A 72,089-nucleotide genomic window follows, 5' to 3' on the forward strand; every position below is an offset into this window, starting at 1 on the left:
CTATCAAGTGAGTTGAACTCATTTGTATGTTCTCACAATCCATGAACATATGCACAGTAGGCGATATCAGCGTGAACACTTTCCATATTTATGCTAAGATCCCGGATACATGACATTTAGACTTATGTCTGTTGCCGTGTTTCAGAGGGCATGATATGTGGAATCCCACCGTTCCCGTCAGCGAGGATTGTTTGTATTTGAACGTCTGGGTCCCCAGAAATATCCAGACACAAATGACAAAACTCACAACAATGGTCTGGATTTACGGAGGAGGTTTTTCATCCGGGTCCTCCGATCCTGACGTTTTCGAAGGATCCTTCGTTGCGGCCACTCACAACGCTATCGTTGTATCAATGAATTACCGTGTTGGCCCCTTCGGTTTCCTCAACTTGGGGATTCCTGAGGCAAGTGGGAATGTAGGTCTCATGGATCAATCATTGGCTTTGAAATGGACTTATGAAAATATCGAGGCCTTTGGAGGGGACCGCAACAAAATAACAATATTTGGAGAGGGCGGAGGATCCGCTTGCGTGAGTTACCATTTGCTGGCTCAACCGTCGTGGGACTATTTTTCCAACGCCATTATGATGAGTGGCACGGCTTTGTGCACATGGGCGTTCCAGTCGCCAAAGAAAAGTGTGAAAAATGCCAAAATGTACGCAAAAGAAGCTGGATGTGATTCGGAAGATGCAAAGGAAATCGTGACATGCCTTCGTCAAAAAACTCCAGATGAGCTAACTTCTTTCGCACTGGACTTGCTGTTTTTCAAACCCACCGTTGATGGCAGCTTCATCACCAAATCTCCAGAGAAATTACTCAAGTCTAAAGATTTCAAGCGCTGTAACATTTTATTGGGCTACACGTCAAACGAACAATCTTTTTTCATGTCATTACTAGACAAGAGGTTCGGCCGAACCAATACCGACGAACCACTTGTGTCCGTTCCAGAAATTAGAAACCTAGTTAACAAAGTTACTCTGGCCGACTCCCCGATAATAACCAACTCAAGTCTAGCTTACGACCACCTCATGCAAGTTTATGTCCACGGCATTCCCAGAAAGCGACGCGATTCCAATTTCAAAGTGCTTGAAGCTATGGTTGGTGACCACGACTTTAAATGTCCTATAATTCAACTCGCAAGAGCGTATGCCGCCGAGGATCTTGGCGTTTTCTTATATCGTTTCCATCACACATCTTCTACCAGCCCCTGGCCAGAGTGGATGGGAGTGATGCACGGATACGATGTCGAGTTCGTGTTCGGAATGCCGTACAATAGTAGTGGGGGTTTCTCTGCCGAGGATAAGCGGGTCAGCAATATGCTCTTGTCGTACTGGGTAACCTTTGCCAGCACTGGGTAAGAATCATTGTCATAATCACTTTATTTCGTGGCGAACCATTGGCTATGAAAAATTTAAAAGCATTAAGCATATTGACAAATTTAATACTGAAGAAAGTCATCATGATCTCTGAGCTCTGAGATTTGTTGTGCTTTATTGTTCATTAACCTTACCGCAGTCATATTGATTAAAAACTCAATAAAATGGCATTAAAAACCAATCAAATAACTATAAAATTTTTTTAATTTTCTACAGAAATCCAAACATGGAGAAGTCCGGTGTCAGAATGTGGCGCAAATTTACGGAATCTGACCAGGAGTACACAGTCATCAAGTCTGGCCAGATGGAAACAAAACAGTATCCCAGATTCACACAATGTTCTTTTTGGACGGATTTCGTACCTGTGTTAGAAAATCATACAGGTGAGTAATTCGAGGATAGATAATTAGTATCGCACGAATAAATGATTAGTCTTGCGCCATACTGGAACTATTCCAGCAATACAGTTGCAACACTATGTGTGTGAACGGCCGGAGTTCAACCCTAAGCCGCGTCACGTTTAATACTTTGCATATACTATATAGACTTCTTCACTGAAACAATAAACGTGGTGTTGGGGGCGTTGGGAGGGGGGGGGGGGGGGGGGGTAGTGACTGGATGAGGGGACATTGCTGTCGAGTCACCAAAAGGGTGACTTTGTCATTATTGTTTGCTGTCAGATGTGCGATGTTCTTGACATTGTTATTCAATTTGTGTCCTGTTTTATTTCTCTACAGTATGCTATATGTCGCGTCTTTATCTATCTTCCAATGCTGTAAAAGGATGTATTTTTCATTGTTGTAATAGTGTGGTATATATGGTGTATTTCTCATTGTTGTTCAGTGTCGTATGTATGGTGTCTTTACGGTTGTTGTCAAGTCTCGTATGTATGGTGTCTTTGCGGTTGTTGTCAAGTCTCGTATGTACGGTATCTTTGTCACTGTGGTTCAATGTTGTCTTTGTCACTGTGGTTCAATGTTGTTTGTATTGTGTCTTTGTCATTGTTGTTCAGTTTCGTATGTATGGTGTCTTTGTTATTGTTGTTCAGTGTGGTATACATGGAATCCTTGTAATTGTTGTTCATTGTCCTATGTATGTAGTGTTTGTCAGTGTTGTGCAGTGTCCTATATATGTAGTCTTTGCCAGTGTTGCGCAGTGTCCTATGTATGTAGTCATGCCCGTGTTGTGCAGTGTCCTATGTATGTAGTCTTTGCCAGTGTTGCGCAGTGTCTTATGTATGTAGTCTTTGCCAGTGTTGCGCAGTGTGCTATGCATGTAGTCTTGCCAGTGTTGTGCAGTGTCCTATGTATGTAGTCTTGCCAGTGTTGTGCAGTGTCCTATGTATATAGTCTTTGTCAGTGTTGTGCAGCGTCCTATGCATGTAGTCTTTGTCAGTGTTGTGCAGTGTCCTATGTATGTAGTCTTTGTCAGTGTTGTGCAGGGTCCTATGTATGTAGTCTTGCCAGTGTTGTGTAGTGCTCTATGTATGTAGTCTTGCCAGTGTTGTGCAGTGTCCTATGCATGTAGTCTTGTCAGTGTTGTGCAGCGTCCTATGTATGTTGCCTTTGTCAGTGTTGTGCAGTGTCCTATGTATGTAATCTTTGTCAGTGTTGTGCAGTGTCCTATGTATGTAGTCTTTGTCAGTGTTGTGTAGTGTCCTATGTATGTAGTCTTTGCCAGTGTTGTGCAGGGTCCTATGTATGTAGTCTTTGTCAGTGTTGTGCAGTGTCCTATGTATGTAGTCTTTGTCAGTGTGGTGCAGTGTCCTATGTATGTAATCTTTGTCAGTGTTGTGCAGGGTCCTATGTATGTAGTCTTTGTCAGTGTTGTGCAGGGTCCTATGTATGTAATCATTGTCAGTGTTGTGCAGGGTCCTATGTATGTAATCTTTGTCAGTGTTGTGCAGTGTCCTATGTATGTAATCTTTGCCAGTGTTGTGCAGGGTCCTATGTATGTAGTCTTTGCCAGTGTTGTGCAGTGTCCTATGTATGTAGTCTTTGCCAGTGTTGTGCAGTGTCCTATGTATGTAGTCTTTGTCAGTGTTGTGCAGTGTCCTATGGATGTAGTCTTTGCCAGTGTTGTGCAGCGTCCTGTGTATGTAGTCTTGTCAGTGTTGTGCAGTGTCCTATGTATGTAGTGTTTGTCAGTGCTGCGCAGTGTCCTATGTCCTATGTATGTTGTGTATGTTTCATTGTTGTTTAGTCTCGTGTGTATGTTTCAAAGTCGTATTTATTTAGACTTATTTATTTGATTGGTGTTATACGCCCTATAGGAACTCTATATAGATTTCTCCATGTTGGCTTCACATACAATTCTGTGAGCGAATAGCAGGGGGATAGAATTGTGCATTTTAACGTTTAATAAAATCTCCGCAAGACATTCTTTTGAGTAGCATAGTTTGTTTTATTGAGTAGTTTTACAGCTCATCAAGAGAAAATAAATTAAAAATGTTTTTCCAGGATTCTTTTCATTTTAAATTACATGGATCTCATATTTTTTTGTAGAATCTACGGCTCTTGCGTTAGCACGTTGTGCAGGGACGCGGACTGGTGCAGCTGTCCTCAGTGTTCTATTATCAGTCATGTTATCCGCCATAATAGCCTCCAGAAATGGATGAAAACATCTTCCGGCGTTTTCACTGGTACCTTGTCCCACCGCTTGATGAGATGCGTGCGAATAAACAGTTGGTTGTAGAGGTGGGAATGTTAATCAACGGCTTCAACTGCCAAGTCTGTGGATGTAAAATAGAATGAGTAACATCAAGAATAAACAGAAAAAGATTTTCGGTATTCAGTAATTTCTAAACGCTGATGGTATTGTCCATAAAGCCCACCTTACAATTTAAACGTTTGGACGCCTTGAACTAAAAAATAAATTAAAGAAAATAAATGTATTTTTATTGCATTTTTCTGCAAAGTGTCAAGCACTTTACCTTGTGATGCCTACTTGCATTTTCAGTGGTCTTTTTCTTTCAGGTAACAATATTCTACGTCAACGATGAGATGTCAATTTTTCGTGCATGCTGTGCTGTTTGGTTTGAGCGTTAATGCCATAGAGAATTAACGTATTTCCATGCTTTAATACACCTGAGAAGGTGATCATGTTTTAATAAAATTTCTGTAATAATGTAGAGTTCTGTTATTTATTATTTACATTTCCTGAAATCGCAGGATAATAATAACAATATGAAACAAATGGTTGTTATTTCTTAAAAGGGAGTATGGCTATATAATATGGCCTAATATATAGGAAATCAAAAAAGCTTCTCGGTTTTCTTCAGGTGTAGAAAATGGCTTTGAAGTACAGATTTCCTGTGGACCCAGCAGTCAGTCCGGAAATGAAAACAACTCTGTTTTGAGTACAGCCCGAACTGGGAGCGATAAGCTGTATGTTAATCGTTGACTTCACTTACGAATATTTCCAGCCATTGGCATAAAACATGCCCAAAAAGGAGGGGCTATTAAAATATATAGATCATGCCTCAGAAATGGATTTTTTTCATGTATTTTATGCACAATTAATCTATCTATAAATATCTATTCATATTTAATATGAACAAAATATATAAAATAATTCTCATCTTTAATGTAATCATATACGATATATATTCATTTAAAAGATATTTGATACAAAAATACCAGTAGAAAGATCCAACATTTTGGCCATGCAGCACGCAAAGCATTTATAACCCTACGTTTACGCTTTATCTAGCGTTGACACTAAACGTAACACTTACAGGAATGCTCTGAAACACTTGTAATCCTTGTGTTCCACTATATGAATGTTGAAAATAATTGGTAATGGACTTAGAAAAGCATTTATACATTTTCTAAAATGTTAACACTGCATTTAACACTTTACAAAATGGTTTGAAAGTGTTGCAATCTAAAATTATTCTATATCAGGTTAATACTTTTAAGTGCTGTGTTCCGTTTCATAAATGTTAAAAATCTTGCAATGTGACGTCATGTTACAAGGAGTAACTAGTCACCACGTTGCGTAACATTTTAAAGTGTTAGTACTCTTAATTTACAGCATGTTAAAAAAAGCATCGTTTTAACACTTACAAAGTTCCCCTAATCTAAGTTTTGCGTTTTAAGATAATGAGTAGACTGATACTCCGGAAATGTGAACTATGTTGTAATATAGGACAAGAATGCAGACAAGAGGCCATACTTCATCCTTTACGTGTGACTATTTGCCAGATATCACTCTGTCGTTGCTGCCCTCTCTATCCTGTACGTCTTATATTATATTATTTTTTATTTATTATTGTATTATTATAGTATTATATTATTTTGTATATAACACCTGTGTGTTCCATCGTAGACTTAACTTATACTGAAGCAAGTCTGTACCCGTCATAGCGCAAGCACCGCTCTCTTCTCTCATTTAACATCACTGTCAGCAACTAGCTAACTTTGTACGGAAATGTTTTGACAAGGTCAAGGTCATTGGGGTAGGAAAACACTTTATCTTTGTTACCCCTCACACTTGATAGATGTGTATTGCCTTTCATTTAGCCGATACAGAACATGATAACTAGAGGGACGTGCAGTGTTTGTATTGATGATTGTTTGAGTGATAACATAAGCGTGAGACTAAGCCTTAACCAGCTCATATGCGTTATGCAGCGTAGAAAAGTCAAACATCGTCAAGCAGCTGCCATGTTGTGGTTCAAAAACAGGCGCAATCATCGGGTAATGCACAGTCCCTGTACGTTTTTCTCACAAAACACTACAACAATAGTCATAACCTCTTTTAAGGAGTTCAAATTCAATGTTTTTCCTTGTGTACTGTGTTCGTCTTTCCTTGTGTTGTTTTCTTTATTTTTGGCACGACCTGTGCTATACTCCCTTGAGATGAACATTTTCATAAACAGGTGACTTACACAATACATACTGGAGATGATTAACTTCATAACTAGCTGACTTACACGATACACCCTGGAGACGGATATTTTCAAATCTACCCTTGTACCCGTGAAGGTAACCATGTTTCCTCTACTCACCAGAGAGACGGAATTCCTCTATCAAACCGTATTTAAACTGTACTTCACACATGAGAAAATTCGGCGGTTTATTCCAGGTGCCCAGGTTTCCTCCAGGTACCCAGGTTTCCTACAGATACCCCGGTTTATTTCCCCACCCATTTTCCTCTACCTGTGAAACTGATCACTGCTGTATAAGTGAAATATGCATGAGTGTGATGTTAAACGTCAATCTACCAATTAATACTTACAAACTAGCACCGGGTACGTCTTATCCGGGCACAGTACGGCGGCCAATAAAAACTGTCCATGATACTGTTACTAGAGATACGATTGCTGAATAGGTGATCATGAACGCGAAACCGTACCCGCCTAAACGAACGCGAGCATAAACTGTACAAGCTATTGGTCATCCCTGCATTCGTGATGACGATTTGTGGACAGTACACGTGTATTAAAAGAGAACACTAGTGAATCCGGAATGAGCCTGGGTCGCCATAGGCGGGAAATGGCACCTCATTATTTTGTCTTATTTTTGGGCCATGCTTAAATAGTTTCCACACCTCTCATTATTGACATTCCACATTTGCTTTGTTTCCTCTTAAACTGAAAGAAAATTAAATAAGACTCAGTCGGACCACAGAAAAATTAAAAAGTTATAAATATATTGAAAACTTTTTCATCAATTTTAAAGGGCGCTAAAACATTCAAATGTTTAAACTCTACGGTAGGCTTTATCAAGACGAGTGTTTATGTGGGTGAATATAATGCTAAAAAGGTGGTGTGACGACAGATTACCTTGCCATTACCTTTGGAATTCATAAAACACTTTTGATTGCACAGTTGAATTGATTTAATATAATTAAAGACGTACAGTAGAGAGTAAAACCAGAGCAGGAAAAACAGTGTGGCAGGTGAAATACGGTCTCTTTTCAGTTTATCTCCGTCAGGGCTTTATTGTAACTGTTGATGTAAATTCATAAAGAGTAGCAATTTACATGCCCCCTAACACATGGCTTAAGCAATGAAGTTAATTGCAATATATTAGACTTCACCAGTTTAGAATTACTCAAAATGCTGTGTTGTCATCACATTTAACATAAATGCATTTCAAGAAATATAAAAATACGAATAAATTCACTATTGCATATAGTTTCCTGTAATCTACATGGGGACCTCTAATCCAACTTTGGGTTGTGTCTTTCTATAAGCTGGCCTTCTACTCTATAAAAAAAAATGCATTTCGTCAATTCATTGTCTACTTTACGGAAGTTGTATTCCAGTCTAATTACCCCATAATATAAAATTTAACATGTGTCACCATGGTAGGTAGGTAAACTGACAACAGGCCGGACTGTCATGATTACGTGTGATCAATTGCCAGCAATCCCGCTGTGGTGTCGCAGCTCATGTTTTACTCTGCATGTTGTAATCCTGTACGTTACTCCGAGTGCTATGTGAACCAGGGGACTCTTGCACAAAGGGGTCGTAAGCCTAAGTTGATAGTAAATCACTAAGATTACGATAGTAGACTTTTTTTTCCAATCGACACCATCATGCACGAAGGGGTTGTAAGTTGTAATAGTAATAACTTACAAACAAAAACGGCCGTACATAGGAAGGTCTGGCAGCCACCTGTGGGTTTTCCCCGGGCTCAGCCCGGTTTCCTCCGACCACAATGCTGGCCGTCGTCGTATAAGTGAAATATTCTTGAGTACGACGTAAAACACCAATCGAATAAATAAATAAATATACAAGATCGACTCAAATTAACGTTAGATACAAATCCTTGATTTAAGCAGACTGTTAGCGTGTTATTTTCGACTCAGGCTGCAAACACGTGCAATTCAATTGTGCCAGAAGGTCGCTGCGAATTGTGTTGTTGGCTGCTGAAACAATATAACGTAGATGAAGACAACAAAAATATGCTGACTGGTAGATTTCCCATTTGGACCAGTCGAAGTTGACGCATGTAATCTCTTACAGTTCCTTTGTGCAAACGGCGTGACTTATTTTTACGATCAATTGTGAACTCAGTAGTAGTCAGAAGTACATATACACTGTACAAGATGTAAGCATGAACACTTTCCATATTTATAGCCTGATCCCTGATACCTAATATTTAGAGTTATGTCTGTTGCTGTATTTCAGAGGGGAAGACATGTGGAATCCCACCGTTCCTGTCAGCGAAGATTGTCTGTACCTGAACGTCTGGGTCCCCAGAAATATCCAGAAAGCCATGAGGAAACTCACAACAATGGTCTGGATTCATGGAGGAGGTTTTACATCTGGGTCCACCGATCTTGACGTCTACGACGGATCCTTCGTCGCGGCCACTCACAACACTATCGTTGTATCGATGAATTACCGTGTTGGCCCCTTCGGTTTCCTCAACTTGGGGATTCCTGAGGCAAGTGGGAATGTAGGTCTCATGGATCAATCATTGGCTTTGAAATGGACTTATGAAAATATCGAGACCTTTGGAGGGGACCGCAACAAAATAACAATATTTGGAGAAAGCGCAGGAGGCGCTAGCGTGAGTTACCATTTGCTGGCTCAACCGTCGTGGGACTATTTTTCCAACGCCATTATGATGAGTGGCACGGCTTTGTGCACATGGGCGTTCCAGTCGCCAAGGAAAAGTGTGAAAAATGCCAAAGCGTACGCAAAAGAAGCCGAATGTGATTCGGAAGATGCAAAGGAAATCGTGACATGCCTTCGTCAAAAAACTCCAGATGAGCTCATTTCTTTCGCACCAAACATGTTGTATTTTAGGCCCACCGTTGATGGCAGCTTCATCACCAAATCTCCAGAGAAATTACTCAAGTCTCAAGATTTCAAGCGCTGTAACATTTTATTGGGCTTCACGTCAAACGAACAATCCTATTTCATGTCAACATCAGACAAGAGGTTCGGCCGAACCAATACCGACGAACCCCCTGTGTCCGTTCCAGAAATTAGAAACCTAGTTAACAAAGTTACTCTGGCAGACTCCCCGATAATAACCAACTCAAGTCTAGCTTACGACCACCTCATGCAAGTTTATGTCCACGGCATTCCCAGAAAGCGACGCGATTCCAATTTCAAAGTGCTTGAAGCTATGGTTGGTGACCACGACTTTAAATGTCCTATAATTCAACTCGCAAGAGCGTATGCTGCAGAGGATCTTGGCGTTTTCTTATATCGTTTCCATCACACATCTTCTACCAGCCCCTGGCCAGAGTGGATGGGAGTGATGCACGGATACGATGTCGAGTTCGTGTTCGGAATGCCGTACAATAGTAGTGGGGGTTTCTCTGCCGAGGATAAGCGGGTCAGCAATGTGCTCTTGTCGTACTGGGTAACCTTTGCCAGCACCGGGTAAGAATCATTGTCATAATCACTTTATTTCGTGGCGAACCACTGGCTATGAAGAATGCAGCGTAAATTTAAATTTTCTCTTCAAGCATTAATATTGTGTTGGTTTGTTTCTTCGCTTTCGCTATCTGCAAGTGCATCCATAATGCAAAAATGGTACCTTTACCTCGGAACTCTTTCTGGTCATACAAGTGCCTATAATATACGATTTATCTATATATGTACGGGGGCCTTCGTGGCTCAGTTGGTTAGCACGCTAGCGCGGCGTACTAACTCAGAAACCTCTCACAATTGCCTTCGCTGTAAGTTCGAGTCCAGCTCATGCTGGATTTTTCTCCGGCCGTACGTGGAAAGGTCTGCAGGAACCTGCGGATGGTCGTGGGTTTCGCCCGGGCTCTGCCGGGTTTCCTCCCACCATAACGCTGGCCGCCTTGGTGTAAGTGAAATATCCTTGAGTACGGCGTAAAACACCAGTCAAATAAATAAAGACATGTATATATTTACGTCTTGTGATATATTATTTACCTCCTTGTACTTTGACCTGCCGCGTTCATTTTTTTGGGGGGGGGGGAGCAAGTGACAGACGAAAAAAAAGTGACAGCTGAATTTTAGCTTTGGATACATATTGAGAAATTTAGTGCTGAAGAAAATCATCATGATCTGAAAGTAATTCTGAATTCTTGTTACCTCTGATTATACGCAAATATTTTAACAGAACATATAGTCGTAGTGTACACAAATATAATTCACTCATCCGGTCGGACACCATCCAAGCTTTGACCGTCTTGATTTTGTTCTTTTCTTTCCGAACGTTGTCGAGAGCAGACGACTAGAAATGGTGGTTAGCACAGTTTATGGATGCGGTTTGTACATTTGTGTTGTGACGCAGAAATGATCTGCATTATTCACAATTTTTGAGGTGATATGAAGTCAAAGTTTCTATCGGGTTAAAGTAAATATGTTTTGTGGTGCACAACAATGACATGCTGAGGACAGCACACTTGAAAGAAACGAGTTGTAGGTGAGCGAATGGAAGAGTACAGATCTGTACCCTGATGATTAATTTCAATTCGGTCGAAGTCCTTTTGTATATCACTTATCCTCCACTGTTTGATTTTTTTTTTTGATTGGTGTTTTACGCCGTACTCAAGAATATTTCACTTATACGACGGCGGCCAGCATTATGGTGGGTGGAAACCGGGCACAGCCCGGGGAAAACCCATGACCATCCGCAGGTTGCTGGCAGACCTTCCGACGTACGGCCGGAGAGGAAGGAAGCATGAACTGGTCTTGAACTCACAGCGACCGCATTGGTGAGAGGCTTCTGGGTCACTACGCTGCGCTAGCGCGCTAACCGACTGAGCCACGGAGGCCCCTTCCACTGTTTGAGACTTCAGCGATAGACCAGAATCGAATGACATAGTTACTGCTTCTGTGAACGTCTGATATATGAGTTTAATTTGGTTTCCACCATTCATTAACCTTACCACGGTCGTACTGGTCAAAAGCTAATTAAAATGGTATTAAAAACCAATCAAATGACTACAGAAAGTTTTTATTTTTCTACAGAAATCCAAACATGGAAAAGTCGGGGGTCAGAGTGTGGCCCAAATTTACGGAATCTGACCAGAAATATAAAGTCATCAAGTCTGGCCAACTGGAAACAAAACAGTATCCCAGATTCACACAGTGTTCTTTTTGGACGGATTTCGTACCTGTGTTAGAAAGTCATACAGGTGAGTAATTCGAGGATATAGTATTCGCTTTGCATGAATAAATGATTAGTCTTACGCCATATTGGCGTCTTGTCATTGTTGTAATAGTGCTGTATGTATGGAGTCTTTTTCATGTTGTAATAGTGCCGTCTGTGTTGTGTATATTTCTTCGTTGTCCAGTGTCGTATGTATGGTGTCAATGTAATTGTTGTTCATTCTCGCATGTATGTAATCTTTCTCATTGTTGTTCATTGTCGTGTATATGTAACCTTTCTCTTCGTTGTTCATTGTCGTATGTATGTAATCTTTCTCATTGTTGTTCGGTGTCGTCTGTTGTGTGTGGTATGTTTCACTAATGTTCAGTGTCTTTTGTATGGCTCAGAGTCGTGTTTATTTATTTAGTTACTTATTTAATGATTTATTTGATTGGTCTTATACGCCGCGTGGGAACTATATACATATTTCTGTATGTCAACTCCACATTCAGGTGTGTGGGAGAATACTATAGGAATAGGATTGTGCCCCTTACTATTTAATAAAATGTCTACAGGATATCTTTTTGAGTAGCATAGGTTTTTTACTGAACAATTTTACAGCTCATCAAGAGAAAATAAATTAAAAATGTTTTTTCCAGGATTCTTTCCATTTTAAAGTACAAGATCTCAAATTTTTTGCAGAATCTACAGCTCTAGCATTAGCACGTTGTGCAGGGACGCGGACTGGTGTAGCTGTCTTCAGTGTTCTATTATCAGTCATGTTATCCGCCATAATAGCCTCCAGAAATGGATGAAAACATCTTCCGGCGTTTTCACTGGTACCTTGTCCCACCGTTTGATCAGATGCGTGCGAATAAACAGTTGGTTGTAGAGGTGGGAATGTTAATCAACGGCTTCAACTGACAAGTCTGTGGATGTAAAATTTTGGTACTTATTATTTCGACATAAGTTTTATGCGCTTTTGCAAGGAATAAAATGAAGCTAAAATACGTATTACCAAATCAAACATTGTCTTGTCTTGGACAGTTAAACCAATTCAGTACCTCATGCTTACGTAGTCACTGTACGGTTGTGGTTTGACAGGCCATTTATTCTGTGAAATTCGTTCAAAATGATAAAGGTTTTTTGTAAACCATAGCTTTTAGCTTTAGCCTTTTGTTAAGATTGGAGGGAATTAATGCAAGCAAAAAATTTTACAAAAAAAGAAAAGAAAGAAAAACACGCATCGTTTTATTAGAAAATACTTTTAGTAGAATATTTTACAGCTGGTATTCCTCAGTTAAAAGCTCAGTGCATTCTACTATGGGTTTTTAAAGAACAGTTGTTTATTGAACTGAATCAAAGAAAAGAAATAGAAATACGTACCATTTGAGGACATGGGCTTGTAAAGAACATTTCTCATTGAGATGAAGCAAAGATTTCACAAACTTTATACCTGGCATAATTTAGAAAATTTGTAGCACAAACTACTTTCAGTCTTTTGGCCGTATGTTGTTGGTTTGTTTATACATTTAATCCATTATGTATTATGGGCGTTTCAGTTATCAAAATTGAAGTGGGCCTAGACCTCTTACCTTAAAATATCATTGTCCTATGTCACAGGCATTCGTTTAATAAGATGTAAATTTTTGGTGCATGCTGTGCTGTTTGGTTTGAGCGTTAATGTCATAAGGATGTACTATTTCCGCCCTCTAACACACCTGGGAAGGTGATCATTAGTAACATGTTTTAATACAAAAATTCTGTCATAATGTAGAGTTCTGTTGTGTATTCTTTGCAGTTTTGGAAATCACGGGATAATGATAGAACTGCCTTATTTTGTGAGTAATGTAAGTTCACTGAACCGTTCTCCCATTGAGTAACGTTGAAATTATGGACGTGGGGCGCGGTTCAAAGAACATATTTTCAGTTCGGCAGTAAACAATTAACATACGTAAAATATATGTGAATAAGTACATATGCACTTGGGCACATGTTTTTATCAAGGCAAGAGATATATAACTGCCATTGTGAATGTAATGATAAGCAATGTATATTCAGGTACATATAATACAAAAATCCGTGGAAAAGTATCCAACATTTTGGCGATGGAGCATGGAAAGTATTAATAATACTAAACTTACGCTTTCTAACTTATCACTAAAATACTTTCAATGTGTTGTGAGCTCAGTGTTAAAAACCTTGCAATATAACACTGTATTACAAGGAACAAACAATTATTACCGTCTGTAACATTGTTTAGATGTTGGTATTCACATTTTACAGCCTTTGAAATACAACGTTTGACACGAAAAATGCTCATACATTAACATTTGGTTGTTAAGACTGTAGGTAGACTGATAATTCTGAAATGTGATGGGCTCAAGTGAAATCTGTCGCAATATAGAACTTTTTATGTAACGTCTTGTAATCAGTAATCGGTATAACGTACACGTCCATCCTGCTCACAGCGCAAGCACCGCTCTCTTTTCTAGTTTAACATCACTTTCAGTACTAACTAACTTTGTTCGGAAATCTTTTCGCAACGTCAAGGTCAGTGGAGTAGGAAAAAACTTTATCTTTGTTACCACTTTTACTGGATTTAATTTTATCCAGAAGATACAGAACATGCTAGCATCGATTGAGATACAAGGTGTTTGTAATGGTAATTGTTGATTGCTTGAGGGGGCATCCGTGACCAAGGTGGTTAGCGTGCCATCATCCTCTCACCAACGCAGTCGCTGTTAGTTCAAGTGGAGGCCATGTTGACTTCCACTAATTAAAAAAATAAACAAGCTCACGTGCGTAATATGTCGTCGAAAGTCAAATTTGTGAAATGGCGGTGTTGTTGCAACAGCTCACTTAAGCCTCGTGTAATGTACAGTTCGTATACGTTTTTATCACAAAATTCTGCAATGTGAACCAGAACCCGTTCTGACGAGGTCAAGGTCAGGGTTTTTTTTGTGTATGGTGTTTGCCTTTCTTTGTAACGTTTTCTTTATTTTTGGCACGAGCTATGCCCGTCTAGTGCTGGCAAACAGGTCCTGGCAAACAAACGGGTATTACCACGACAGAAGCAACTAAACAGTCGTTTTTAATCTTTGAATGTTTACTAAGTGGCTTTGAACATACGGACAGGTGTGTCTTACGGTTGGCGTCTATCCAGCATGTTTAGCATTGAAGGTGTACTTTCACATCCACAACGACTTCTCCAAGTTAGCATTCTGCAAAATAGCCACCTTGTTGTGAGATGAGAAAAGTAGCTCTTAGTTTATATTCGGCGCGAACAGGTTATTGGCGCTCCGAGAACTTACTCTGTGAATTACCGTAAGTTAAAAGACTGCAAGATGAAGGTTAAAACTTGAGCACCAGCGTTGACAATGCGATAGTTGGCAAATGGTTACACATAAGGCAAAATACGACCTCTTTATACATTTACCTCAGGTAAGGTTTCATTCTATGTGTTCATGTAAATCTTTGGTAATGACTGCTTTCTACATTTGACACTTACATGGTAAGCTTGGACCTACATAAAATCAGCGTAAACGGAAGGAGTTAAGCTGTTACGTTCAGTAAAGTGCACCTTCATATCCCGTCCACCTGCTGACAGCTATCGCATAGTCCAGCGAACCTTGTTAAAATGTCCACACTCAGTGTGTCAAAGTGTCAGAATGCTGACACTGGTAGTTAACACATGAGCTCGGGAATGATGGAATGTTCAGTGGGAGGAAGCGAATCTGTGGAACAACAAGATTCGAAAATATTCCACCCTGCTTCAAAATGTCACTGCACGAATTGTATGTAGACATTATGCCGTGTAAAACATTAAGGCAGCTCAATTTCGGGAGTAACTGGGAATTCATTAGTGCTTTCACACATGGACAAAAATAACAACAATTCATACAAGTACATTCTTTGAACAAAACACACCGGGGCCATACGTGGGAAGGTCTGCCAGTAACTTGTGGATGGTAGTGGGTTTCCCCCGGTCTCTGCCCGGTTTTCTCCCATCATAATGCTGGCCGCCGTCGTATAAGTGAAATATTCTTCAGTACGGCGTAAAACACCAATCAAATAAATCAATCAATTAATCAGTCAATCAATCAAAAAACACCGGATCAATATAGTCACTGCCTCTACAAATACGTTACTTCTGTAACACCATTTTTAATCATTACCATATTGATCCTTATCTATCACAACTCTGTTGCTTAGCATTTCTGCTTCACACATAAGTTTTGCAGACTACAGACAAATGTGCACATTTCTAACACAGTTCACTGCATAGAACCGCGAGTTCACGAGTTCACCCTTGATCCTTAAGGTCATAGGTTCGCGTCCACCTCCCGCTGGTTTCTGGCCAACAAGGCGATGGTTGATGTATTCGGATTTCCCTACATCAATAACCTTTATCTTTATCATATGAGTGAAAAATTGAGATACAGCGTTAAATACCATCCAAATAAATCAACCTGTTTTTGATTTTTCTTCTGTTGAATTGTACATGTAACAACTTTACAAATGTGCATCTTTATGTATAAAACAAACTTTTAAAAGTTTAAAACAATACACAAGAACCAAGAGCAATATCACATTATCAGTTAACATAATGACCAGCTATATAAAAAAAGAAGAGTTATCGTGCGGAAAACCAAGAAATCCTTTACCCAAAGAATCATTAGTTTAACAGGTAAAAATGGGCTAAAAAGCACGTATGTATGATTGGGGTTTTACGTCGCTTCACAATTTTCAGTTGTGTGACGACGAGGAGTCAGTAGGTGTGTGTAGATATATTGTATGTTCTTGTGACAGGGCGAGTCTATGACGCCAAAGTGCTGGCGCTCTTGAAGTACCATGCCAAAGGCATCAGACTGGAACAAAATGCATCATACCCACCCCCACACGCTGGTTTAACACCAGTGATCATCCGTGTACTGCCTCTCTTCCAATACTATGTATACTGTCCTTTTCTCATTATTGTGTATAATCACATAATTCTATTACTACACGTATTGGACTAACCGTTATGTCATAAATCATGTTTTCTCTATTTCATTTCATTGGTGTTTTACACCGTGTTCAAGAATATTTCACTTATACGTCGGCCGTAAGCATTAGACCTTTAGTTAGAAGTTAGAAGAGGAACGTGTAACTTGTTATTTCAAACTAGAACTAGTTTATCTATTCTAGGTTGAAGTTAGAAGCTAAACGATGACCTTGCAACTTCAACTGAAGGCCTCTAATTACGGTGGGAGGACGTAAGTCATGTCGTAGTGACGTCTAATAAATTGGAACTAGTTTACCTATTCTACGTTGAAGTTAGAAGCTAAAAGTTGGACTTGCAACTTCAACTGAAGGTCTCTATTATGGTGGGAGGACGTAAGTCATGTCGTAGTGACGTCTAAAAAAATTGCAATTAAATATCACTGCAATTTTTGGGGCCTGGTTCTACTCAATACATGGTGCTAGAGGGCGCGTAAATTGCTAGGAATTATATTGTGTTCCTGCATAAACCAGGATTCTGCTGGTGGACTAAGCATCCCCGAGGGCGTGTAATTTGCTACTATATATATATATATATATATATATATATATATATATATATATATATATATATATATATATATATATATATATATATATATATATATATATATATATATATATAGATATAGATATACACGCGCGTGTTTTCACATAGGCTGTAAGGTTAAAACTTGAGTATTTACAGCTGCTCAGCGTGGGTTATTTTCTGCACCACTACATTCTGGTAAGGTATGCGTGCCGACAGTTTGTCACAAATCACTAGCGTAGTGTTAGGCACGTTTTCCTGGTAAACAGCAATGTGTATGTTGTTACCAGATAAACTGCACCACCACGGTCGCATCCTTCGATTAGCCGTATTCATTAAGTAGAGGTATATCAGTATGAAGATGCCTGGATGCACTGCTTGCAGAAGCTTTTCCAATGAGCCGCTGTTATCCACCTATTTTCGCGAAATACAATATGCGTGTTTTTTACACACAGGATATATACAAACTTATGAACAAAGGAACCAAGAAGCTTCTTTTAAGTTAGGTAATATCGTCGAAAGTCTAAATGATATTGACCAATGAGCTCCAAGATTCCATGTCTGCTCTCGCTGACAGCAATATTTTCCTACTTTATATACCGTCTTAGTTCTTTGGTAGTCTGTGTTGATTCCGGAATTTTGACTGTTGCGGTCCTTGCGATTATTATAATTAAAGACGTAGAGCATTCAGCGACGACAGTGTGATAACTCGCAAATGGTCACACGTACGGCGTCTTGTGAATTTACCTCTCTCAGGTCAGCCAAGATGAGCCGGAAACGTCCACCTCGGTTGACGGCTTGTATTCGAATGTCTGTTTCGATATAATAGAATCCACAGCTTTTAGTTAATATCTTTGCCAGATTCTACACAAGGTGTGGTGACTCCCTCACTCACATAGCTCTGCTCGAGTTCTTCGTCACAAATATTTTTAGTCAAACATTCTTGATTATGCGGAGATCCTGGACTTCACCGGACCTTTACAAACAGAAGCAAATCTTGCAATAATTACCGTCCTCTACATACACGAATAACAAACAATATATACCACAGCTTTCAGTAACAACACTAATGGTCAGGAATATTTCTTTATTTGATCTGACATTTAAGAGCTGGCGTTGCTATTAACGCAGTTGGAGGGCACAGTTGTTTTTACGAGTGAATAAAATTCCTCTCTTTGTAGATAAATTGCAGGTGAAATTATTGAGCTTACACTTTAGGCTGTCCCTGAACACGTTTTTTTTATACGTTGTCAATTACCGCCAATTAACCCTCACAAACAAACTTCAACCCATTTTCAAAATGGGTGGAAGACTGAAGATTGATATATCCGACCTCCATCTCAAGTACTAGTATCAGATGTCCAGCTGCTCTTCTTAACTGTTACTACCACACTGCGGCTATATACAAATTTATATATTCAAAGTGTCACTTGCACCCGACAGTCGCGAATTACATAACTGATCAACAACTGCACAGAATTTTAGAAAGGTAGAGAGAAAACAGCTCAACATCAGATGCATTTCGTTTCTTTCCTGCTCTGAGCATTGAAAACAAAGGCTTCCTGAGGGGTTTATATCACTCAATAATTATAAAAATCAACTGTGTAACCAGGAAATTTAGAAACTGATATTTTTTCAAATATGATATATTAATCTGAATTGTAATTTTTTTTTATATTTTTGTTGTATTTCCCTTTAAGTAATATCTATAGATGAGTGCATGTTTATCAGCCTTTACACTTAGGTGAAGAAATGTTGAACTGAGGTCTCCTGGTACCGCCTGCAAATGGTGTTTCCTATATCCACACGCTGAATGTGTACTGCAGACTCTCTGGAACGCGTGCTTGGTCTGAGATCTTTCGTTAAAGCAATTAACTAAGCTTAACGAGGTCTCGTGTAAAGTGAACGGGTGTCAATCATTCATACTCCGCAATTTTTGACGCCATGTTTTTTCTGGCAAGTTGTGAACCTCTAAACCAAAAACGGTGTCAAACCTCGCATCATTGCTACCCCTTTGTAAAGTACATCTCTATAAATCTGTGCTCTCCACATATTCTTCGGCATATTTCGACATTCTATCTTCGGGTGGTTTCGTACCCGGTCCGCAGTTCGACGTGACCTCAACGTACTGGTTGCCATAGTGTCGATGTCTGCTTTCCTCTCCATTGTAACTGTGCTCCACCGTCGGCTGTGTGACGTGTAGATTCGAACCTCTGACGTCACTTTGGAAACTGACCGTTCTTTTACGGCCTGTCATCCTAGGATTGTCCAAACCGATCTCTGCGGAAACACTTGGTAGCGTGTTTGAGCGTTGTCTAGCTGCTAAGCTGAAAATACATTAGTAACAATAATTTAATGAAAAGCCTCGTTACAATGTCAGAACGTATCTCCTTGTAACCATTGACGTTAACCCCCATTTTCAAGAATGACTCAGTTCATCAATGGTGTGCTAGGCTACTGTTTATGTACGTAAATCGAACGTGCTAGACAGAGTAATTTTCTACTATTTACCATTTACATGATCAGTTAGATTAACGCCATAATTGAGGTAAACTGACCTAAAGGCCGTATTTCACCGGTTACATGTGACCATTTGACAACTATCACACTGTCGTAGCTGCTCTGTTTTTACTCTCGATGCTGTAGGACTTTCATTATATTCTATGTGATCACTGAGATTAATTCCACTTTTTACAGATTGCCTCAGAAAAGTTTGAAAGTTTTTACCGGCTCATGTTTACGAACTACCAGATTTGGTTTTGCTGTAAGTGTATGATTGCGTTACATTCAGGCACAAACATAGGCAGATGGAGTTAGTTCTGAAATCCGGACAAACGGCTGATATACCGAAGCGCTGACTTTTTAGAATCTACATCGTACATAGGAAGGTCTTCCAGCAACCTGAGGATGGTCGTGGGTTTCCCCCAGGCTCTGCCCGGTTTCCTCCCACCATAATACTGACCGCCTTCGTATAAGTGAAATATACTTAAAAAAATAATAAGTTTTAGAATATTAGTGTAATTTTCAGTGTATTTCTCCTGTCAAGTGTAACTCACATTTTTCGCTGTGATTCCTCATCCGACTTCTCCGGTTTGTTACAGTAGCAAACAAGGGCAATAACCATGAGCAGTCCTAAAGCACTGCCGACACAGGCTAAAATGATTATCTCCTCTTCGGCAAGAGCAAACCCATCAGGGGGCGCTACAACATGAAAAATTTCTATCCATGATCGTACAAAATTTAGTACGCTCAATGTCATGAAGTACTTTTAGACTGTTTCATTTGTAACTTTCATAGCTATACGTATTAAAGATCTATGTTTCTATACCAGTGACAGTTAACCTAGTCGATATCCGTGTGGAACATGATCCATATGTCCAAACTTATTGTTTACTCATACCCTGTCAACATATTTTCACATTTTGATTTAAGTGCCCTGATTAGGGACATGGTCTGTTCCTAGCCCTATGTGGCCTCTTCAACTCTTCTCTTTATACTGCGCTGGTGGAGTATCGTAGCCACAGGGTAAACCAATGGTAAACCGTACACCGATTCACGCCATGTTCGATAAGTCTTTTCTAGACGATGGCTACAGCCCATAAATGGTATCTACTTTGGCTTTTATCTCTTAGTTCGCCCGCACACACAACATCGGTGTAAGGTATATCATTGGTTGCCCCTGTGGCTGCGAAATTCCGCCAGCCCAGTATAAAGAGAGGAGTTGAGGTAGGCACCTGAGGCTAGTCTTCTGGTTTCCATGCTCGGCAGACATACAAACCAGAAGACGCTGTAATTTAAAAGCTAAAATATCCATTTTTTATCAGTTCCAGTCAAGTGTTACGCCTTGGTCTTCATAACTATTTTACAGTCATACTATAAAAAATTTATCAACTCAGATCTATAGTCCGTTTCGCGTGTCGAAACAGCCATTATTTACGCTGTATTTTCATATACACTTTTGTATTACTTACAACGGAAAACACAGCCGTACATGAAAAGGTCATCCAGCAATCTAAGGTTGATCATGTGTTTCCCCCCAGGATCTGCCCGGTTTCCTCTCATTATAATGCTGACCGCCGACGTATAAGTGAAATATTCTTGAGAACAACGTAAATCTTCAGTCATATAAATAAATATAATCAATTATCCATCTATAATAATTACATAGTTATTACGAATATGCTGGTAAGTAACAGAAACCAAGGAAGAAACATGAAGATACTGAAAGTTCTATTCAAGCTGTGTTCATTAAGACACGTTAAGATTGTTATAAATCAAAATCTTCAAGAATTTTCCCCTTAGGATAGCCGTTTTATCCCCTGGTGTCCGGGATAAAACACCGATTTTCGGCAAGTTACCCATAAACTTTCTTAGTACATGATAATGGAAAGCAAGCGGCCATGAACGAGCGATGGACTACGCAAGCGGCCAAACGATGACCCAGGAGCCGTTCACCAATGCGGTCGCTGTGAGTTCAAGTCCAGACTTCCTCTCTGGCCGTACGTAGGAAGGTCTGGTAGTAACCTGCGGATAGTCGTGGGCCTACCCGGGCTGTGCTCGGTTTCCTAACACCATAAAGCTGGCGGCCGTCGCATAAGTGAAATATTCTTGAGTATGGCGTAAAACACCAATCAAATAAATAAATAAATCATAACGGCCCCTGGTACAGTGAGAGAATGGTAATGATGAAAATGAAGACGATTCAGCGCAACGTTCACAGTTAACTTAAAGCACAAGACAACCTTTTAAATCGTATCAGCTTTATACTTGGAGATCTGAGAAGTTATAGAATCAGGAACTCACTTGTGGTTGTCGTAATAGCCAAGGTTGTCTTTTCCGTCGAGTTGCTTGGTGGTAATACAGGGAACACTGGGTACATTGTGTATTCTGAAAATGTCACCAAAAACAATTTTTCTTTGAAGTCTATCTGTCAAAACAGATATTTGTATACCATTCGATAACCAATAAGGACGTTCCAGGTCAATAATCGCAAGGTCAATTCCCCAAAACGACGTATAACACAATGAGCAAAGAACTAAAAGAGTATATAAACTACGAAAATAAGACGGAATAAGACAAAGAGAAGCAGTCGACAGTTTTCAATGATGCTGGAAAGACGCAAGGTATGTTCTATGCAATTGAGTGAAATCAGTATTTAAATTGCGTGCCATGCTAGAATATCAGTTGTCGATTGAGTTCACATTTTACATAGTGGATCACCTGTTTACATTTTACACAGCGGATCATACATGTCTGCAATTTGCCTATTATTTTTTCTCTTGTAACAATTCGTTTTATTTTATGCTGGTTTTTCCATTAATATTTCTCCTGACATCTGGACAATTTCAACTGAGCTGCACTGCAAATAAACCCTAGTTTACAGTTATCTCTTTCATGTACTTATAATTATGGTATGGAGTCCACGGACCATGATCATACAAGTATGTAACATTTAATTTCAGAATTACGTACAGTAGACATAAACATACACGTGTCAATACATAGACCAATGTGTTGGGGAGGAAGGGGGGGGGGAGAGAGAAAGTATAATCTATGCATATAGACAGAGCGTCCAGAATGTGGCATTCTGTTTCACGATTGTTTCTAACTTCGCTTAGACGGACGCTGAATTACATCGCCACGTCGGATATATAAACAGTTGCAACCAAAACATATACATATTTTGATTATCAGCAAGTTATACACTAGCATGGTACACGATCTGAGTACTGATTGCATACATTCGACTATATAACATTCGTACCCTCATTTCAACATCATTGAAATCTGTTCACTGCTTCTCTGTGCATGTTTCCGTCATAATTTCGTAATTTAAATACTTTCTTGCTTCTTTAGAACCAGAGTCAATCCTGGGTTGGGTCACCCCTAAAACCTTTAAAAAGAGGAAGTTGTAACTTCCTTGCTTGGCGTTCAGCATTAAGACTGGTTGACCCGTATCAGTATAATAGCTCACGCAGGGCTGCTTACTCGCCTTCGATAAGTCATCTCGGCGAAGCAGCACTAGATAAAAGAGTGGTGGAAATCCGTCCTGCAACAAGGAAGCACATTACATACACTCTAAGGACTCCTTCGTTATCACAAGACTGAAAAATTTGTTACGACTTTAAACCCCAAGCACTCGCTTACTCTAAACATTATACTAGTAGGCTATAGTCCATTTATTTTAGGGAGTCGCCTATATTCAGCTGTCTGTACAATCAGTCATACTCGATACCAGAATTGCCTTTACTCAATGACACGTAACAATATAAGCTGTACAAATCGGTATGCTGGAAGTCCATACTCTTCCAAAGAAAATGAAGTTAGAGCATTTTTTCTAATTTATAAGGTTAAACTCCAAAAACCTTGAGTCGACACCAAGACGTCACTGCCTTCGGTGACGTCATAATTATTCAGAAATAGGTGGCATGACATGTCAATGTGTAGAGCTTAGGTTGTTACTCGTCACTGGCTAAAGGCCATTTTAGGCGCTCAAAATAGACTATAGCACATGTAATACGACTGTGTCCTGGGACTGGTCGACATTTATGAACTTCTCTGTGTCAGACACGGCCCCAGCTAAACATTAAACGCTACTATATGTGATATTTATTTTATTTATTTATTTGATTGATGTCTTACGCCGTACTAAAGAATATTTCACATATACGACAGCGGCCAGCATTATGGTGGGAGGAAACCGGGCAGAGGAAGTTGCTGGCAGACCCTGTGTGCGATAAAACTGTGTCATGGTAGTGTTTGGCTCACTAAGCTAAAGCGTTGTTGAGGGCCGCTGCTGATATGGCGCTGGATTCTGTCACAGGCTCGAATCCAGCTCTCGCAGGCTCGGCTTGGGTTTTAAGTCGAGAGGCTCACCAGGGCGATGGTACTTGTATACTATCCAAGCACTCCGGGTTCCTCAGCTTTACCCGCCTTACCCGCCGTCTTAGAAATAAAAATTATGGCATTAGTTAGGCAATGTGATGAAATAAACAAACGCATGCACTGTAACGCGTGATTGATTTTTAAAATGCTTATCAGCCCATTAGGGCAGTTTGAGAAACCCTCCGCGTTCTACAGATACATGTACTACAGGTTACATATTAGGTGAGAATATACATATTTGTATATGTATTTGTATATGTTTGGTGTTAAGACATACGCATCCTGTTTTCCTCCCCGGTCGTACTGGGATGGTCTTCTGGCAACCTGCGGATGCTAGTGGGTTTCCTCCTCACTCTACCCGGTTTGCTCCCACCATAATGCTGACCGCCGTAGTATAGTGAAATATTCTTGAGTATGGCTTAAAACACCAGTGAAATAAATAAATAAATAACTTTACGACGTAAAAATATTATCTATACGACAACAGCCAAGGCTACGTCGGAAGGAGACCAGACCGTACAGAACATATCAGAACGTAGTCAGCTAATCTTACTCAGTCCGGTTGCAACTCTAATTGCGGTAGTTTGCCCAGGGTCTCCGGTTTCCTTCTTCCATCAACGTGAAGAGTAGAATATAAAAGTGAAAATTATCGAGTAATTTATTAGACACCAATCAACAACCGAATTTCTTAAATAGTTGGGGAAAATTATTTCTAATATTACTCTGTGTTGGTCGCTTACCTTTTCAGTTCAGTTCAGTTCGTGGAATTGTAGTTCTCGTGAAAGGTTTTGTACCTGTTTGTCGTTCTACGTTGTGTACTATTGTGATAACATCACAGAAACCGAGATACATACCGTGTCCACAGAGTATACTGTATATACTTAAACCCGTCCTCTTCACATGCAGATACGAGACAAAGGCCAATAAGATAACACGATATAAATCGTAAGCTGCGAATCTCAAAGTTAACCCTGAATCATAATCAGTAATATAGCCTCTTCTAGTCTAGTCGTTTGCATAGCGTTGTTATCTTGTTTACAACGGGACATGATAACATATTATCTAAACACGCTTCATATTTAATGCATATAAAGTTAGAGTTGCCTCCGGTTCGTTACTTTTTGTTTCGATAAAATTCGAGGGTACATAAGGTAAAAGACAGGAAAGCCTATCGTACGGATTATTAGATTTCCAATGTTTCTTGCTTAAAATCTATTGTTCTTGCCACAACTATTGTTTTCTCCTCTGAAAACTGCTTTTTATCATTTTGAGAAAAAACTGTGTATTACAGCTATTAACTTCTTACACATTTCATAACCAAATCGCTCGGGGCACCTGCTCGAGAATAAAACTTCTCCCACATGTATCCTGCAGCCGCTATATTGGAGAAGTATAAAAATCTAAGAAAAAAAACTTCTTCTTCAGAATCGCAAATCCTGTTTTACTAAAAATCGATATGCATGTGTAAGACTACTGTGGGTATAGGGTTTGCAAATTTTATTCAGATTGGTCCAGAAGTGTGGTTGCTCTCTATTGGTCGTTTAAGTCACGTGACCATCTATTTTTGAATTTTCAAAAACCAAGGTGCCAGTTTGATGAAGTTTGGTCTGATTATAACAAAACTGATTTTATGTTGCGTCACTTTCAAAGGTCACGTGACGGAAAACATTGGCGCTGTATGGCACCGTAGGAATGAATGAATGATTACGACTTACCGCCACATCGGCAATATTTCAGCCACAACGGCAATGTTTCAGCCACATCGGCAATATTTCAGCCATATCATGGCGAGAACATCTTCCACACAGTAGGCCGTGGATGTTGTCCAACATGACAGCGAGAACGTTTGAAATAAAACAAAGGTAAAGTAAACCAGTTAAATGAGCTGGAACTGTATGGCTACGAGTGATAGTTTGTTGTAAAATGCGCTTAGACCTTATTATATTCCGTGCTTTTTGTGGGTTTGGAGTAATTCTAGACCAGTGACGTCTTAACAAATTGCAATAAACATCACCGCATTTTTTTTTACCTAGTTCTGCTTAAGCCATGGTGTTAGCCGGCGCGTAATTTGATACTGTTTATGCATTTACGTGTTAGAATAAAATAAAACCTAGAAGTGAAGGCACAAAATTGACAAGAGACCGTATTTCACCACTTACGTGTGACCACTTGCCAGCTATCACACTGTCTTTACTTCTCTAATTTTTCTCTCTATGCTGTACGTCTTAAATATTTTACTAATGAAATTGTAATCAATAGCTCACCCTAGACAACAAAGCGTTTCTGCCATTGCCCCCAACCTACGTTCTTCTGTATGGCTATGATTGAACTGAACTATATTCTCAACTCAAATAGAACCTGTTTCATAGCAGAAGTGTTGACTTCTGTATGTAGAATACCATAAGGTCAGTGTCAACTACAGTAGTGTAGATATACATGCAATCGGTACATAGGCCGTATAGTCGGCAGCTTCAGCAGTTAAACTGTCGTCTGTATTAACAAAGCAGCCATTGTTACATCTTCATGATCTGAAACAGATACCCAGTTCATGCACACACCGTTAGCTTTAGTCTACCACATATGGTAAAAGAGCTCAGCAATTGGATGCACATGGATAATACAGAATAATAAACAGAAGCGAGACGCATTATTGTTGTTGTTGCTGTTGTAAACTTGCTGTGATTGAACGAAACGGAAAAGTCAATACGGGCCACGGTGTATCAGATTCATTCATACAGATCGGTTTTAATGTCACGCCACATTGCTGAAACAGTTAAGTGAATATTAACGAAGACCCATCTTCTCAAGGTAATTTCCACGTGCAGTATGGTCATTATCAAATTATGGATTTACATTTTTTTTGGACCGTATCACAAAAAAAAACGTGAGGTCTTTCGACAGGGCATAGTACTGATGGAAATTCAAATGGTCAGTCGTGGAAAGAGTGTCAAACAAACTTGTCCTGAAACAGACGCTAAAACCAGCGTGTAAAGACCGCTATTACTGCAATTCTTCTCGCTAATCTCTTTTCCTAACAGTATAAAAACTGTAACTGCTACACAGTTTTTACACACTGGGTCTGAGCGAACATGCGCAGGAAAATGTTTCTGTACAAAAATTTGAACTTTAAGCGTGACCTGTTTTGTCCGCCATGTTGATGTCAAAAGCAGAACCTTGTACAACTACAAAATAGGTGTTTAAGGAACAAAACTTACATGAAATGAAAGTTCCATCCTTGATCTACAAAACGGTTGTTTCTAAATTGATCTGACCCTAAAAGTGCGGGATTCAGATTTTGCTGGGATACGGTAATTTTCTTAAAGTTTGTATCAGTTTTCCTGTCCGTTAGCTGATTTTGACTGTTTTGATACAGAACTGTGAAGTGCAGCTGTAAGCAGTTTACACGGTTTTCCGTCATGTTGTTTGGGCTATACATCGGTTTTTAAAACAGTGACGTATATAGCCGCCATGCTGGAGATGTCCGAAAATATTACATGAAGCCTATGTCAAGAACTTCTGTTTCGATTGATATAAAATTAAATATGATATGAGCAACTTGTGGGAATACAACGTACTTAAATTCTGACATCGGTAAACAAAAATTGTGAGAGCTAGTCATTGGCCGTTTAAGTCACGTGGCGATCTGGGTTTTTTTGGGTTTTTTTTTTTGAAAATTGGAATCTAAGTAAAATTGATTTTGCCTTAAGTAACAATGCAAGGGAGCAGCATCCTGCATAATTTCCAAATTTCAGCGTGACCTACATTTGCCTCCATATTGTCGTGTGCAGAAATCGTGTAACCGTCTTCTCCAGAACGGCTGTTTTTTTTTAGCTGAAATTTGATATGCAGAGAGAACGTTTGAAAACAAATCAAGTTTCAGATGGTGCATTTAGCTGAAAAACTCTACACGTTCGATACTTTGCATATATACTATCCAAAAAAAAGAAACGCATAGGTGTTTTGTTTTATTTTAAAATGAAATAAATACATTTTGTCTTCATTTCATGAGCAAAATGTGTTTTAATATTGTTAATAGTCACAGTTAGCACACATTTTATTCCTCAAAACATTTCTTGGTTGAAAATGTTGAGTTTGGAGGCCGTTTTTGGAAGAAGTAAAAAATACAGCACCACACCGCATCACGTGCAGTCTTACACGCCGAACTTACGCATGGAAAGCATGCAGTGTGTGACTATAAAACCGCAACTTCGGGCCGGAAATCGGCGTCTTTCAAGTGGTGTTTTCAAGCTGACTCAACATGCCACGTCTTGACACTGTCACAAGAAATATAGCCATTGGAAGACTTCAAGCTGGAGAGTCCCAATCGTCCATTTCTAGGCGTCTACACGTCAGCCAGAGCACGATTTCACGGCTTGCTGCCCGCTACAACAATACTGGGACAACAAATGACCGTCGGCGTTCAGGTCGACCACGTGTCACTACAGCAGCCCAAGATCGCTACATAAGGGTCCTCCATTTGCGTGACCGTTGTGCTACAGCTGAAAGCAGAGCAGCCAGCATACTGGGACTGAGGAGGATATCAGGTCAGGCAGTGCGGAACAGGCTGAGGGAACATGGACTGAGAGCCAGGAGGCCCTATGTTGGGATTGTGCTGCGTCCTCACCATCGCGCCAATCGCCTCCGATGGTGTAACAACGTGACTGCATGGAATCTACGCAACTGGCGACGCATTTGCTTCATTGATGAGTCCAGATTCCTATTGCAGAGACGTAATGGTAGAAACCGGGTTTACAGACGTGCTCACGAACGTTATGCCCCTAACTGCTTATGCCAAGTGGACAGATTTGGTGGAGGGAGTGTGATGATGTGGGCAGCAATATCGTATACTGGTCGTACAAATCTTGTCCACGTTCAGGGAAATCTTACGGCCGTACGCTACCGAGACACCATCCTGCAGCCACACCTCTTACCTGTCATTGACGTTCAGCGGGAGTTGTTCGAGCAGGACAACGCCAGACCGCACACGGCACGTGTCACAAGGGACTTCCTCGCCGAAAACAATGTAAATGTGCTACTCTGGCCGTCCCGTTCCCCGGATCTTAACCCAATTGAGCATCTGTGGGATGAACTTGATCGACGTCTACGCCAACGTCAACCTCAACCCCAAACGCTTCAAGAGCAAGTTGCATGTTTGCAGGAGGAGTGGCAGAACATTCCCCAGGCCTCTATCCAGCGTCTCATCCATTCCATGACAAGGCGTGTCAGAACTGTTATTCGTGCCCGTGGTGGTCACAACAGATACTGACATTCCACTCAAGTGGGAGACTCATTGTGAGTGTCTTACCTCAAGTTGATGGCCTTGTTGTCTAGATATGGACCCTTCCTTAATCTGTGTAAAAAAATATTTGCAGAATAGCAATTCTTATTTAGTTATGCATAATTGAAAAGACTGCATCACCTCCGCAAAAAACCGGGTTATGCGTTTCTTTTTTTGGATAGTATATGTGACGTGACACATTTTTTAATTTAGTATTAAAGAAAAAGACCTGTAAAAATCGAAGTAGGTATCACTAAATAGACAACTTAAAACTATGCATATACATTCATTTATTTTTGTAACATTTTTTGTGGTTAGAACCTTTTTTGAGGTGAGATTTATAAACCATACTATGTGTTCAGGAACCCTGACGTAACACGAAATTGACCTAACTCTTATCACGATACTCAGTGTTAGAATAACTTTTTTACGCAGAAACAAAAAATTATTGAAATAATGTTTCCAAAAAACCCTCCCTTCTGGTGAACAGCAAGAAAAAATGATGATGTGACGTCAGAGTTCCTTAATACCGTCATTATGGCTCAGTGAACTACTTGATGTAGCTTGCGCTCCTGACTACGAAGCCGTTGATATTGTTTACATATCGCGCATAGTTCAGCAGATAAAAGCGATTAAAATGCGAAAAAGTGCATTTTTGATTGAAATGTGTCTGAGCTGTGTTGTTGTGCTTCAAATAATTAAAAAGGCGCGGATTTTGTATACTCGTATTCATATATGTAAAATGCAATATATACCGGCCAAGCTAGCACAGTTGGTAGACTTCAAAAGAGGAAGTTGCAGCTTCCTCGTTTGGCGTTCAGTATTAAGGGGATAGTGCAACTACTGTTTGATCCGTATCAGTATAATGGCTCGGGCGGGCGGCTTACTTGCCTTCGGTGCGGCGTCTCCGTGAAACAGCACGACATAAGAGCGGTGGAAATCCGCCCTGCACATTACATGCATTCTAAGGATTTCTTTGTCATATGACTTAAAAAGTGTTAAGCACGACTTTAAACCACAAGCACGCACGCACTCACTCACAATGCAATACATGTACATAGCCATCAAGGAGGAGCTTAGTGCTGCACACTTAACATTAATTGTATTTTGGAGAAAGTCTTATAGTTTACAATGCGTGGCAAGGACATCCCTGTACTTAGGCAAAAGCTGCAAATGCTGCGTGAAGACATATTGGAAGCCGTAAACTGTGGGCAGTTCTAGCTTTTCCTCGATCCTTTTCTCGCTGAAGTTGAGATGAGGTATTGTCTAAAATTTCCCTGATGTCACTTCTCAGATGAGCAAATCAGTTCGGAAACACCGTCAATTAATGATGATAATCTAGAATACTTGACCGCTTTAATGATTATGGCTTAACAAAACGTATTTAACGCATCAGTCATATCCCGGAAGAAGAGATTTAACCAGATTTAACCCATTGCTTCCTGTGTGAAAATTACAGCATCCATTAGAAAACCAAATCGGTCACAAAATAACCATCCCCGATAATAAATGAAATGGTTGAAAGTCTTTACATTGATTAAAAAGACCACTAAAATGGCTTTCCATATATTTATTCAACATGACACAAAACGTACATGTACTTAGCAAGTGATGTCCATACGTCGGCGAGTGAAAATAACCCGAACATTTTGGCTTATAAAACGAAACCACCCTGGGGTTTGACAACTAGTGGGACAGACCAAGTTCAGTACAGGTACAAACCACGCGAGAGTTGCGCGAACAGCAGTTTGTTTGAACATTTTTCATTGAATAGCAATTAGTGACCATGGTTTATTATATTGTATTTCACCTAATTCAAATTACAACCAGGTATAAAATTTTGCTGAAATCCCAAGAGTTATCCTCTAACAGGTGAAAATTAGAACCATTTCAGACCAAATAAAATTCTTTCACTACATTCATGTAGATAAAGACTTTCATCCTGATCAAATTCAACTGTCTGGCTGCTCCAAAGCGCAAAATTTTATGAAAATTATGGATGTGGAATTAAGAGCATAATCTTATAGCCTCAAAATTCAAAAGGAACGTTTTTAAGCGCATTCTTATTCTGTGATTTTAAAAACAATGAACAAAATATGCATCCCGTTTTCAGTATGTGCATCTTCTAATGTATCACAGAAATCTCTTTCCGCCTTCAGTAAAGCCTCTACTGAGTTACATGGTGTTTTGTACAGCTCGGTAAGACGTCATACATTCTGTGAGCTATACACGTAAAGCAGTGACGTCATACACTGTGCGAGCTATACACGTAAAGCACTGACGTCATACATTGTGCCAGCTGTACACGTAAAGCACTGACGAAGTGCCAAATGCACAGTTGGTTTCATTACATACATTACAGACTTACTCGTTTAAGCCACCTGTCCCCGTAATTTATTTCACTGTTGTTAAACGCTCTCCTCGAGAATTTTCACTTACAACTCATTCTTTGTTTCTGTCACATTGACTACAGCCGTGAAAATATGTTAATAAATATGTAATAGATGTATTTCATTGAGTGGCTTTGTCTAGCAATGGATAAATATACTCTCTGATTAAATAATACATACATACACATATATAGACTGATGGAGAAGCTTGGGTCAGATGAGTTATACAAGGGAGCTAATTTAACTCTGAAAACTGAGTCATATGACCAGGTCAGCAGCGCCATGAAACGCAACGGTTAAATTGTTGACTCACATAGTTTCTTGGAAATCTCACAGGATCTTGCATGGCTCAGCTAATCTCACCCCATGACTCAGTTTTCCGAGCTAAATTAGCTTAATTGTAACCTAGGGTTAACACCAGTCAAATTATAAATTTTATCAGGACATGAACATAAGCTTTCTGACAACAAATATCAACCATGAGATCAGTTGAGGCCTAAAGGCGGTATGTGCATTATAAGATATTAGCATTACAAAAATAATACTGGATATTTGTCGGTCTTATTTAACAATTATCCTATTTAAGAAAATCAAATGCTTTATGCAAAGTTTAATGTACTTTACGGCCTTCCAAATCTACAATTAAAAAGCTGTAATTGATTTACTAAGCCATCCTGTTTGGTATCCTGTGTGTAGTACTTCTGGTCCGTGCTATTTAACTGTACAAAACTGATACGGCACGAAACGACTAATCCCCGGGCAATTGTTTTCAGCGTCCGTATATTTACGTCCAAAGCAAAGACTGAATATTTGCGAGAAAGTGAAGCTTTATTTCCGTACCCCATGACCTTACGCCACTATCAAGGTATTCACTCAGTTTAAAGAGACGAAGGTGGAGATCAATGGAGCTGCCCGTTCCCTCTCTAATGTCTAATGTGATCTTACGGTGGGTTACCTGCCACATTAAACTTTCCTTTGAGGAGTTTTTAGTAATGTCAAGAAGGTGTCCGTCAGATGTTGTGACGTGCTCTGTGAGAACTATATGCATACGTTTCCCACCTAAAGGCATGTATATATACAAAAGCTCTATTGTTGTACATTTGGCACTTTTCTGGGTTTCTTCTGTCATGTCTGTGTAGCACTGGCTTCATGCATACATCAGCATGAGAGAATGCAGCTCCAAAGCTTCAGAATATCGCCCATACACCACGGTATAAACTATTAAAAGAAAAAAAAAAATTTGAGTATAAATACAATATCTTCATCTAGTTTGTACGAACTAAGAATTTATTTATTTATTTAATTCACTTTTACGATGTCGGCGAGGACTATTGTGGGAGGAAACCCGGCAGTGCCCGGGGGAAACCCAGGACCATCCGCAGGTTGTTGGCAGACCTTTCCACATATGGCCGGAGAGGAAGCCAGCATTGATTTGAACTCAAAGAGATCGCACTGCTAAAAGCCTTCGGGGTCATTGCGCCGCGCTGGCGTGCTAGCCACTTCGGCCCCCTTGTGAAATAGGAAGCAATGTTTAAATTGACGTATTAAAAGGGACAACCGCTACAGACCAGCTTTCCTTCGGTAACCAATCCAAAAACGCAACATTATAAATACAATATCCTGTAATAAAGACAAATGGTTTTGAAATATTTAAATGGTTAAGTGACAAAACATTCGATTACGTATTTAAAATACTCACCCTTGTTCATCCATGTGATATCGTGGCAGACGACCATCTCTGCAAACCAAATAATTCCATTTTTTAAACAAAATTACCTTCTTTTCCAATACACGATTTTTTCCATGCACATAACCAATGCTTGAAGAAGCACTTACTTTATTTTTTATTGATTTTGAAACAATTTGCCTGTAATTTGTACCCCTGAGTACACCGTCATGGGCGGTAGCAGCTATTCCCATCAAATGTAGCTTTCCAAACTAAATATATATAGAATCTCATTTCACTGTTAACTTTTGATTTTCTTACCTTGTATAGTTAAAGTTTTCGTGCCATTTCATGTTATCAGGGTTCCAGTGTATTGTCTTATACAGATCTCCTGGAGCCGTGGGCCTGGAAGGGGAGACAGCTATGGTCCGCTCAGAGGGGATCGCACCTCTAATAAAAGTCAATGAAAAAAATTGTTTTTGTGTTCCCAGATTGAACAATTTCATTTTTGTGGAGGACTGGACCGTGGCCGAGTGATTAATGCGCTTACCTTTCAATTACCAAAACACACATGCACCATGCCCCTGTAAGTTAAATCCCCACCGTAGACATGGAACTTAGATTCTCTCTTTTCACAGTTCATTTCGGTGAAATTCTTTTTTCTTTGTGAAGTCCAAGGCTTGGTGAAGATCACTTGCCTTTCACCAATATGGTATGTATTTCTGCACATCACACGCTGTAAAGCTCGTCATTAACATGCCAAAGCTCACTGGTTTACCACAGCCTCTCTGGTTTCCCTCGCACAAAAGAATGAACGCCGTCGAAGTGAAATATCCTTAGTGTCGAGTTAAACAATAAATAAATAAATAAAATAAATAAGGGGTACTACTTTGTCTTACCGCTGTCTGTTATACCATCGGGCACCCAGGCTAGAAACGGATTCTGGTGGAGTGTCTCTTCTCTCAAGGTACGGGGGTGGGGGAGGCCCCGAACGATGGGCAGAGGAATATTGTTCGGTGGTGTTACGCTCTAGGTAAGATGGCCGCCAGAGTCTGGTGCTGTACATCGGGTTGATTTCCGACTGGTAATAGTTATTCAATGGGCTCTCTGGTCGCTTCGAAATAGGATTTGTCCAGTAGAAGTCAGTTTCTGGTAGCTCTAGTGACCTGAAATATTTTACTTACGCTTTGAAAAGACACCTAATTGAAGTAAAATGGGACATCCCTAACTGAGGTAAACTGAGACAAGTTTGAGCTAAATTAACAAAATACTTAAAGACATACAGCATACAGTAAAACCAGAGCAGCGACGACAGTGTGATAGCTGGCACAGGGTCACACGTAACTTGTGAAAAACAGCCTCTTGTCAGTTTACCGCAGTCAGGGTTTTATTCTAACTGTTTATGTAAATGCAGTAACAGTAGCAATTCACACGCCCACTAGTAGCATGCCTGGATTTCACCGGTTACGTATGACGGACCATTTTCCAGCTATCAATCACTCTCTCGCCTGCCAATGGGTGGACCACAACATAACAGCATGACAACTGAATACATTTATTGTTAGAGTGTAGTACTTTCAGTTTTCTTATTCTCCTTAATTTTTGAATGGATTAAAGGCTTTATTTTCATGTTACCTGGGGCCATTTACCTACTATCATAATGGCGTGGTTGCTCTGACTTTGCCTCCTATCCTATAGTCCTTTTTTATTGTATATTTCACTGGGATATATTTCAGTTTTACGCGCGATGCTTCCCCATTGAAAACACAACCCCAGCATACCCACCTGTTTCTTCTCTTCTCTGCCTTCTTAACTTTCTTATAGTAGACTAAGCTTAGAGTAAGTATGATGAGCAGTACCAAGGCTGCAAACCCGCATACCACGCCGATGATGATCCGGGTCTCTAGCGTCAGCTGATCCCTTGATGACGGGCTCGCAGCAAGCGGAGCTGTAAAATATCAATAAATGAATGAATGATTATGGTTTAACGCCAAATCGGCAATATTTCAGCCTGTAAAATTAAAATAAAACTCAAAAATCAATTGCCTAAGAAGCACTTTCTGTAAGTGAAATAGGTGTTTTCAGCTCCAGTGAATGAAAGAAGGAATGATTATAACGTAACGCCACATCGGCAATATTTCAGCCATTTGGTGGCGACAACAGGTTTAAAACAAGAGGCACTAAATAATTTTCGATATTGTGATGAAAATAGCCCCCCAAAAAACAAAAATAGATAGACGTGTAACGCTAGTTAAAATGTACTAAACCATAGTAAAAATTTAAAAAAAACAACACAATATTTATATGATGTATAATCTAGAATACGCTGTAGTGAAGAAAGTTCAACTCTGCTGACGGCGATCAAGTTTTATGTGTTGAGGAAACCGATGGTGGGACACGGAGGAAACTAATAAAAGACAACAACAGTGTGGGTGACACCGCAGCATGGAGCTCAGGGCAATTACATTTACACATATATACGTGTTGCTTTCTGTCTGTTTCAACTCTTGCCGAATACGTGACAAGAGAAAAACACATGAGAAAATGTCAGTTAGAGTTAAAAGAAAAAACTTGCACAACTCTAAAAATCAACTGTAGATGAAATGTTAAAAAGTAGCCTTAAGGCCAAATTGTCAGTTTTTCTGTTTGGTTCAAACCTACTTGCATCTAGTCTAGGATATACCATGCAGCTATCCTCAGATAAGGTGACGATATATCTTAATTTAGTTTGCGAAAAATAATTCATTTAGTCTGCGAACAACAATTAATTTAGCCTGCGAACAATAATTGTTTGATTTAAGTCTTCATGTATTATTAGAAATTAACCATAAATTCACTACGTAGTTCAACTGTTTTACATGTATGTCAGGTGACTTCCTACAGTACGTCAGTGTGCCGGTACAGTTGTACACATGTACTGTTTATGTATGTATTTATGTACGGTATAAATGTAACTTTTTACATAATTCTTCTTAAATCATGTTGTTAGTGGGCGTGAAATCCATGCTACTATTCATGCATTTACAAGAACAGTTAGTAAAAAAACCCTAAGTGAAATTGATTAACAAGAGACAGTATTTCTCCGGTTATGTGTGACCATTTGCCAGATATCACGCTGTCGTCGCTGCACTAGAGTTTTCTCTTTGTGTTGTATGTCTTCCATTATATTTCACAATAACATCTGGGAAACGGGTTGTGATGCTAAACACACGAATTAGTGACGACACTGGAATTAAACGGAAAAACTTTGGAAGCTGTTGTAAAAATATACCTGTGCACAGGGGGAGAGAACTGCTCCAGGTGCCGTCCGATCGGCATTGGAGGTACGGTGACGATGATGGTTTTCGTGTAGATGCGAGACAGTCAACCGTGACCACTGTTCCTGCTGAGGTGTTACATGTGCTGAAGACTAGATGATCAACGTTCTTCGCGGACACAAACACTGGCTTGTCCACAGAGCACGACTGATTCCTGGGGCCTACAAGCGGGGGACACTCTGTAAACAGGTAGAAAAATACATATTACAGTGTTCCAGGTGACTGAGGTAAATTGACAAGAGGCTGTGTTTCAGTAGGTAGTTTGACCATTTGCCACCTATCCCACTCTTGTCGCTGTTTGGTCTTACTTTCTATGCTGTATGTCTTTAATTATATTTGCTACTGTAACATATTTTTAAAATATATGCTGTGATGGAATTTCTGCCACACGAACGCTTCAACTGCTTCATAAAATGCGCCCCAGAGGCCCAGGTATTATTTATTTATTTATTTATTTATTTATTTGAAGCGTGCTTTACGCCCCGGTCAAGCATATTTCAGTTATACGATCGCCGTTTACCTGATAGTGAAAGGAAACCGTACAGAGCCCGGGGAATGCCAGGTATTATCTAGTATAAGACACACAGGGAATTGATAGGTACCATTTTCTACCACAATTACATCCCGTCTCCATAATGAATTTACCACTGTTCTTATGCCATGCAAAAGTAATCTGTTACCAGTTTGCGAGAAAAAAAGACAGACACTCACAGACACGAGTGTTAGTTTCTAATGTATTAAAGTTAATGCACTTAATCTTTTTAATTACCATATATAACGACTTCTATTATAATATTTATTTATTTATTTATCTGATTGGTGTTTTACGCCGTACTCAAGAATATTTGTCTTATACGACGGCGGCCAGCATTATGCTGGGTGGAAACCCGGGTGAAATCCACAACCATCCGCAGCTTGCTGGCAGACCTTCCCACGTACGGCCGGAGAGGAAGCCAGTATGATCTGTTATAATACAGTCTATAACGAATTGCTTTCGTCTTAAAAACGGCGGTAAACAAAAGTTCGTCCATTAGCTGGTTACACTGTAGTGCAAGAGCTTGTGTCAAACGCAATAATAATCCACTTTTTGGACACTTTTTCCTGGTCGTGCTTTACACGTTACACAAACATAATAAACTGATTGTTAAAAATAGAATTTTAACGGCTAAGTAAAAAAACAGTTTGCGAGACGTAATTAGTTTCTGGCCGCAGGTCTTGAGCAAGATGCCTAACCAGAATAGTAATTTCCTATTTATATATGAAAGGCGGATATGTATTTTGCTTTCGTAATTTGTTAAAGGCTTGCTTTGGGCTAGTATAAACAGGATATTATTTTTTTAACGTTTTTTATTCACTGATTTTTAAGGAAAGGGAATAAGAAAATGTAGAAACTAGATGATTTCAGTCAGTACGTTAAAAGCAGACGTGATACAGAGGTTAAGGCCAAACACGAGTTGGAAATGCTTTGTTTATTCTTATGGTCTGAAAATTTAGTCATCCTAAAGAATGAATGTATGGATGTGGTTATAAATGCGCGGAAATCAGCGCAGAAACTCTAAATTGAAACTGTAACGAGCTATCTGTAAGGATTGGTGTCCAGATTTATCATTTATTCATAATTAGCAATCCCTGTATATATTGTTAAATTGAGTTCAAGAAAATATTGAAAAAGGGCCCATTAATTTGAGAAATATCGTATTTGAAGTCACTAGATAATGCTGCTGGTTTTATGCTTATATGCTTTTTTCCGCCAACACTCGGTAGTCTCCGCCAGGATACGTAATACAAGTTCAACTTTCTGAGCTGCCAGCGCTTCGCCATTTACTTCAATGTTAAAAAAAGCTACGACAATGACAACAAACATATCGAATTCCTCCGTGAAATGGTTTGCTGTTGTGCATGTGGGAGGTAGACTAAGAACACTGTAGCGTTGTTTTTTCAAATTTCCAGACGATTTGACCCTCAGAAAAGCGTGGATTTACAGCACAAGACGGAAAAACTTTGTATCCTCCGAAAAAAACAGCTCTCGTCATTTAGAAGAACACAACTGAACTCTGAAGATATGGTTAATATGGGGCACACAGTCAGCTAATCTCTGTACTCTAACGACGACGTCCAAATCGTACATGTATTTACATTGCAGACGACTATACATGCAAACCTATTCGGGAAGCCGACAATAGACACGCATCTGTCATCGCGGATACTTGTATGCATGAATTTAAAATACCTCGGTGACTAGAATGACATTTATTGTTTAGCGGACAGGGGAAAAGGATGGAAAATGAGTATCAAATTTTAACACACGAAATGTACAGTATAAAACAGGATAAGGCCATACCAGTCCCTATATTTCCAGCGTGGTTGGAAATCCCTGGACGAAGATCAAATTCAACGTCTGAAAACTCAGAACCTGAAGTCCGACCAGAGACGTAAATGTCATAAATCTGAACTTTTAACGTCGTCCACTAAGGGTTCGCATCGATGCTGCAGTATATTTGCTCCTGCGTAAATAGAATCTAATTACAAAATAACATCGTTTTGAAACGCATTCCCAAATAACCTGTTAAGCCGTGCTATTGGTTTTGATGGATTTAAAGGTGTCATTACGTTTCTCAGAAGCCCTCTCGGTAATACAGTGTTTAAATTATTATCTTATAATTAGGACCGGTGGTAAGATCTGGACGCAAATCTTATTAAAAAGCAATCCCACACATTTCTGACATCCTTTGATTTTCAAGTTTTGAACATTTTTTTACATTTAAAACTTTGAAGTGTTAAATTTAAATGATTTCTCATGACCTGAAAGGTGAATATTAATTCTACATGATTTTTTTCTCTTTAAATAGTAAACTATATAGCTGAAAATTTTTTAAAATTGTCGAAAAAAACAGAATATTTTGAAACACGGTAAATTATGTACTTAAAAACAGTAATGCTAAAACCTCTTTCTCGAAAAAAAAAAACAATTTCTAAATGATTAAATGCTTAGTATCACATCCCGTCTCCAAGATGTTTATTTATTTTATTCACTAGATTGTTGTTTTACGCCGTACTGAAGAATATTTCACTTGTTTCACGGCGGCAAGCATTATGGTGGGAGGAAACGAGGTAGAGCCCGGCGGAAACCCATGACCATCCGAAGGTTGCTGACAGACCTTCCCACGTACGACCGGAGAGGAAGACAGCATGAGCTGGACTTGAACTCACAGCGACCCCATTGGTGAGCTGCTCCTGGGCCACTGCGCCGCTCTGGCGTGCTAAACCCCTCGGCCACGGAGGCCCCCTATAATATGTTAAATATTGTAAAATTAATGCCAACATAGTAAATTGTTTGCAAACTGGACCAAACGTCATAATGGAGGATCTGTAACATTTGTTAAGTGAACACAAATGTTAACAGTGTCAGTTTTACATAGGATATTCTTAGATTACAACATCTTCTCATCATTTTATGGAGCTTTCAAAGCACCTTCTCTCCTTCACTTCTGCCAATTTTGAACTTAGCATCACTAAACGGGTTTTTTCAGTTTTAAGAGAGTAGTGAAGCTTATGAGAGTGCTTTAGCCATTGCATCCGGGATACGGTCGGGTTGATGTCGTCGTCCGTGATGAATTTACTAAGCAAACCAAACAGGACAAGGGTACACACAAGGAAATGCTGCAGGGCTTGCAGGTTTTTATGACATTTCTTTATATGTGTCTAGATTCTTATTGGCGTGATTAGCAAAGTCGTCATTATAACGGCAAGGAACAAGCCCACACTCTGACGTAATGTATGAAAACGACGTCTAATAAATTGCAATTAATATCACTGCATTTCTTTCACCTAATTCTCGTTAAGCCATGGTGCTAAGTGGCGTGTGTAAATAGCTACTATTCATGCATTTACATGAACAGTTAGAATAAAATCCTGACATGTAAATTGACAAGAGGTCGCATTTCAGACGTTACGTGTGATCATATGCCAGCTATCACACTGTCGTCGCTCCTCTGGTATTACTCTCCACGCTGTGCGTCTTTAATAATATTACTGTGTGGACCATACAGAGGTTTGAACTCAGATCCACCATTCCTCAATCCAGTACTATACCAAAAGGAATTAGAGAGACACTACTATTACCGCCACATGAGGTCGCCCGATATATATTTTTATACTGCTAGGGTTCAATACGACGGTCGCCGTCCTTCTGACAACAAGGCCCGATATAACATTAACTTTTGCTCCCCATACGGCGGAAGTGAAATGTTCTGAATATGTACAATAGACATGCGGTAGTGAGTTAGCATGAATATTATTTTAATATCTTTCCATTTATATAAACTCTATGAGGTGAGGAGAAGCAAATCTAACTTAGACGTACAGCATAGATAGTAAAACGAAAGCAACGACGACAGTGTGACAGACATACGGCATAGAGAGTAAAACCAGAGCAGCGACGACAGTGTGACGGACGTACGGCATAGAGAGTAAAACCAAAGCAGCGACGACAGACGACAGATGTAAATGCACAAATGTTAGCAAATTATACGCCAAAATGAAGGGCTATTTGGTCAATCCCATGCAGACAATCGTTACCTGTAAGTAGATCAATGTAAGAAAGAACGACTCTACATCTGTGACCACACAAATAATGTTCAAACTGTTAAAGACGTAGTGATAACCCAGCCTTTACAACAGCGGTCCATCGGTGTGCTAATTTGTGTTATTGCTGGCTGAATAACATAAACAATGTTGAAGTTAACGGTAAGGCCGAAGCAAGCACATAAAGTCGTTCCAGACTGTGTGATATAATTTGTCTGACTGCTCATGGCGGAGAGCAATACATGTCCACTCTATTTCTTTGAGGGGTATCCTGTGTGAAGTAATTGTAGGCTAAGCGTATTGTAGCTACCATGCAAACATATTTTTTCTACATCTTAGAAAGTTCTAAATCTTAGAATGTGTAGAAATATCCAAAGATACCCAGGTTCCTTCACACTAGAATAATGTTTCTTTACGTAACGTTAAGACAATTTATATATTAATATGTTACACGATGTGAATGGTGATTTCACTCATTCGCCTAAAACATTACTTATTCCTTTCCAAAACTCTGAAAACTGTTACCTCCTTCTTATTGCACGATCCCACCCTAATTTCGTACTTTATACAGTTTCTTAGTTTTGTTAGTTTGTGTTGAACGCCGTTTTGGGAATTGCCATTGCTATTATTGACGCGGAACGTCAATTTTGTTAGACAGCTGGTATAAGAATGTAAATAGATGCAAGCCGAAAAAAACGCCCTTCAGCAGGTATTTGATCAGCCGCAGCAGAACTAACGAGATTCCAGACCGCGATAATCTAGACAAAAGCCACCCCTTTATCCGATGTATCCTGCCCAGAGGCGAATATTCCACAGTATCAGCATTGCTGTAACAGATGATAGACAAATGTTCATCGTTAGTATCTTATCTCTCCTGTGCTGCATTTATGACAAATCAATTAACACTACCATGACGCGCCAGAACACTAAGCTCCCATTAGGCAATATATGTGTAAAGAAACATCATTATATCCACTTAAATCGCGCTAAGCCTTGGTAATCCGCAATGTTCCAGCCGTGAAGGGTATTATACAAAAGATGATCTATGAGAAAATATGAAGGGCAGTTTTTTTCCGATTTTTTGTGTGAAGCAGGAGTCAAATAATAACATCAGTGCGCATAGTTCTACGTGTGTGTTCTTGGTGCAAAACTTTTGTTCGGAGATATGGCATTAGATAATAACTGACCCATCGTGCAGAACACCAAACCATCTATCTCTTTCAGATTTCAAACTTTTTTTACTAGATAATTCAACTGTTGATGAAAGAGCCTGTATCGGCGATTTCCAACTAAAAAAAATCTTACCTAATTTTGGCTATTGTTTGGTTAACATCCCAAGATGATAACCTTTCAGAAAATAGCAACCTCGTTTGTGCACGCCTTACCGTTCAAAATGAGTGATTAAGTTCGTAAATTTACAGAGAAAGGGGGGGGGGGGGCAAAGAAGGTGATTATTCACGTAGAACGTCCATCTTGATTGACGGCTGGTATACGAATGCCTGCTTCCACGCACAGATTTGTAACTTTCTCAAACTTTAGAATCATTTTAACACTAAACACAGTACAGGTTCTTGTCTGATATTTACTTAAAAGGCAATATTTGGAATTATGCTTAGTAATTGCAGAAAATTTGATTTCATTAGCGAACATGGATTTGATTGCTAAAATTTCCAGTAAGGCCTCTTTAACACCATACCCTTATGCCATTTTTGTTGGCTTTATGAGTGAAGGAAACCGGGTTGCTGGGGTACACTGGTGAACGTTCCCACGAGTGATGTAGACACACACATTATATATCCCTCGAAGATAAGTGGTTTTCAAGGAACGTTGTGCGCCGCTTAGTACATGCTAGGGAAATGAGAGCGAGAGAATCTACAAATTTGATTCCTTATGTCGAGGTTGAACCCGCTTCTCATGAAACTGAAAGCCAAGTTCACATGTGGGAACAACGCACGTGGCATAAAACACACAAGACATAACTTTCAAAATGAAATATTGCACTTTGAAATAGTCCTTACTAATGGTTACAACTGGTACCTTCTGTGGCATGACTTGCAATTTTTCAACGCTTAGCATCTTGCATCAGTAACACGTTAACATAAATACGAAGATGTGGATAAGCCGTGTTTCCATCGACATTTTGCGTGCAGATATGGTATGTATTCAGTACATACGGGGGCAATATATAAATTATATTATATGTTTAATTGACTGATGTTGATAAAACCGTTATTTATGTTATTCACGTAATAGGGGGGGGGGGCATGTTTATGGGTACCCGGTGTTCAACACCGCACTTCACCAGGTACATGATAGACACGCTCACTTAAAGCAGCAGTCCAACCAGTGAGAGATGGATTCGAACTTGCAACCTTACTGGTCAAGGTTTTGGCAGTATTGCCATCTGCGTTGAGTAAGTTAAGTAGGAGACACATAAATGCAAAACCGCTCAATGCATGAAGTGTTGAAGTCGTTGAAGTCCTGAACTTGGTAATTAATATGCACACTATATCTGTACTATGGAACACCATGCCGTGTTGTATTGCGCTCTATATTTATGCAAATCCTGAGCTCAATACATGCCTTGCTTCTTTATGATAGCAGCCGTATCATTTATTTTAACATTGCTTTGTTTGTTATTGGACACCGATGCTCATGGTATGACATAAACTACGCCTGTACGGACGAGAGACGACAAACAGAACACCTTCTCTGTATTACTTTTCGCGTCCACAGACAGAGATGTAATCAAATGTAACATGGTTACATGTTCAAATCTACATTTTACGTGTATATCAAATTACTTAAAACACACAACTGTTTATATATATGGTGCTAAGTGTTTATTTTAAACCGGACTGCTGTTGTTATTTATATCGTGACATATAATAAGCCATGCATGCAAATTACAAATGCTACATGTATCTATACAATCTACATCTTTTAACATTACTTCCTCGTCATATTACTAGCGAAAGTAAAGTCAAATTCTCAAACTTACCTTTTGTAATAGTCCCCATTGTATAACCTGGGGTTTCGTCAGCTTCTTGTTAGGTTTCAGCTATGGGTAATCAAGCACAACTGTTTTCAAGAAATCCGTCGATTTTCTTGTTGCACACGAAATTTAGGCCAAACTGTCAGACGAATAATCCCTCGATTGTTCAACCCGTGGAGATATGGAAAGCAACGTCAGCAAGTCTGTGGTACAGTCAGTGACTTATATATGAAATAATTTAACGCACGATTTTCCAGGATTCTTGACAAAATATCGATTTTCAACGTCAAGAATTCACAATCTCAATAGATCCATTCACCAGAAAAGAATTTCCCAGTGGAATGTCTACGAAAAGAATACCTCCATCGCCGTTTTTACGAAACTGCGTTCTTAACCGACGAAATACTTCAATAGCTCTCTTTGTAAAATGCACAATTGTCTTTACGGCATAAATCCATTCCAGTCTGTTTTACCGTCTTCACACTGGTGTCTTTACGGATTCGTTTACAGGTTTCTATGAATCCACAAAATCTTTCTCTGATTGTCTTCACGGCAGATTCTTTATGACAAGAAGCCTTCTTTAGTCGTGGTTAGATCTTCGCGAAATTGCTGTCTTCACGCCACCTCTGCACAGTGCAACCTTTCCCCAGCGTCAACTCTGCTCATATGACAGAATGAAAGATGTCTTCATAAGGCACACATTAACACATATAAATAAGACAAAAATGAGAACCAGTGTTCAGCCTAGATAAGACCCCCGGGGAGAAAATCCCCAGTGTGGTTTAACGCGCTGCTGGAGGATACACGTTTATTACAACCTCCTGTTAACTCTCGTCTGTCAAGCGCGACCCCATGGGGTGGCGGACAGCCCACGAGACTCCCATATACTGCCCAGTCATACCTGCATACCGTAAAAACTGTGTAACTGTCGAACGTCTACACGATGTGATTATATTCTACCCACTCTTACGGTGTTCATGCATAGCTAGGGTATCACAAAACTGAATGAAGACCTAGTGTTTTCTTCTTTACCCAGTGCAGCACTACCATGTCTGTGATTTTACCTAGATATGACTAAGTCTCTGTATATATTTATAAACACATAGTATGTTGTAAATACGTAAGAAAAACTCTCTATAATAAAATTAAACGTCATGCATTCATTGGTTCATTCTATGATAAAATAAATACGAATGGCATCATTCAGGAAATAAGGAGATTATAGTTTGATTTATTTATTTGATTGATGTTTTACGCGGTACTAAACAATATTTCATTTATACGACGGCGGCTAGCATTATGGTGGGAGGAAATCGATCAGCGCCCAGGGGAAAACTCACGACCATCCGCAGGCTGTTGCAAGTCCTTCACCACGTACGGAGAGAGAGAGCATAACTGGATAGCATTTTATTAAAGTATATCCGTTTATTTACTGCAAGCTCATAACTTTAAACACACGATATGAGATGGGCAAGGAGTGTGCTAATATATTACTTGCTTTACTGTGGTTTTCGGGTATTTTATCAAATTATCATTTTGGATCACAGATTATTTCACACATTTCAGTGTTTATTTTTACGTGTAAACAGACAGATCCAATGCGTATCCAATACAGGCAGACGTTTGTATGTACTTTGTAATTTCTTAAAATTTTGGATCTGAAAAGAAAGCGGCAGTTCGTCTGCAACTGATTCCACACGGGTGCGAGGCACCCCTGATTACCATCATCCTCGATTCATATATATAGGCTTCTAGAATTTGCTTCAATGGTTGTTTAGTATTTAACGCCCTACCTCAAAAACCAATTAGACGAGATGAGGAAACGGGATAAGTTATTAGCTAGCCTTCAGGTGGAGACACGTGAATGCTGGAAATTCTCACGTTTAAAGCTAGGACTGAGCTGACACTTGTCATCTCTACCTGGCGCCCAATGCTGTGGCCTACATGATACTAGATACTTTACGGTATGCTAATCCACAGCGGGAGGAAGTGTTCAGTGCCGCTGGCAATACCACAGCACATGTCCGTGAATAGCTCGCCTTAAATAGCATACTAATGGTGTGTAATTATGCAACACAAAATATCACGCATATTCTCAAATTATCTCTGTATTGTGCACAGGGAGACAGAATCTTATATATGTCCCATCTCTGCTTTCTCCGTTAAGTGGATAACGATACGCTGAAACTGTACAAGTGAGCCCACGTGGGCGTCTGTCCGCTCATAAACTAACACCTGTGTATGTGCATTCATTGTACATAAAATCTGGGCTTAGTGTCTGAAGTGGCGTGTTTACTACACGCTTGTGTTAAAACTGAAATAAATAAATAAATGAGTGAATATGGCTCAACGCTACGTTGGGGTTCAAATAAAAAAATAAATAAGTGAAGGAGTGAATGGATGAATGAATAAGGTGAATGAATGAATATGGGTAAACGCCACTTCGGCAATAATAAGGTAAAATGTTCAACACAGAATTTCACTCTTGCGAGTTAGCATGAACAATCATAAAGCAATAATTATAATACAATTAAAGACGTACATTATAATTATTGTAACTTATTCCTTGCGTTTTTCCGACATCACTGAAAGCTGTAATCGTTTCTCTTTGTAGGAATCCGTTTTAATTTCGTACTTTATATTTCTCAGTTCTTTGGTGGTTCGGTTGAACTTTGTTTGAGAATTCGCCTTGGGATTATTGTCTTGTCACAGTGATTGACGGCGTGTGGATACGTTTTTACGTCTATTTTCATAACTGAGCGCTCCATATATTCATATGAGACAGAATGCCAACATTTCAATATACGACATACTGCTGCTGACTGACATCTTCAGACATGTCGCAATTAATTGCTTCAGAAATGTAAATGAATGTGGACTGCTAGGGTTAAGAAATATAAGGAAATGCCGACAGCTTGCGGAAATATACACGCGACCTATTTGAATTTTTTCTCCAGGCAATTTCCTTTAGTTTTGCATAATTTTTTTTAAATCTAAAAGAGCTTACGTCTTAGTTTCTGAGAAACGATTTTAGAAGATTTGATTCATGATATATGACAGAATAACCACAATTATTTACATGTCTTGCACCAGCCACTTCAACCGTTGAATATTCCACGTAAAGCGTATTACGTATGTTAAGGCAGGTATAACGTAACCAGTGACAATGTTGGACTCAGCCTGAAAGGCAATATTAAAAGAAACAAAACAAAATTAACCAAGTTTCAAACAAAAAGCTAAGCTATTTGTTTATGTTGATTATTTACCTTCTCCATATGTAACAGAAAGGTAGTAGTTTTAAGTATCTATAATCGTAAATGCATTTATAAATTTGTTTGCCGTAAAAATATATTTTCAGTATTGTTATTTTTTTAAAAACGGATCTTTTATGTTTTACTGGTTGTCATAGCTATACGAAGAGAAAAACGGGAGGACTTCAGGACAGCCTTGATACCCAGCAGGTAATTGACAAGGGTCAGCCAGAAGTGGATTCGAACATGTGAGTCGTCAATCATTGATTTAAAACGCCTTCATTTGCTACACCAGACAGATGTTCTTATAAATTTCATATGTACATAGGAATATCCATACCGGTATAATATCTTAATCCATTACAGCCAGACGTTTGAATTTCAGTCACCGGAAGACTGAAAAAAATAAATATTCATTTCATATGCAAGTCTGTCTTATGAATAGTCTAAACATTCAAACTGTCTAGAAGAAAAGGTATGTTAATTCGTAGGCAGGTGTTGGCGACTGATGTTCTGAAAAACAGGAAAACAGATGGCTACAAATTATCTACATATAATATAGCAGATACAGACGAATGCATAAACAAAGTATACCCTGCATAAAAGCGGTGGTCACTCAGTCGTTGTAGTCCTAAGGCGGGCTATATATATGATTTTCCTGAGAAACAAACTCCATTTCGGAGGTTTCATTGACGTAACGTGAATAACATATATAAGCTAGTATAATTAAAGACGTGCAGCATAGAGAGTAAAATCAGAGCAGCCACGAGAGTGTTATAGCGTGCAAATGTTCACACGCAACCTTTGAAATACGGCCTTGTCAGTTTACCACAGTCAGAGTTTTATTCTTTTACTCTTTTTATGCAATTTGTAAATGCAATTCACAGCCCCCCTACCCCAACCACGGCGTAAGCAGAATTAGGTAAAAAAAAATGCAGTGGTGTAAATTGCAGTTTATAAGATATCACTGATGTAGAAATAGTCAAAATGGCGTGTTGTCGTCACATTTAACACACAATGACATTAATGTATATATGGTAATAAAGAAATACAAATACCGCACATTATCTGCTTAAAATAGTTTTCATAATTTGTGTGGCGTATGTATAAGTGTAAGATTTAATTTGTTGTCCTATTTATTCAGTTAATTTATCTATTTATTTGATTGGCGTTTTCACTCGAGAATATTTTACTTGTACTATTGCGTCCATCGTTATGGTGGGGGGATTTTCCGCCATGTGGTTATTTAGTTTAAAGCTTGTTGAAATTGTCATATTTACAAGTCAGTTTTCTGAAACTGCTCTAGATCGATTCTTCCAGTAAAATCAGCGCGTATATGTATACAGATCAGCATTTTACAAGCCCTTGTTGCCGCGTCGCAAAATATACCATCATATATATATTCGATTCCCTAGAAAATATCGTTCATTTAATTAAGCTCAAAGTACTCTGTTATCCTATAAAAACAAAAGCATGACTGCATTTGATGAAGAAAACTGGAGAAAAAGATGGAAATTGTGTCGGGATAGCCATGCTTCACGAAGCTACTTAATTTGGTAAAAACGCGCTGACAACATTTACTTATATTTATTTTTTTGCCTAAAATAAATTATATATATATATATATATATATATATAATATATATATATATATATATATATATATATATATATATATATATATATATATATATATTAGTAATGAAATTAGATATACATACCTCTATATTAGTAAGTTAGGTTGTTTCGGTAAACGTTGATTAGGCCTATAGCGGTCGTAAGTTGTTCCACATCGCTGCACCTTTTCATCAATTTCGGAGAAATGAAGTAAGAGATATGTAGGTTCTTGTTAACATTCAACTGTCTTGTCAATGATTTATACAACTCTTTTTTTGCGATATTCAAACGGGTGTCCGCCAGGTTTACGTGGTCCACTGGTTCCCAGTCCAGCGCGTTACGGACCTACATATGCATTCTGAATGGAGATTAGTCACGTGCGGTGATAATCTCTGATATAAATATAAGCCATCTTGTTATCGAATTGCCATGGCAACAATGAATTAAAGAATATTCGAATTTGCCAATCGTATACACTGTTTGTACTGACTTTTGGCTGAGGGCCGGTACAAAACTTTAATCTTATTAATTTATTTCATTTGTCTGATTGGAGGTTTACGCCCTTCTCAAGGAAATTTCATTTATACGACGTCGGTCAGCACTATGGTGGGAGGAAACCGGGCAGAGCCCCGGGGAAACCCACGACCATCATATGGATGAATATTTAAATGTGACTGAAATTTTACTACCCTAGCCTATAATCAGTAGTTAGATTTTTTATCGAGTTATTATAGTTAAGAGTTTAATTTGGATTAAAATTTTGGGTTACAATTTTCGGATAATTACTATACTATGTTATTCTTCTATTCTGACCGAAATGTACACACACAAGCTTCGTTTTAAATAGTATGTAATTCGACAGATCCTGTCACACTGTGGCTCTAAGCAGTTTACGGTCCGCAAGAAGAGATATTTGAATTATTTGTTTGATTGGTGATTTTACGCGGTACTCAAGAAACCGAAAATATCTATGTTAGACATGGCGTCCATTCACACAGAGAACGCTGTCAGAATCGTCATTATCGCGGGCGACTACTTAACGGACAACGTACGTGTACAGTCATACTGCCAGTGTCGTCCATGTAAGTCGCATTGATCAAATTATTCGCTAAAAGTCAATTGTGAACAAATGTGTACCGACGGCCTGTGACCCGACCCTATTCATATTCATGCGGCCTTTGTCCGTGGGGTTAGCCAGCTGCCGCGAGACCGGTACTGATCACTCATCCGCGTGACGAACCTCCGCGAGCATTCAGTTTTTAGTGCAGTGGTTAATAGAACAAAACGTTGTGCAGGCTTAGACTTTAGAATTCTGTAATCCTTTTGAATGCTTGAATGAGTGATTACGGCCAAACTAATTTTTAATTAAAATTCATACAAAATAGTACAAGCAGCTCATTTCGGAACATAAATGTCTAAACGCTGTGCAGCTTTACGAACAGTGCACAGTTCCATTGCAACTACGCTGAACATATAATGAAGAATTTAAATATTTTATATGTGACGAATTCCTACACTGTTCTCATCAATGCCTTGGTGTTTAGTACCAAAGTCAGATTTGATTTGCAAAACCATTTTAGAACTTAAGAGATTAAATAGGGAATCTGTGCGTCGAAAGAGATATTCGTATACTGAGTCAATGAGGACGTTCCAGGTCAAGAATCGTTATGCTAATTTAAAAAAAAAGACGTATATAACAAACCACGAAACAACTAAGAAAGTATATAAATTACGATATCGGACGGAATCATGCAAAGAGAAGCTGCCAACAGTTTCAATGATGTTGGAAAGACGTAAGGTATGTTCTGGCGAAGGAGTGAAATCAGTATTTCAGTCGTGTACTATGCTAAAATATCTGTTGTCGATGACAAAATATGTATCTGACACAATCATGAAGTAGAGCGCCAGAGATTACTGACGCTCTGTTCATAGTTAATAACAAGACACAATCATGAAGCAGAGCGCCGGAGATTACTGACGCTCTGTTCATAGTTACTAACAAGACACAATCATGAAGCAGAGCGCCGGAGATTACGGACGCTCTGTTCATAGTTACTAACAAGACACAATCATGAAGCAGAGCGCCGGAGATTACTGACGCTCTGTTCATAGTTACTAACAAGACACAATCATGAAGTAGAGCGCCGGAGATTACTGACGTTCTGTTCATAGTTACTAACAAGACACAATCATGAAGTAGAGCGCAGGAGATTACTGACCCTCTGTTCATAGTTACTAACAAGACACAATCATGAAGCAGAGCGCCGAAGATTACTGACGCTCTGTTCATAGTTACTAACAAGACACAATCATGAAGTAGAGCGCCGGAGATTACTGACGCTCTGTTCATAGTTACTAACAAGATACAATCATGAAGCAGAGCGCCGGAGATTACTGACGCTCTGTTCATAGTTATTAACAAGACACAATCATGAAGCAGAGCGCCGGAGATTACTGACGCTCTGTTCATAGTTAATAACAAGACACAATCATGAAGTAGAGCGCCGGAGATTACTGACGCTCTGTACATAGTTACTAACAAGATACAATCATGAAGCAGAGCGCCGGAGATTACTGACGCTCTGTTCATAGTTACTAACAAGACACAATCATGAAGTAGAGCGCCGGAGATCACTGACGCTCTGTTCATAGTTACTAACAAGACACAATCATGAAGCAGAGCGCCAGAGATTACTGACGCTCTGTCCATAGTTACTAACAAGACACAATTATGAAGCAGAGCGCCAGAGATTACTGACGCTCTGTCCATAGTTACTAACAAGACACAATCATGAAGCAGAGCGCCAGAGATTACTGACGCTTCTGTTCATAGTTACTAACAAGACACAATCATGAAGCAGAGCGCCAGAGATTACTGACGCTCTGTCCATATTTACAAACAAGAGGAACATTTTACTTGTGTCACAAATATATAATAATGAGAAACCGGTATATTAGACACTACCGCAGGGTAGTTAGATCGAGATGTTACGTGACGATTTCAAAGAACATCACTAGTTATTGCTGCAAAAACTACTGTATCAAGGTTATTTCATCACCCGCCTTCGCTTTAAGTGTCTTAAGTTTTACAACTGTGTACAATCCTCTTGTAAGTGAATATGGACAGGACGTCCAGATTCTCTGGCACTCTGCTTCAGGATTGTGTTTAAATTCCGCTTAACCCGGGACTAAGAGTTGTATATTCATGGTGAATTAGATGGCCACCCAGGATAAATGAGCATTTGCAATCCAAGCGGAACTGATATACTGATATTTGGTTATCGACAAGTCATAAGCTAGCATGGTACACGATTTGAAAACGGATTTCACTCAGTCGCCTTGCGTCTTTCCAACATCATTGGAGGGGCCTCCGTGGCTCAGTCGGTTAGCGCGCTAGCGCGGCGTAATGACCCAGAAGCCTCTCACCAATGCGGTCGCTGTGAGTTCAAGTCCAGCTCATGCTGGCTTCCTCTCCGGCCGTAAGTGGGAAAGTCTGCCAGCAACCTGCGGATGGTCGTGGGTTTCCCCCGGGCTGTGCCCGGTTTCCACCCACCATAATGCTGGCCGCCGTCGTATAAGTGAAATATTCTTGAGTACGGCGTAAAACACCAATCAAATAAATAAATAAATAAATAAATCAAACATCATTGGTGACTGTTGACGGCTTCTCTTTGCTTGATTCCGTCCTATTTTCGTACGTTATTTACTTTCCTAGTTCTTTGGTGGTTTGTGTTATACGTCGTTTCGGTATTTGCGATTATTGACCTGGAACGTCCTTATTGGTTGTCGGCTGGTATAGGAAAGTCTCTTTCGACCTACACCCAACGGGCATACAGTTATTATATCCATAATTTGAGTTTGGACTTAAGTGAAAATTGTTCATTGAAATCTAATCTCCCCCCCTCCCTCAGGTTGTTTAAAACCACTGATAAAGGTTATAGAAGTTATACAGGAAATAATTGGAAGAAAATCAAGCACGGACAATCCAATGGAATTTTTTTTATATTATTTCATAGTAGTTCAATTTATTACCTTTCACAAAGTATCGACCTCGTCTGTGGCTGGGATACCATTTATTAAGTTCCTATAATTTAAAAAGCGATAAGCATCATAAATTTGTCAAATTTAGAATAATTATAAAATCATAAATGTTATACAGGTGTGAGACTGAGATTTACTGAAAGGCAATGATTTGAGTTACTCTTGGCAACCAGAAATATTATTAGAATAGCGAAATCTTCAGAAAGCCTCTTAAACCGTGTGGAAGCCCTTTATAAGAAAATGACATACAACTGATTTGAATGAGGCACACTCTTATATACTGAAGACAGGAGAATATGAAATCAAAAAGAGTTACCTCCCCTTATAGCAATTTACGCAAATATCCTGTAGCCAAACGAACAACTTAGTGCAACTTAGGAAAGTTTTCAATGAATATGGCCTTACGCAAAATGTTTTTCACTGGGCCTTTACAAGACTTGGAACGCCCTTTACGGACTACGAATGGTATACAAATGTCGGACATGACGCTTTATATATCTCTTACTTGATATAACTATAGTGCATGCGGTGTTGATAACAAGTGTCATATGTTTATTGTAAGATCGTCCGACACTCTTTGTCTCCCCCCCCCCCCCACCACACCTTTAAACCTGAGTGCGTCAAATAAATTAAAAAATCTTAATCACGGCGTAAACATAAGCTAAAGAAAAGAGAAAACCAACAAAATTGAGGGCTCTTCATTCCTTACAAAGCACATCACGTACTCAGACCGACCGTGCCGACAGCTTCGCGTGCGGGCTTGTCCCGATCCTAGTTTATCACTCCAGATGATAATTTATTTATTTATTTATTTGATTGATGTTTTACGCCGTACTCAAGAATATTTCACTTATATGACGTCGGTCAGCATTATAGTGGGTGGAAAACCGGGTAGAGCTCGAGGGAAACCCACGACCATCCGAAGGTTGTTGACAGACCTTCCCACGTACGGCCGGAGAGGAAGCCAACATGAGCTGGATTTGAACTCACAAAGACCGCATTGGGTGAGAGACTCCTGGGTTATTACGCTGCGCTAGCGCGCTAACCAACTGAGCCACGTAGGCTCCAGCTCCACAAGATAAAGTTTATACCGCCGTCAGTATACCGTGGCCCGATTTTCGACACGCTTCGTACAGCCAGTCCTACATTGTGCAAACCAAGAAAAAAAAACAGACAAAATATAAAAACAATTTTACATGTATGGATCGGCACCATCGAAAATCCGTGATATTTACAACATCCCGTCAACTGAACTGAATAGGTATGTAGTAATTTATGAGTATACCTTCGGGAGCTCCGAAAGTTTGGAGTCCGCTCCGTCAGCTGTCCAAGCATTGGCGCCATTTCTTGACCAAGCACTGGCGCCACTTCTTGACCAAGCGTTGGCGCCACTTCTTGATCAAACTCTGGAATGAATGAATGAAAGTCTATAGCTAAACGCTACATCGGCAATATTTCAGCCATATCGTGGCGAGAACAAAGTAAAAACACGAGACGGTTAAAGTTTTCGATATGATAATGAGAAAATCAACAACAAAACAAAAAAGTTCAGACATGTTTAAAATCAGATAAGAAAAAAAATCAAAACAGTTAAAACTCGAAAACCAGCATATTTTAAAAATAGTATATCTAGAAATCTATATCTATATAACTTTTTATCTATAAGTATTTATGAAAATTAAAATTTATATTTTATGATATAGGCCGAACATGTACCACACAGTCAACCAGGATATGTTTGATGCCGTACTGAACATCACATCCAACACACTCGGGAGCACTGCTCCCATCTAGGATATAACTGTGTGTCAGACGAGAATGCCCAATACGACACCTCATTAAAACTTCTTGGTCTCTTCGAGACATGCTATGAGTATAAGAACTGTAGCCAATGACAGGACGAATAGCATGCAGTTTATTATGGATCTGCAAGTCCCATTCACCCTGCCAAAGACGACGAATATATTTCAGAATGTTCGATTTAAAAACAGTATACGGGATTTTAACTTTTGATATAAATGTATTTAGGGCAGCTTTTACCTCCCTATCCACGTCTGTGTTTCCATGAATACCAATATGACTCTGTATCCAACAGAGTATAATATCTTTACCTCTTTTAATTAGTTTTCTATGTAAGGCTAATATTTCAAGCATCAGTGGATATTTAGATTATGCTTTATTGCCAAAAGGCAGGAGAGCGAGTCAGTGCATGTCATTGCCTTCTGGGCACGCCCAGAAGAAACATATGATAAGGCCAGGTGTATAGCCCTGGCCTCTGCAGAAAACATTGAAGATGAGGATGGAAGACGAATGGAGGTGACCCGCTGCAGGGGCGTAGGAAGCATGAGGCCAAGGCGGCCAGCACATCGTTTGGCCACTCCACTTTTCAGGATCTGGGAATTATATTTACTTGTAACACAAACAGGCCCCTTCGCCGAATGAACCATCACACTATTGCAAATATCTTTTCTCGGTAAACAAAATATGGTAAACTGCAATTTTCCCAGTGCACATTACTATTAAGATAGAGCCTACATGCTTTTTCAAACACCGTCCCAGTGTCATGCTTACGGATTATGAATAGTTTGACCGTACAGCATTTAAGACATTCTTTGTGTCTTTTTTTGGTGTCAACATTAATGACAATATTCAAACCTTTAAACTAGACAACTAGAAACAATAAACCATTGACTACAATTGTGTAGATATTTTGTAGATCTAGACACAGTGGTGGTGTGTGTTATTTCGTAATCGTTTTAATAAGTTTAGCAGGCTTAACAAATGTTTGGGCGGTCATTAGTTTAAAAGAAAAGAAAATATCAGCATGAAATATCTGACAAATCTCTACTCAAAACTGTTGAAGAAAATGTTTGGATTTATTTTAGGATTGTTTTTAACTGAGTAAAATGCATTTGAAATATTGGTTTATATGATGGCTCATAGGAGTAAATGACGTCAGGACCGGTTTTCTTTCCTCAAAGTAGTTTGCAATGAGGATCGGTATAACAACGCATGTATAACTGCTGCTTTATGTAGTTTTGAATAAATATGTTTACTTGACAGAATCGTGCTGTGCACTGGCACCTATTGTGTCTAATGTATACGTCTACAAAGAATGCAGTTTTTCTCATCCGTTTTGCTCGGCTCAAAATAATCTTTAAAATAAATCCGACCACCTGGACATTTTTCATGGAGTTTGACATATAGTTCGTGTTATTGTTTTCCTTCCTTTTTATGAGAGTTACTTAGTGTAGGAGGTTTTTGAAGTACAAATGTTCATGCCACATGTACTGAAAAACGGTCTTTTTTTAATAACAATTTTTCTGCACTATCGGTTTGGTATTTTCTGGTATTTTGTCGTAAGGTTGTGAATTTTGATTATTTCTCAAATTTTGCTTTTCCAGATCACGATATAGTGTCACAAAGTTATATATACCTGTTTTTCCAAAGTGATAATGTGCCAAAATTACATAGGTTTATGTAGGTTAGCTTGTTTTAACTTTCAGTACACATATAGAAGTAGCATATATTTATATATACAATTCTCCCATGGAAGGGCAAAAACATGTACAGTGTAATTTGACAAAAACGTGGACTCATTTGTCTCCAAACACAATGTTTTTTTTCTAATTTAGTGGCTGTGTTTCAATGCGATGACGTTGCAGTCCTATTCAGCCTAAAAAGCGGAATAATTAATATATTTGTACAGTATATGCACTCATCGGTGATAAGTTATATATTTCATTATGGTTTCTCGTCATTCCAAGGTCATTTCACTTAGGCCTGATGCAAGACCAACTTTGGTGCATTACTGACAATTCCCCTAAATCAGACGCACGCCTTTTTTCTGAGCCAAAGGCCTGATCAAAAAGTGTATGTATACATGTGAATGACATTGATTTTCGTCGAAAGCAAGCCAGTGCGAATGGACCGATTCTCCTCCATACGAGTTAAATGCTTGTATGAGTCATCATCCTACACCAACCTTTCTCTGAGATGCATAAATATAATCTTGAATTCTGGATAAATTGTTACAATGTTGTTACAGGAGACTCCAGAAACCACGTCCTGTAGATTAATGCCAGCTTCCACAATATGACCTCGTATACGCCGACCAAACGAAGGGATCTTATTGGGAGTTTTTTTAAATTTATATACGTATGATGGATTGAAAACACAGTCGTAGGCAGGGTTTGTTAGATGACCTTTAAGCTTTGTAGCATATTGGAGGCTCAGTTTTATACGTCGATTATATAAAGAAGGCTCATTAGCCTCCACGTATTTCTCAAGCCTCCTCAAGCCTTGGTGACGAACAGGATCCAACATTTTAATTGTTTTTCAGAAATTAAATCTTTATTCAACATCATCTGTTAACATTTTCAATGTTGTTGCCATCTACTTCATCAAAATAACATAATTGACGTTCTGAGTTATACATTACTAATCAGTTGTGGTTTGGCCAGTGATTTTTTTTCCCGTTGTTTCTTTCTCAAATTTACTTAGGAAAACAATCTTCCAAGTGTTATATTTATTATTTACCATCCATTCACAAACAAAATGTTGGCAAATGTGAATTTCAAGATAATTGTGTGTAAAAACTAGATATTGGGTGTAGTTTGATTATTATACAGCATTTTCTTAAATTCAATTATAGTATTCTCACATTTCATGGGTCAGATGTATAAAGTAAACATGGGCTATAATGAACTATGATTTTTTCGTGTTTTTGTTGTGCAGTAAATTCAGCCTTATATCATACTCTCTTTGTTACAGAAGCTACAATTGGTGCTTCAGCCCTGCTACAGGAGGATTTTTCGCTTTTTGGAATCCAAAGACTCTCTTCTTTCAATACTTCGTTTCGGGTTTGATTGAGCCTGTTCCATCTTTTTCTTTGCTACCTCCATGAGACCTTGTGCTACCTCGACTTCTTTAAAGTCTTTCTTTCTGATAGCAGATGTCAGCCTCCGATTAACCTGATAAAAAAGGGTCTCAGCAGGTTTTAGTCCTTCCGTTGCCTCTTCCTGATCCTTTATAAACTCTTTTCCCTTCTCTTCCAAGGCTGCCTTATTCTCTTCTAATCTTTGCAACTACTTTAGTTGTTCAGTGTGCACGCTTTCTTCCTGTCCCCTGGCTCTGTTTTGCCTATACGATTGCTCTTTCTCCCTTAAACGCCGGACGTATTCTGTGTGAGCATTCTTTGCGGCGTCCAGGAGGACCCTTCCCAGAACAATGTGCTCTGGTCCATCATTAACCCTAGCATCGTCTTTGACAATGCGACGGGCACTGACCGTCACATCCCCAAGGGAAGTTCTGTCAGCAGTCAAAGTGTGCTTGTTAGCGGACAAGCTTTGTTCAACGTCAACATTTCCATGAGCGATGCTCAAAGCACTTTTCACAAGTAATTCCAAATTTGGATATTTGGTGATCCCCTGTGGAGATTTGCTCTGGAGGAACTTCAGCCAGTAAGTATCAACGTTCTTAAATATGGTTTTCTTATCCTTGTCTGGCTGGGATATCCATTCCTCGGGTGTCTGTTCACCTTGGTAGATCTTCCATTCATCTGTAATAACCGAGACCTGACTTTCTCCTACAGCTGGCCAAAGGAAGGCAATTCTGCCAATTTCAGACACACCGCTCTCTTCTTTCTGCATCAAAGGATGGAGGAAAGTCAGATCTTTTAAGGGGCTGCTGTCCAGAGGAAGATGGCCAGCAAGATATCCAGTTACTGCCGCAAAAAAATGCCCTCATATCATGCAATGGCATTTCCCATGATTCCCTTCAACAGTTCACACATGGAATCATGCAAAATGTGTACCAGAGCTAGTGAGAGCAGAAAATGAATTTGAACCACAAAGGCTTTACCTTTTACCTTCCTCAATATACGTATGTACCCCTCATTTGCTTCTAGAGTCTTTGTTGCTCTGGCTTCTTGTGAAATCTTTGGGAGATGGACAAGGAAGTAATGCTGTTCTGATGATCCTCTCTGAGGCTGAAATAAGAGTCAGCCAACGTGACTGCACGTCTTATGAACAGCTGTTCATCCAGCCCCAATGCATAGAGCACATTTTTGAAATCTTCCCGTCGAACAGGTGAACTGTTTATCCAAAGAGACCAAGAGCTAGCTCCTCTGCGGGCTCGCCGAAGACATCCAGACCTTTGCGAAATGCATTATGTGCCACGTGTATGCTGCAAGGTATGAATGGCAAAAGACCCTGGAATCCCATTTCCTTTAAACTTTCACTGATCTTTCGCCAAACCGTCTTGTTTACATTCGGGCCATCGGAGCCGAGGCTGAGAAGTCCTGAAAAAGGGAGTTGATATACCTCCTGTTGCAGAATTCCTTTGGACACATCTTCTTCAGTAGCATGTCCAAAGAAGAGGGTTTTCAAAAATCTTAGCTCCATACGGCTATGTTGACTTGACCAATATCGTAACAGGATATCACACTGCTTACGTCCCTGCGCATTGCCTGTCTCAAAGAGTAAAGTGTAACCAGTCTAGCACTGTGAATCATTCTTACACAAACACCTTTTGAAGTATGGAGCCAGCCCATCAGTGATCGGGTAGGACACTTTTGTTCTGCTCATGTTGTACTCATCAGATATTGGCCCCGGAAACAAGTTTCGAAACAATTCAGAGGTTCCATCTGCTGAGGCGAATGATCAGTCTGAATAGGCTACATTAATAGAGAACCTCAGCGGTGCAAATCTTTTCATCAAGGGTCTTACCAAGCAGAGGAATGGACTTTCTTGCAGTTGAGCTGGATGCGGAAGGAGCAGTATTTAGTGATGCAGAACTTGTTCACGCCGTGCTTGCAGATGACAACATGAAATGCCGCTGTGGTCTGATTGTACCCAATTCCATGACAGACTTGTGCTTGGCACGTTTGGCATGTTGCATGATTTGATGGATTTCTCCATTCTCACAACGTATAGATTTATGGCAAACAATACAGAAACCTTTCGTTGAACGAAAGGATGTATATGCAGAACACTACGTGCTCAGCTGGTGTCCATTTGGGCGCGTTTGGTCAAGCCCAGAACGCCGAAAATGTGTCACTCTGGGCATTTTATATCTGAAAGCAAAAGGCAAACTTGGCACAATAATATTATCCCGCGATCAAATCAAAGCCCAGAGCCCAGATATCCCAACACTTACCTGAGATATCATGTCAACTCAAAACCAAACAAAAATGATATGTGGGCTTGGCAATATGATAACAGTGCTGCAATTCTGATGCTCAACTTAAGTTTTGCACCAGAAGTGCACCTCGACAAGACCTCGGCATTGTCTTAAGCCTTACTAAGTGAGAACCAAATTAAAGCTGAGCACAACAATTCCCTCAGTAATCATCATTGGGAAGAAAATTTTGAATTCATAACGTAAACTTACGGAAGTAATGGTCAGAGAAGTGATCATTACGTCCTAAAACACACAACAATCACCAGCAATACCCATTTCCCCCCCACAAAATGGCCAAAAATATAGAAAACATAGGACATTTTACAAAAATATAGGAAATATAGGACAATTTCAAATTTCAAAATTGTTTTGTCTGTTTTATTGTTGTGGCATGGCCAGAAGGCCAAATACTGTGGAAGTTTCTTTACTGCAACACTGACACCTACATAACCAGAATATTTTGTGTAATATTAATTTTATTTGAATTTTGTGCTTTCAGACTGGATAACTATATTCATAATGAGTGCTGTATGGGAAATTATGGCAACATGCTTAACGTGAATTAAGTACAATCTCTGGTGAAAATGAACACATGCAATGTACAACCACAAGCAGAGACAAGAAAATGACGATAACACTGACAGAGGAATAGATGACCTTTCTGGCAACCTTCCGGTGATGATGAATTTATCCACTGATTGACTTACATGGCATATGAATGCAACTCTGCTGGTTGATCTGTTAATTTTTAGTTCTACTGGTCAAACCAGAAGAAGGTATGTACTAGCAAGTTGGCTCTCGCCATCCGTCTGTCTCTCTGTCCTTCGTTTTGTTAACTTTTCCTTCAAAACGCTTGATGATCGTTTCTGTCGTTTCCGACGGTCTGTTTATGCAGAATATGTTAACATTTACAAACTGCAATTTGTACAGTTTTTTGTCTGATTTTAGTGAAACTTGGTTCAGTTGTATACTACATTTAGATACATTATTTGTAGTATTGATTTTCCATTTTGATGGTCGGTTGATCGTCCGTCTGTCTCTCTGTTCGTCCACCAAGTTACCATTTCTTTCAAGAGGCTACTTCTTCGACAGTTTTTGCTTTACAGTTTTAAACAAAACTTGGTTCAAATGTAGACTACAGCAAGATACATATTTCTTTTTATTGATTTTCCATTTTGGTTGTCGGTCTGTATCCGTTCGTCCGCCATGTTAACATTTCTTTCAAAAGGCCACTACCCTTACAGTTTTCGTAAGATTTCCGTGAAACATGGTTCAGGTGTATACCACATCAAGATACATAATTGGTGGTATCGATTTTCATTTCGATGATTGATTGTGTTTCTGCTTATCTGCTATATGAACATTTCGTCCAAGACGCTACTCCTACAGTTTTAATCCAGTTTCAATGAAACTTGGTTAAAGTGTAGATTGCATACATAATTCAAGATATTTAGTGTGCAGTATCCATTTTTAATTTCGATGATCAGTTGTCTCCCTTTATCTAAGACATAGTGACATATTATTCAGGTTTTGTCTGGTTTCAATGAAAGTCGGCTTAAGTGTAAGCTACATGAAATAACACAAGTCAGTTTTCCATTTCGATGATCGGTTGTCCGTCTGTCCAGACATGTCAGTTCATGTGTGTCAAAATGCTGCTATTAACAGTTACAGGTTTAATTTCATTAAAACTTAGCACAAGTGAATCAAGATACGTATTTCATAGTATTTTTTTCAAACTGTCTGTTATATGTATCAGTATGTAAATTTGTAATCAACTCCGTTATAATGTTTTCCAAACTAGTAGAGCTACTCTCTTATTAGGGTCCTGGTTCGACATGGGTCTCTTGTCTTGTAATGTTCATGACTCACAAGACAACACAAAATGCTCAAGTGGGAATGTCATAACTATCTTATTTTATCAAGCTTTTCCAATATGAAAAGGCAACTTTCAGTGCAGTTTAAGCACCTTTCTAAGTTGTTTATAGAGATAAAACTACAATTTCAGACCAATTTCAAGGCCTCATAAAAAGTAATATTTCATCAGTCTACACACAATAATGTTCCAGAATAAGCTTGAATAAAAATCTTGCCAGACCATAGGAAGGGCAACAGTTTGGCGAGCTTGCCAGGATGAGACAGTGAGCGGTAGTGTGGCAATGGGTTCTGTGGAGACCGAGTTCGAGATTAAGGCTTTATTGTACCGACAGGCCCCAGAAAAACTACTTGATACCATCAACAAGCTGAAGATTCCAGTAAAATTAGAAGGTAGTAGGAAAACTGAGTGGCTAAACGCTATCGAAAAATACGTAGCCATATGCTCTGCAGATGAGGAAGATGGACCACCACGTCTAGTCCAGCTACTCAAAACTTTGAACACAGCCATGAAAGGTAGCAAACAAGTTCACGCTGATGAGAAGTCAGCAGACAACCACAAGATTTTCAAAAAGGACTTGAAATTCACTGGACAAATAAATGGATCAGCTGGTATCAGTTTTGCTAATGTGATACGTCAGCTACAAGCCGCAGAACTGAAGGGGTACAGTGAAGCAGAGATTTTTGATGCAGTCGTGACACCAATCCACCCATCACAGCGCCTTCGAAGTTATCTCGAGGGGAAAACAGATCCGGACTTGCCTGTGCTAAGGAAATTGCTCCGACAATACTTCAAAGAATATTCAGCGGCAGACCTGTATAAACTGCTGTGTGAAGCCACACAAGACACCAAAGAAGACACCTTAGACTTCACCTTGACAATCCTGGACCTGGTACAAAAAGTTGTTTTTGCGTCACGAGAAGATGATCCCGGGTTAATGTATGACCCTCTGATAGTGCGAAGAAGGACATTGCGTTCTATCCATACTGGCCTGAGGGATGTGGCCGTCAGTCAGGACATGAAGGAGTTGTTGGAGGGAAACCCAACAGATGAAGAAATTGTTGATGCAGTTACAAAGTCCATGTCTGCGTATGAAGAGAGACAAACAAAAAGTGGGACAGTAAAAATCAAGAAGGCCGAAGTACACTCAGCACAGGCAGATGGAGAAACAACGAGTGATACAGTAGACAATGTGACTGATCTTGATCGTGACTTAAAAACAGAGGTTATGGCTATGAGAGAAGAACTAGCCAAGCGTCAGACAAAAGGGGGCTGTCAAAATTGCAGAAAATCGGGTGCAGAGAAATGTAACCACTGTTTTATTTGTGGATCAGAGGAACATTTCAAGGCTGGATGTAAAGCTAGGAAACGTGTGGGAAAAGGAAACCGTGCGGGAAACGACAACAGGTCACCACAGAGCGGAGAGTGATGGCCAGGAATGAATCCCCACCAGGCTGCGTTCAGTGTGGCAAAATGCTGACAAAGTCATTGCAGTGTACCGGATGTAATTCTGTTGCATACTGTTCAATAGACGGTCAAACAGTATATTGGTCAAGTCATAACCGTGTGTGTTCAGCCATTCAACAAGTGGAATGAATGAATGAATGATTACGGTTTAACGCCAATATTTGGCATCGGCAATATTTCAGCCATATCGTGGCGAGAGCAAGGTCGAAACACGAGGCGGTTGAGGTTTCCGATATGGTGGTGAGAACATCAAAAATGTTTGGACATGTTTAAAACCAGATTAGAATAACCAAAAACAGTTAAAACTCGAAAATCCTCTTATTTCAAAAATAATATATCAAGAAATGTATATATAACTTTATATAACTAAATATGTATGTACTAATAAATTATATCTTATGATAAAGGCCAATGGCCTTCAAATATTTGATGACAACATCGCCAGCGATGTTGTCAAACAAATCATATATAGAGTCGACCGTGTAGAATCTCTGCCGAACGTTGGCAAAGTCTACACAGTCAATCAAGATATGTTTGTTGCCATATTGGGCATCGCATCCAACGCACTCGGGAGCACTGCTCCCATCTAGTATGAAATTGTGCGTTAGACGAGAATGCCCAACACGACACCTTGTTAAAACTACTTGGTCTCTACGAGAGTTTTTGCAAGTATAGTTATTGTAGCCAATGACCGGATGAATGGCATGCAGTTTATTATGGACCTGCAAGTTCCATTCACCCTGCCAAAGGCAACGAATATATTTAAGAATATTGGACTTTATGTCAGTATAAGGGATTTTTATCTTAGATATGGGTTTATTTAGGGCAGCTTTCGCCTCCCTGTCTGCGACTGTGTTTCCATGGATACCAATGTGACCTGGTATCCAGCAGAATATAATATCTTTACCTCTTCTAATTAGTTTCCTATGTATGGCTAATATTTCGAGGATGAACGGATTTTTAAATTTATTATTCTGTATTGCCAATAAGCAAGATAACGAGTCAGTGCATATCATTGCCCTCTGGGCATGCCCAGAAGAAACATATGATAAGGCCAGGAGTATAGCTCTGGCCTCTGCAGAGAATATTGAAGAAGAGGATGGAAGACGAAAGGAAGACTCGCTGCTCCATGACAGCCGCAGTCGCAACCCTGTCCCCATCCTTCGACCCGTTAGTATATATAAATTTATAATCCATATAATTAGTTTTAAATTCAGCAAAACCTTGCTGAATTATAAGAGGATTTATATTCGATTTATTATATTTACGTAGATCAAATATCAGTTTAAGTTGTGGAAAGAAGCCAGGGAGGAGACTCCGGAAAAGACACCGGAGCTATATCCTCCAGCTTGATGTTAGCTTCCACAATATGGTCCCGTATACGAAGACCGAACGAAGGGATCATGTTAGGACACTTAGTATATTTGTCTACATAAAATGGATTGAAAACACAGTCGTAGGCAGGGTTTGTTGGATGTGCTTTAAGCTTTGTAGCATATTGAAAGCTAAGTTTAATACGTCGGTTATATAAAGAAGGTTGATTAGCCTCCGCGTATAAACTTTCTACTGGTGAGGTTCTAAAAGCACCAAGGCTGAGCCTCAAACCTTGATGATGAACAGGATCCAACATTTTAATATACGAATTCCTAGCGGAACAGTAAATGATGGATCCATAGTCCAATTTAGACCTCACCAGAGAACGATATAAATTAAGTAAAACTGATCGGTCAGCACCCCAATCGGTGCTAGACACCACCTTAATTATATCGAGAGCCTTTGTACATTTAGCCTTAAGCATTTTAATATGAGGTATGAAAGATAGCTTACTATCAAATATTATACCTAAAAATTTTGTTTCTCCAACAATTTTAACCTGTTCACCACAAAAATTAAGCTCGGGATCAAGATGAAGTTTCCGTTTGTTACAAAAATGCATACCGACGGTTTTAGACGTTGAAAATCTAAAACCGTTTTCAGTTGCCCATTTCTCCATTTTACTGAGACAAAGCTGCAACTGACGTTCGATATTAATCATATTCTTAGCTCGGTAGCATATAAGGAAATCATCAACATATAAAGAACCCTCTGTGCCCGATGTTAATGTTTTTGCTAGGCTATTTATTTTTATGCTGAACAGAGTTGGTGATAGAATGCTGCCCTGGGGTACACCCATTTCCTGCTCATAAGAGTCAGAAAGAGTGGACCCCACCCGTACCTTAAACTGACGATCAGATAAAAATTGAGATATAAATATAGGTAATCGACCTTTAAGTCCCATATCCGCGAGGTCTTTTAAAATACCATATTTCCACGTGGTGTCGTAGGCCTTTTCAAGGTCAAAAAATATGGACACCACATGTTCGTTATTGATGAAGCCATCGCGAATAAAGGTTTCAAATCGAACAAGGTGATCCATAGTGGATCTACCTTGACGAAAACCACATTGAATATTAGAAAGTAATTTGTTGGTTTCCAGAAACCAAACAAGTCTATCATTAATCATCCGTTCCATAGTCTTACAGACACAGCTGGTAAGAGCTATGGGACGATAATTATTTGGATCAGTATGATCCTTACCCGGTTTGGGAACCGGGATAATACACGCCTCCCTCCACGACGATGAAAAATTACCAGTTATCCAAATATCATTAAGCAAGTCCAAGAGAGTCTCCAGTGGCTCAAGTGGTAAATGATTCAGAAACTTAAAATATACATTATGAGGACCACAAGCAGTATCGTGGGCCTTTTTTAATGCAGTCTTGAGTTCCTCGATATTAAAAGGACAATTATAGTCTTTTAAATTTTTAGAAGAAAAGGGCAATTTAATTTTCTCCTTCTGGTTTTTAATATGTTGGAATTTTTTAGTATAGTTCTCCTCAGAAGATTTCTTGGAAATTGTCTCAGCTAATTTATTGGCTATATCAGATGGAGAGGTTAATTTATTATCTCCATCTTTCAAATGCTGGACTTTGGCTTGATTATTTTTGCCTTTAAGTTTCTGAACCATGTTCCAGGCCTTACCCATGGCTGTTTTTGACGTAATGCCCGAAACAAAGTTCCGCCAACAAGATCGTCTCTTGGACTTGAGTAATCGACGAGCCTTAGCCTTAAAAATACGAACCTGGTTTAAATTATTATCAGTAGGACAATGATTAAATCTGCGTTCAGCCTTTTTACGGTCCTTTATGGCTTTACGACAGTCATTGTCGTACCAGGGTTTGCTTTTGGATTTGGGATTTGTCGACGTCTTAGGTATTGTTCTATCAGCCGCTCGTAATACAAGCTCGTTAAACTTCAACACAGGATCATCTGCTGCTTTGAGAGTCTCTGGAGTGATATCAGCCTCACAGAACATCTCAAATGCGATCCAGTCTGCTTTATCGAATTTCCATCTGGCTACACGTTCTAAAGAATTAGAAGTGATATGTTCTAGGATTATAGGAAAATGGTCCCTACCACAAAGATCGTCATGCACCCTCCAAGAAAAATCAAGAAGTGATGGATCCGTGATAGTGAGATCAATAGCAGAATAAGCGCCATTACCTGGATGTAAATAGGTATTAGAACCATCATTGAAATAACACAGTTCATCTTTCGATAAAAAATCTTCCAAAGTTTTGCCTTTACCGTTTATATTACTACTGCCCCAAAAAGGATTATGGTTATTAAAATTCCCCATTATTATAAAAGGGGATGGGAGTTGTTCTTTCAAGTTATGTAATTGAGAGATTGACAAAGAAGAATGAGGAGGAATATAGATCGAACATAAAGTAACTGTTTCCGACAAAGAAACACGGACGGCCACAGCCTGAAACTCAGTAACCAGATCAACAGGACTGTGAATTATATTATTATTTACGAAAATAGAGGAGCCGCCACAAGCTCGCTCTTCTTCACCAGAATAATTGCTATAAAGTGTGTAATTTTTAAGAGATAATTTATCTTTGTCAGATGTCTTCAGGTGAGTTTCCTGAAGACAGAGGGCAGCTGGATTTAAAGATTGAACTAGCTGTGTTATTTCAATAAAATTGATCTTAAGACCTCGACAATTCCATTGTATAATTTTATCGTATATCGCCATTATGGAAGGAGACGTATAGGAGATTTCTCTTTATGTTTGGACCGCGGACGACCCTTTCTTGGAGATGGGCTGTTAGATCTCCCTGGTGCGGGTGATGTATCCATCACATCCGCATCTGATGCTAAAGGACCAACGTCCTCCAACGATCCAAACCTATTAAAAGTTTGGACAGGGTCCCTAGTGGCCTTAGAAGGACGCTCCGTGGGACCACTAGGTTTATTATTTTCATTATGACTTTTGTTTCCGGACTTAGTTCCGTTAGTTTTGTTTTTATCTTGTTCAGGTATATCAATTTTTTGTGTGATATTTACTTGTTTTACCTGCTGTACTGTAGTGGTCTGTGTTGAGCAGGAATTTTGGGCAGGTTGAGCAGCAGGTTGTAAATATATAGAAGTAGGCTTGTCGTTTCCAATGGGCCAAGTCCAAGAGGTTTGAGTAGCAACAGATGCTACTCGCTTGACCACATTGGCAAACGAAATTCTGCGGAGAAGTATTAGAGGGTGAGACTAATTTTCGGGCTTCCTGGTAGGATATATTGTTTCTGACTTTAATGTTAATTATTTGTTTTTCCTTCACGAAAAGCGGACAGACTCTAAACGAGGCCATGGGATCTCCACTGCAGTTGCAACACTTGTGTTGCTGCAGTCAAAACCATCATGACCCTCACTGCCGCATCTGAAGCAAACCAGTTTATTTTTACATTGTCCCTTGCCGTGACCAAATTTTTGGCAAGTGAAACAACGTGTAGGATTAGGGATGTATAAATCTACATTAACCCTATATGGGCCAATGTAGATATGTGATGGTAGAGATGTACTATTAAATGTCAAAAGGTAGGTATTTAATTTGATGATGTTGCCAGCTTTTTTGATGTGAAACGTTTTACTCTGGCAACACCCTGTGGTTTTAATTCTGTACAGATTTCCTCTTCAGTTAAGTCTATGATATCACCATCCCTATCACGTATTATTCCCTGACAGCTGTTCAGGGAATTGTGACGGGATGTATAAATATGTATATCAGAGATTTTTTTTAGTGATAATAAATTTTTAGATTGTTGTTTCCGGAAACATTCGATGAGGATGTCTCCGTATCGTAGTTTGTAACAGTTTTCAAAGTCCCTGCTGCCCCTTTCAATGCCCTTTTTAACAAAAAAGGATGAATTTTAGAGGCCGGCTTTTGTTCACTCCTAGTGGAGAGAACGATAAAAGCCGGCCAATTGTTCTGTTCATTATCAAGAGAATCGGATGATACTTCTAGCTTCCTCTTTTTATCAGCGCCTGGAGTGGGCCGAGAGGAAGATTGCATTGTTATATTGGAAACGTTTGCGAAAAGGTTTGGGTTAGACATATTTGTTATATAATAAGAATTCACCCCACGTGTTCCCCACCCACCGCGGAGTGCCAACAAGGGCGATGACTGAACCTGGGGATACCCAACAGGAAACGCACCAAGGACTCCACGTGAGGTATACTCGAATAGATGGCCCTAATGAGCAAACCCCATTAAGTGAATAAGGTCACACATATCAGACACATACTACTCGATTAACCCATGAGCCACCGCCTCAAAACGTGGTCCCGTAAACGAAATTTCAGAAATAACATTTATTCTTTACTGAGTGGTGTTGTGGAGAAATTTTGGGGCCACGCAGAGGCAAGGCGTGACCAAGCCGATTGATCGGACCGGGCTCATCCGACCTCCCGTCTCTCCCCAAGTAAGGACCAAAGTGACGTGTTGGGCGTGAAGATCTCGCAAGACCAACACGCTCTCAGCTACCAGGATCCCGTCCTCGTAGATTACGGGTCGCAACCCACGGCAAACAGGTCGCTCCCCAGTTGCCTCTCACACAACCGGGAAGCCTATTATATTCACGGGGCTCACGTACAGGAGAGCTCTAGGTTAATCGACTTTTACGACAAGCTTGCCTAGAGGACTAAGGCAGACCTGTTTACTCTTACGAATTTGGCGTAGTTTTTACGAATTTTACCTGTAAACTACGCCACTACGCTGCTGTCGAAATAATTACGATTTGTAAAGTGTTGATACCACGAATTTTACGAATAGATTGTGTAAAATATTATGCGATATAAATGAACGTGTCAACTAGATTCAAAGCACGGGAAACAACTCTTTCTCAAAAAACCAGCATCGTGAGTAATCTCCCTTTGCATCTAAGTCTCCGCTCAGGGGTGTTCATGTTATATATGTACTGAAAACCGGTTGTAGACGAGCGCTGCACCGCGCCGTGGAGAATTCTGTGTTTTACCGCCAAGTCAGTCAACCATGTCGGACTCGAAGCGAGCTCATGAGTCAGACGACGACGAAAGTCGAAAGAAAAAGCGGGACAAGGCTTCAAAACAGAGATTTCGGAAGGCGTATAATAACATCTGGCCATGCCTCGTTGCATCTGGTAAAGGAGAACATTATGTGCATTGCAAGTTGTGTAGAAAGGATTTCAGCTGTTCACATGGCGGACAAGATGATTGCAGGAAACATATCAACTCGTTATATCACAAAAACATCGTTTCGAGAGCTTCTTCATCAAACAGCATGGCCAGCTATCTCGTGAGGAGTGAGAAAAACAACCAAACAAAACTACAACAACAAATTATAGCAGCTGAAGTTATGATGTGCGAAATGATAGCTGAGCTAAATTTGTCCCTGGCCACAGCTGATTCTTTAACCCAGTGCTTCCAGAAAATGTTTCCCGACTCTGAAATAGCTAAGGGTATGCGCTTCTTCTTTGTTTTATCTTTGTATCATACAATTAACAACAATTCTCGTCAAGGCAGACGATATATAGGCCTGTTATGTTACATTAACACTAAACTCTTATTTTAAAATTGGGGCGGGGAATAGGACTACAAAGCCTAGTAGTACTGGATATGTTGATCAAAACTGATGAGCATTTTCTTTAGGGCCATACACGAGTCGAGGGTTCAAATCTAGCTTTGGTCGGGGGATTTTGATGGCACTTTTAGATCTGCTAGTAGATATGTAGTGTAGACCTAATACTTTCATTGGAATTTTTATATTTTTTTTTTATATTTTATTACAGGAATGAAATGTTGCAGGAATAAAGCGACAGCTGTAATTAAAAAAGTAGCAAATACAGCTAAAGAGTCCCTTGTTCAGAGGATGAAATCCCAGCCGTATACAATTTCTACTGATGGAAGTAATGACAGTAATAGCAAGCAGTAGGCCTACCCAATAGTGGTGAGGTGTTTGAATCCAGAAACAAACGAAGTCACGTCTGAATGGCTCAGTCTTGCAATCTGCAATGGATCTGCCACAGGTAACCGTATTAAGGCTATATTGTATTATATATTGCTGTATAGAAATATATTAATTTTATATTATTGACGAGTGTACTTGAAACAATATGACAAGTTTTAGAAACCATATTCTCATTTCTGTTATTAACTTGCTATGTTCATGCTACATATAGTTGATTTAAAATCTAAAAAAAAATGTTTATTTGAATGTTTACAGGTGAAAATATATTCAAGTTAGTGGATGCTGAAGTGAAATCTGCTGGGTTAAGCTGGACAAATTGCCTTGCTTTGGGCTGTGATAATGCAAGCGTCATGGTTGGTCAGCACAAAGGAGTGTATGCATATGTTAAAGGAGCACATGAAAGTGTATTCCTGGCTGGTTGCACTTTACATACCATCCACAATGGGGCTAGGAAAGCTGGAACAGAGTGTTTGCCTCCCTTTGAAGATGCCTTGACTGATATATACTACTTCTTCCAGAAAAGTTCAACAAGACTTGAAAAATTTAAAGCTGAACAAGACTTCTGTGGAAGCGAACAGAGGAAAATGCTCAAGCATGTGTGTACCAGATGGCTCAGTATAAGCAGGTAGTTTGACTAAAAAGTTTTAAAAATGCTTCTCTAATACCACTGCCCCCCTCCCACACACACACACTCAAAAAAGTGCACAAAGATAGAAAATTAAAACAAACTCCCCACCCACCCCCATTTTCATAAAAGTGTCATTTGACTTATTTTGCACTGCCGTCCACATTTAATATTATGTGACCAGATTGTCTTACTAAATAAAACCTGGTTTTCTCCACCCATAAAACTGACAACTCCTTCATATGACTGCAAAATTGTTGACTAGGGTGTTGAACACAAAACACACACATACTAAATAAAACACAGACTACATTTTAGGAGATCAAGATGTTGACTTTATATACAATGATTTGCTAATGTAGCTATGACTTATGCTCATTGAATAGTCAAGCCTTGGAAGTAACCACAACTTTGATTTTGTTTCAGGTGTGTTGCTCGTATGGTACAAAACTGGGACGCACTCAAACTCTACTTCACTCATGAAAAGCAGTAGCTGGCCAAGGGGCCAAAAAGGGATGGATCCTATGCAGGAAAGAAGATCGAAAGCATATTAACTTTTGTTCGCTCACCAACAAACTGTTTATTTGCTCACTTCCTGCTCTATGTACATTC

The 72,089-nt window shown here is 39.4% G+C and overlaps 2 protein-coding genes and 1 long non-coding RNA gene across 3 annotated transcripts; 2 read left to right on the forward strand and 1 right to left on the reverse strand.

Annotated features, from left to right (window-relative positions):
• Positions 1–251: 251 nt before the first annotated feature.
• LOC135463042 (acetylcholinesterase-like) lies at positions 252–4,347 on the forward strand. Its single transcript, XM_064740362.1, has 3 exons — positions 252–1,354; positions 1,593–1,759; positions 3,881–4,347. The coding sequence occupies exons 1-3, from the start codon at positions 252–254 to the stop codon at positions 3,991–3,993; spliced, it is 1,383 nt and encodes a 460-aa protein (XP_064596432.1). The 3' UTR covers positions 3,994–4,347.
• Positions 4,348–8,413: 4,066 nt separating this feature from the next.
• Positions 8,414–13,185, forward strand: LOC135462645 (acetylcholinesterase-like). The gene is made up of 3 exons (XM_064739871.1): positions 8,414–9,726; positions 11,293–11,459; positions 12,116–13,185. Exons 1-3 carry the CDS (start codon positions 8,528–8,530, stop codon positions 12,226–12,228), a joined length of 1,479 nt encoding a protein of 492 aa, XP_064595941.1. The 5' UTR covers positions 8,414–8,527; the 3' UTR covers positions 12,229–13,185.
• Positions 13,186–31,962: 18,777 nt separating this feature from the next.
• LOC135463221 (uncharacterized) lies at positions 31,963–33,648 on the reverse strand. Its single transcript, XR_010443547.1, has 3 exons — positions 33,526–33,648; positions 33,238–33,276; positions 31,963–32,756 (listed from the first exon to the last, which is right to left on the reverse strand). It is a non-coding gene; the product is annotated as an uncharacterized LOC135463221 (long non-coding RNA).
• Between the last annotated feature and the right edge of the window lie 38,441 nt (positions 33,649–72,089).

The sequence above is a fragment of the Liolophura sinensis genome, chromosome 2 (assembly GCF_032854445.1).
Source record: "Liolophura sinensis isolate JHLJ2023 chromosome 2, CUHK_Ljap_v2, whole genome shotgun sequence".
Taxonomy (NCBI): domain Eukaryota; kingdom Metazoa; phylum Mollusca; class Polyplacophora; order Chitonida; family Chitonidae; genus Liolophura; species Liolophura sinensis.

What these genes read in the sequence shown, in the direction of transcription:
- LOC135462645 (XM_064739871.1), top strand. Translation starts at nt 8,528, where the DNA reads ATGTGGAATCCCACCGTTCCTGTCAGCGAAGATTGTCTGTACCTGAAC. An exon ending in GTAACCTTTGCCAGCACCGG is followed by an intron (nt 9,727 to 11,292) that starts GTAAGAATCATT and finishes ATTTTTCTACAG; the next exon opens with AAATCCAAACATGGAAAAGT. An exon ending in TGTGTTAGAAAGTCATACAG is followed by an intron (nt 11,460 to 12,115) that starts GTGAGTAATTCG and finishes AATTTTTTGCAG; the next exon opens with AATCTACAGCTCTAGCATTA.
- LOC135463042 (XM_064740362.1), top strand. Translation starts at nt 252, where the DNA reads ATGGTCTGGATTTACGGAGGAGGTTTTTCATCCGGGTCCTCCGATCCT. An exon ending in GTAACCTTTGCCAGCACTGG is followed by an intron (nt 1,355 to 1,592) that starts GTAAGAATCATT and finishes AATTTTCTACAG; the next exon opens with AAATCCAAACATGGAGAAGT. An exon ending in TGTGTTAGAAAATCATACAG is followed by an intron (nt 1,760 to 3,880) that starts GTGAGTAATTCG and finishes ATTTTTTTGTAG; the next exon opens with AATCTACGGCTCTTGCGTTA.